Here is a 71,140-nt window from a genome sequence, read left to right as displayed (position 1 = left end):
CTGGTTCTGGCTAAGAAACAGAATAGTGGATAAGTGGAATACATAGATACACAAGACATAGTAATAAATGACCATAGTAACCTAGTGTTTGATAATTCTGAGAACCCCAGCATCTAGGATGAGAATTCACAATTTGGCAAAAACTGCTGGGAAAACTAGAAAACAGTATGGCAGAACTAGATATAGACCAAAAGGACTGATGGAGTCTGAATATAGATCAAAGCATACTATTTTTAGTTTCTTTTTTTCCCCTATTTTCCCCTCTTTAGGTTTGTTTCTTCTTTTATGGCATGACCAATACAGAAATTACAAGCAGAAATCAGATAAACAGAGCACATAATGCAAACTGAGAGACAGGCTTCTAGCTGTCTGTCCAACATCTCAACACATAATTACCAGAGAAACACCAACACTGGGTTTTTCAAAGCCAAGGGGCTGCTTCAATGGCTACCCAGAGTCTTGTCACCAACACTCTTTCAACGAGTGTGCCCTCAAAACAAAATGCCAACTTCAGAGTTTATATACACATCTCAGGGCCCTGAGGCACTTGATTACTTCAGTGCTGGAAAGTACTCAAACAAAAAAACAGCAAAAAGTCCTATTTTGCTTGTCATTACATTTGAAAGGCAAGACTCATCAAAGGTACTTGACTACCTCAGGATTCCAAAAGAGAAAACAGTTAAAAAAAATATCCCACCCTAATTACCTTAACAGATATTTACCTTTTCATGCTTCTCTTGAGCCTTGTATTTGAAAGTGAAATTTTCTATTCAGCTCTGGTCTTTTCATCAAGAATATTTTAAAGTCCTGTATTTCACTGAATATCCATTTTTTCCCCTTGAAGTATTACTCAACTTAGCTGGGTAGGTTATTCTCAGTTTTGATCCTAGCTCCTTAGAGCTCTGGAATATCATATTCCAGGCCTTCTGATCCCTTAATGTAAAAGCTGCTAAATCTTGTATCATCTTGATTGTGTTTCTACAACACGTGAATTGTTTCTTTCTGGCTGCTTGCAATATTTTCTCCTTGTTCTGAGAACTCTGGAATTTGGTGACCACATTCCTAGGAGTTTTCCCCTTGGGATCTCCTTCAGGAGGTGATCAGTAGATTCTTTCAACTTCTATTTTACTCTCTGGTTCCAGAACATCAGGGAAGCTTTCCCTGACAATCTCTTAAAAGATGATGTCTAAGCTCTTTTTTTGATCATGGCTTTCGGGTAGTCCCATAATTTTTAAATTGGTTCTATTTTCCAGGTCAGTTGTTTTTTCCAATGAGATATTTCACATTGTCTTCTTTTTATTCATTCTTTTGGCTTTTTAATATAATTTCTTGATTTCTCATAGAGTCAGTTTCCATTTGCTCCACTCCAATTTTCAAGGAATGATTTTCTTCAGTGAGCTCCTGGACTTTCTCTTCCACTTAACCAACTCTGCTTTTTAAGGCATTCTTCTCTTCATTGGCTTTTTGCCACTTGGGCTAGTCTATTTTTAAGGAGTTATTTTCTTCAGTATTTTGGGGGGTTTCCTTTAGCAAACTGTTGACTCAATTTTCATGGTTTTCTTGTATCACTCACATTTCTTTTCCCAATTTTTTCTCTACTTTTCTTACTTGATTTTGAAAATCCTTTTTGAGTTCTTCCATGGCCTGTGATGAATTCATATTTTCCTTAGAGGCTTTTGATGCAGTATCTTCGACTTTGTTGTCTTCTTCTGGTTGTATGTTTTGATCTTCTTTGTCACCAAAGAAAGATTCTATAGTCTGCATTTTTTATGCTGTCTGCTCATTTTCCCAGTCAATCACTGTACTTTTGAGCTCTTTGTCAGCATATGTCTCTGCTTCCAGAGTTGAGCATGCTCTGTCCCAAGCTTCAGGGGTTTTGCACAGCTATTTTCAGAGGTACTTCTAGGCCCCTGTAAATTTTCAGTTCTTCTGAGGTGGTATGATTCAAGGAGAGGTGTTTATTCCTCTCCTGGACTGTGCTCTGGTCTGTGAGTGACCTCAAGCACTCTTTTCTGCTTTGGAACCATGAGCTGGATTCCCTCTCCACAGCTACCACAAGCTCTGCCATACCAGCACTCCACCTCACCCCAGGAGGGCCACCCAGGACTGTGACCCAGATCCAAGCAGGGCAAAGCAAGAGAATCCTGCCTCAGCACCAGCAAAGAGATCCCTGAATTTCTGCTCTGATCAGTCACTTGATGCCCCCACCATCTGTGGGCCTAGAACTCTTGAAGCAGCAGCTGCTGCTGCTGCTGCTGCATCCACCTCTGCTGCCCCAGGGGCTGGGGACAGACTGTGCCCTTCTCTCACCAAGGTCCTCCAGAGTTTTCCCACTTACCTGCTAAGTTGTCTTTGGCATTTGTGGGTTGAGAAGTCTGGAAACTGCCCCAGCTGCCAGTGATTCAGTGCCCTGAAGCTTGCTCCCCATGTCTGCTCAGGCCCAGCCTGTGCGGGCTCAGCCCATGCTGGACTTTGCTCTGCTCCCAGCACCATGTGATAGAAATTGCCATCTACCTTCCGGGCTGTCTTGGGCTGGAGACTTGTTTCACTCTGTCATTTTGTGAGTTCTGTAGCTCTAGAATTCATTTGGAGTCATTTTTTACATTAATATGGAGACATCTGGGGGAGAGCTCAAGCAAGTCCCTGCTTTTACTCCACCATCTTGACTCCCCCCTCCCTCTTCCCCTCCAGTAAATTTTCATCTTGAAGCAAGAACAGAAATGAGAGGTGAGACTAATAATCCTGGGTGCTGAGGTGGCCATAGTGAATCCCTTCTGTGCTGATAAATATTTGGAGACAAAAACTATTTTAACCACTTTTCCATTTTACTCTTATTATCTATGATCCTGAAATGCGACCCCATTCTCTGTCCCACATGCCTTATTTATTTCCATGAGCTGCAGGGATAGTTCCGGTATTTACAACCACACCCTTCCCCCAATGTCTGTAAGAATACGCAGAGGAGGTTTAAGCAATGGCTGTACAAAGTGGTATCTGATCTATAACCTTTCAATTTCTACTAGGTTTAAATAACTACATGATCACAGTATATTAAGTATTTCAGTAATGTCCATTTGGGGAGAGATTTGATCAGAGAGGAGAGAGATAAGGCATGGCATGGGAATCATGAGATATGTCCATAATATAGATTAAATATCTTTTCATCTCCTAGATTAAATTGTAGCCCTCCCCAGCATCATCAATTAAGGACACAGGCATCAGAGTGGGGAGAACAGTCTATATGTTTACAAAGAGTGAGGATACTTTTGTCTTTTAGGAAGGAAATGCCATACATGTGCCCTAAAGACTCTAACAAGACCAGTTGGCTGATGACTCCAGCAGAATATCACCTGGTTAGCAACTTGAAACCTGCACTCTATCCCAGGATAATTAACACAGTAACATGCTATCTACATGAATATTTAAGGAAGACAAACACAGGAACTGATTTTGACTGCTTACAGTGCTTTAGGAGCTAAAAGGGTCCTATGTAAAATTCACACAATACTTGTACTGGTTACCTCAAAGCGTAATTTTTAAGATCAAGTGGAATAATGTACTTAAAGTGCTTTTCAAACCATAAAGCATTATGTAAATATATATTATTGTTATTCTCCAATCTTAGACATTTCTGTTGAGGTTAACTATCCTAACAATCACTCAGATTCACTTTCAGAATTATTTTTGTCTCCTCTCTCTCCCTAAATTACCCCCCCTCCCATTTCCAATCCATTGCTATATATCTATAATACCCTTTCCATGTGTTCCCTTCTTACCATTCACATTGTCACCAGCCTAGTTTAGACCCTCATGATGACTTGCCAGGACTACTGTAATAGCATTTAATTGGTCCTCCTCACTCTTCCCTCTCCAATTTATCCTCCCAAGAGGTGCCAATAGTTCTGAACAGGTCATACCCCTGCTCAAAAACCCTCTGTCATTCCCTGATGGATAAATTAAATATATCTTAACCTTCTATTTACAGCCTTTTGTAATCTATGTCTAATCTACCTTTCCAGTCTGGTTTAATACTACTCTCTTTAATGGACTATCATTCTAGTGAAACTAGATTTCCAAGGATTCCCTTAATTTGATGCTTTTTCCCAATTATTGAACATTCATACTAGCCATTCTCTGCATTGGGTCCCCTCATCATTTTTAGTTTTCAGAAGCCTTAGCTTCCTTCAAGGTTTATCTCAAGTGTGTCCTTTTCTGTGACGCCTTCCCTGACCATTCCTCTTTACCTTCCTCCCCCAGCAGCAATAGGTGTTCCTCACTCCCCAAGTTATCCTAATGTATGTTGCCCTGGACCTCTCTCAAGTCTATTATACTTGTTTAGGTATAATACAAATGGCCACATACAAAAGTATTATATTTACCTATGCATATATTCAATCTATCATTTGAGCATGATTTCTGTCAGGCATCATAAATGCATTATACTTTTCTGTGTATGTGTCACATCTACTCTGTTCACTCCCTCCCCTCCCCCAAGTAAGAATGAAAATTACTTGAGAATACAGTTCAGGAACTGTACTGTATTGTAGTAAGTAGGTGGACATTATAGGTGCATAATAAGTGTTGGCTGAACTGAAATGAATTATTAAAACCTACCTGACAGGGCTATTTTGAGGAAAGATCTTTGTAAATGTAAGCCATTAGAAATCTGTGTCCCCAGTTCTCTTTTCCATACTTAGTACATACACATTTCTATCACCCTGCAGAACGTCTCTATTTGCATGTTCAGCTAGCATTTAAAACTCAAACTTCCTAAAACTCATCTCATAAGCCCCAGGGCTCCCAGTCCAAATTCTCCTCCTGAATTCTTACTTTTTTATTAAATTTATTGTGGTCTCCAATCCCTTCAGGGCAGAAAATTCAAAGTGATCTATGACTCTTTCCTCTCCCTTCACTCCCTTCATCGACTCAGTGTCTAAGCCTTACTTGATTCTTCCTTTACATTGTATTTTATATCTATGCCTTGGTTTAAGTCCATAGTCATCATACATATAGTATCATATGGTTTCAGAGTTGCAAGAGACTTCAAAGGTCATCTATTTCAATCTATACCTCAGAATCCCCTTTAACACCCACAACTGGTCATATAGGTACTGCTTTAAGACTCCTAGTAAAGAGTATGTGAGGATGGTGATAGTGGCAGAGAGGAATAGTACATTCTGAAGCAATCTTTCCAGATTTGGGTAGTTGTAATTTCCCCCCATTTGTTAGAGATATAAAAGGAAAAAAAAACAGAATCCCTGCCTTCAACAAACTTAATTTTAATAAAGAATGAAATATGTAAACAAATAAGTAAAAACAAGATAATGAGAAGAGGTAGAGAGTAATAATAACTGGAGGATTAGGAAAGATTTGCACATGAAATATGTGTCTTGAAAGAAGCTAAAGGTTACAAGATGCATAAGTAAAGAGAATGTATTCAAGGTATGGGGAGGGTGGAAGGGGAGGTGGAGAGGAGAGGCTGCCTATTGCAAATGAATGCAACAGGAGGCTGAGAACCACAAATAGGTCAGTCTATTTGGAAAAGAGAGTTCACTAATACTCCCATATATTATGCTTGTTTTTCACAAGCATTATTCTAGCAATACCTTCCCAGTCTTCTCTATATGAAATTGATCATTTTCATAGAACATTATTTTCATTACTATCACATTTAATCTCATTAAATCCAATCCATGCTTTAGCCTGTTGTGAGATTATTGTATCCTTATTCTTTTGTCCTATGTGTTGCCTATTCCTTCCTGTCATGTCATCTATGATTTTGATATGCATCATCCCAACAAAGCTTTCATCCAAGATACTGATAAAAATGTCAAATAATAAGCTTACGGCCAATGATAAATCCCTAGAGGGCTTCACTAGAGAGGACTTTGTAAGTTGCTATGAAATCGAAACCAAATCTTTTTGTCCAGTCATTCAAACCATTCCGAATGAATCTAACAGTACTGTCATCTAATGTTTGTCTTTATATTTTGTCCACAAAATATACAAAGATAGGCTCTGTCAAAAGATTTGTTGAAATCTAGTTAAATGATATAGTTAGCATTGACTTGCTCTATCAATATGTTTTAAAAATAAAAGAAATTATACATAGCAAGATTTGCTGTCATGCTGACTTTTGGAAATCAGTGTGCCCCTTTCTATATGTTTACAAAGCATCCCATCAATAATGTAAAATTCTTCAGGAATCCAAATCAAGAAAATCAACCCTTCCTGCTCTTCCTCTTCTTTCATCTATCAGAAGAACATATATAATTGCTAATTCTACCAGTACCTTGGGATATTATTTGTCTAGTCCAGGAGACTTGAAATCATTGAGGACAGCTGGATGATTACTTATTATCCCTTTACACTAGAAGGTTTCAACTACTTGTTAACACATATTGTTCTGTTCTTTGTGATCCAAGCCTTAACAAAGAGTAGGGCAGTAAAATCAGAATTGAGCGTCTGCCTTCTTTCTATTGTGTGTTCTCATCCTCCCATCAGCCCCAAGCAGAAATTCTAACCTTTCTTTGATCCTTTTTTTTTACCAATATAGGTTTTTTAAAAGCCTTTTGTTATCATTAACATTCTATTTTAAAACAATCTTATTGACATCTTTTATTTTTACATCACCTTCATTTTCTAATATATCATTTCTTCTTTTCCTATACCTAGAGTCAACAACAAACAGCAACAACAACAAGTGCTTTACCAAATGTTCTAATGGTACACGGAATGCTCCACATCCAAACTCTATCTCTTCTACAAAGAAGAGAGGGAGATGCCTTTTCATATCTTTTCTTCAGGGTCACATTCAGCCATTATAATTACATAGCAGTCATCATAATTTCACTGATTGTACTGTGATTTTTTTGTTCTAAATAGAGTCATAGTCATGGTGTATATTTTTTCCTTGTTCAGATGACTTCATTTTGCATCATCTCATCCAATTCTCCCCATGCTTCTCTATATTCATTGTTTCTTATAGACTATTTCATTTTATTTATCATACCTTGGGTTTTTTAATAGTTTTATTTTTTAAAGCACAGATATTCTTTTATTCTTTTTTTTTAATTCCACATTTTCTCTCTTCCCATGCCCTCCCTAACCAAACAAGAAGACAAGAAAAACATAAAATATTACAGACATATAGAGTCATGCAAAATGAATTTTGGCAACAGCCATATTCCAAATGAAAAGAAACAAAAGAAAAAATATGCTTTAATTTGTACTCTGTATCTATCAGTTCTCTATCTAGAGGTAGACAGCATGTTTCATCATAAGCCCTTTGAAACTGTGGTTGGTGGGTTTTTGGATTGCTATATGTTTATTGTAGTCATTTGCCAATTGTGGGCATCTCCTTTGTTTCCAGGTCTTTACTACTTATTATAAAATGTGCTGCTATAAATATTTTGATGTATATGTATATTTCCTTTTTTTATTATAAACAGGGACATATATTAGGGACATATATCTAGTAGCAGTGGGATCTCTAAGTCAAAGAGGATATACATTTTAGTCCCTTTCTTTCCATATTCCATACTGCTTTCCCAAATGGTTAGACCAGTGCACACCTGCTTTAACAAATCATTAGCATCCTTATCTTTCCACAGCCTGGACAACACTGACTATTCCCATGTCTGTTAAACATCTTTGCCGATTTTCTGGCATGATGTGAAAATTCAGGAATATTTGTCTGGTAGTTTAAAAAAATTAAAACCTCATTTATTAGTGTTTGGTAGCAATCTTTCACATGGCTATCAGTAGTTTGCAATGCTTTTGAGAATTTTTTATTGTCATTAATATCATCCCCAGTCTAAACTCATTTGAAATTTAGCATTCCTGACACTATTTTTATAGGACCGTACCACCTTTCTGAACGCATCCTCAATCACCTTTGCTTCTATCTTCTACATATAACATTTAAATTTAAGTTAGCTGATGAGTTCCCTAGATATACACACTGGTCTCTTTAGATAATTCTCCTCCCTCTTTTCTTCCTCAATATAATTATTTCTGTTAAAATCATTAGGATTTAATTTGAGAGCTTGTCAGGCACTCTTGGTTTGACCTCCTCCTTATACTTCCTTGAATGCTGTATAATTCCCTCTCCAATATTCTAGAATTGACAAATGACTCCAGTCTGTGTCACAAATTTTAAGATGGAGTGGACACCTTCCCAAGTTTCTCATTGTTCCTACTTGAGCAACCAGTTCTTCCTTCTGAATCTGAATTTCAATGGGTAGTCTGATAACTGAACTCCCTTTTCAGTGCTCTATCATATTCTTTATCTCCTTCTCTCTCATCAATCACATGGCAATAGTATTTCTGTTTCTTCCTCTTTCAATCTTCAACTAAATTCTCTCTACTGTGTTTTCTTCAGCTGGTTCCTGGATATGTCTGCGTATGTATGTATGTATGTATACACGCATTCAAGTATATTTATATCTATGTGTGTATATGTATGTATATGTGTCTGTGTGATGTGTATGGCTGCTTATTGGCACTATCCTTTTTTCCTGTTCTCTGTGAATAAAGTTACTATTGTCATATTCCCAGCCACCCAGTCTCAGTGATATCTGCAATACTATATCAAATTGCTTCCTGTATAAACAGTGATACAGTGGAAAGAAAGGTGGATTTGGAGTCAGAGGCCTAGGTTTACAATCTCAGTCTATTTGTTTGATCCTGAACAAGACATTAAAACTCTCTGGGCCTCAGTTTTCTCATGTGCAAAATAAGGATTTTGGACTACTAAAACCTCCTCTAGCTCTAAATTCATGAGCCTATCATCCTGTAAATATCCCTAAATAGCTAAAGCCAAAAATCATTTGAATTAGGAGTCGTGGATTTGAATCTCAGTTCTAAATGACCACAGGGAACTTTTTTTTACTTCTCTGAGGATAATTTTCCATATCTATAAATTGGGGACAACAATACTCACAATATTGTTTTAAGGAAGTCACATCTTAAACCTTTGGGAACCACGTAAATGCGGTTATTTCCATTACTATTATTCGCAGTGAAGCCTTTTCAGGTTAATTTTACAACTGTATCAGGAAAATTAAAAGGGAATTGAATGAGATAGATGGAACAGAATTTACAACATAGCAGTAAATGTTAGCCTTGTAAAGACAGGACAAAAAAATTTCTGTAAGACAAGGAAAGAAGATGACACTTTTACAGAAAAATACTGAAATGGAAAGGAGGGAAATTCAAGGAACTCAATTCAGTTTGGCCTTCACCCCAATAAACTAATAAGAGATAATCTATTGATAATAATGGAGAAGAGGACAGCTTTTCACTTTGTGGGAATTAGTTTCTAAGTAAAGCTTTGACTGCATTCAATGAAAGTATAAAAGTTCTAAGGAGGAGGTGGGGAGATAAGTTTAACTAAAGGAAATTTACTCATCTAGAACTTCATTGCTAGAAACATTGAGATATGGTTAATCATGGGGGGAAAAGGAAGAGAATAAAAGCAGATAAAATAATTCCACAGGACTTCCATGCATGCTAGGCTGTAGGTTAGGCTGCATGGAAGGAATACGACATTGATGACATTCTAAATTCATCAAAGTAACTTCTGTACAAATCTAATGTTGACTCACCTGGAACTTTGAGTGTCTAAATACGAGTGTCTTTCCAAGGAAATGCACATGATTCAAATTTGAGCTTAATTAATAATAGGTCTAAACTAGAAGAGTGTTGCAAATCACAGCAAAATGGAGGTCACTGTGGTTATTTAATCCAGACTTTAAATAAAAATCTTCTCTAGTTTGTGTTTGAACTCTTCTTAAAACCAAATGTAATTAGTATCCTGAAGGTTTAGACTTTGGAGGACTCTGAAAGTGCCATATGTTTTCATCTACAGTGTAACACTACGTGTAGAATTTTCTATTGTAAAAATGTAGCTACTGACACTAAAATTAAGGCACTTGCATTCTTTTAATGATTCTGCCATTAATTGTGACATGAAACACCTGCATCTAAGTATTGATCAGTCAAGGAGGAAGGTTCCTTAACAATCAATCTGACATCCAAGCCCAGATCCCTTGCAGAGGGAACTGATAAACGTTTAAAGGGTCATACTACTAAGTTTTCTTCTTTGCATTCCTGATCATAGTCCTATGTACAAACCCATTCCTCAGTATTCTAGTTAGTATGGATTACTTCACTGAATTATTAAAATACAAAAATTGGAACAACTTTTAAAAATAGGCCAGAATAGCGATTGAACAGGAGTCATTACTCTTGGATGTTTCAAGCTGTCATTTGTTCTTTGGCTCAGCTAAAATGTTTATATCAACTACAACCCACATTCTGTACCCTCATTTAATAGAATTTCATAAATATTAATTAATTTCATGGTTTCAAAATGTAACATAACATGATAAAAGTAAATATATATATATATATATATACATATATACATATTTTAAACTCAATAACTAAAAACATTAATCAAAAGAGAAAAAAAAATAGAGGGAGAGGGAGAGTAAGAGGGAGAGGGTGAGAGAAAGAAAGAGAGAGAGAAAGAGAGAGAGACAGAGAGAGAGACAGAAAGAGAGAGAGAGAGAGAGAGAGAGAGAGAGAGGGAGAGAAAGAGAGGTAGAAAGAGGCTTGAACTTGGAGTCCATAGAAGATATGGGGCAATATCTCACTTCTGAACTTTAGTAGCTTCAACTGAGCCCTTGTTTATTCATCTGCAAATTTGGGATAATAACACTCATACAACCTACCTCATTGGGTTGTTGTGAGGATCAAATGAGATAATGAAAATACAGTATTTTGTAAAACTGAATATATTATGTAAATGTCAACTATTATTACTATTGTTGATGTTATTAAATGACAGGAATCTAATGACACCTAAAATTATTCACTCATGCATGGGTATGTATTTTATATGCACATATGTGTATATGTATACATATATGTATATATACACACACATATATACATATACATATTCTTTTTACAGATTTCAGGTGTTAGAGTTTATATATTTAAACCAAATAATTGCTAACTCATACCCAGCTTAGAACCACAAAAACAATACTGAACAGCTTACTAATGAAAGATACTATCTTCTAGAATTCAGTCTGTACCACACAGATTCTTTATTGCTACACAAGACAATGCAACTCTCTGTGCCAAAGTTTAATTAAAGTTTAAACATTTGAAAGGGTGATGATAATGTTTTCACTGATAAAATATTTACCTGTCTTAGGATCAATAGAGAAATAAGGCTGTCCCTGAAGGATGCTGTAAACCACTCTGGCACTATTTCCATAGGTTGGATCATCTGCATCTGTGGCTTTGACCTGAAGCACATATGCACCTAGACAAAAGAAGAGAAGGGAATAATTGAGCATTTTTAGTCTTCTCTATTCTGTCTGTTCTGACTTCAGTTTGTTTGGATTAGGGTATCCTACATGACAAAGGTCAAGGGTAAAAGAAATGTCAACTTTGGTAACAAATGACCAAAGAGTCACAGAGGTTTTGCTACCACTGTTAACTCCAAAAATACCAAAGAGCTCACAGAGGTTAACAGCAAAAAGCTTTCTTTATTCTGTTGGGGGAGAGAAATTAGTCAGACCTATATGTGGGGGCCTCCTCCAGTAGGAGACCCAAGGCAGTGGGGCTAAAGCTTAATTTATATATTTATGACTAGATAAAGAATCAAATAATGTAGTGTATCAACAGTGGTGAGGCACAACAGCAACAGTGAGGCAAAGTTGTCTAGCAACAAAAAGTCCCCTCATAGCAGAGCTTCATGTCTGAGCCTGTTGGTACTAGCTCGAGCTCAGGGACCATCAGTTCTGTGATTTAGTTGCAGCAAAGTTCATTCAGAGTACAAAGGATTTTTGTTATGCCAAGCTCAGGGCACAGCCTGCTTTCTGGGCTGCATCTCTGGAAAATGGAGTGTCTAAAAAGAGAGGGGTGATCTTGGATCTTGACAGAAAATACTTTGGCTTATCTAGCTACATCACACATGTTTTAATATCTAGTTTTGTAAAGGGAGATATATTCATTTTTTTGCAATGAAATGTTGACCATGGGTATTAAATTTACTAGCATTTTTAAAGCAGTTGCAGACACTTTCAATTAGCTCTTCATGTTCACTTAGGAAGGGTTCAGGTTTCATGGCAATGTCCTCAATAGATTTCAAAGATCTTCAGCTTAATAATCTTTTATAGTTGAGAGAAATATATAATCATGCAAAAATGTATTATTTTAAGTTGATCTACCATTAAAAGGAATACATCTACCAAAGGTCTTTCAATGCTCAAAAACATAGAGACTGAGGCCAAGAATTCAAAGCCAAAGTTAGAGCTGGAACTAGAGTCAGAACAACACATACCAGCTGTCCCTTTTTTCCACTTGCCATAGTAATTAAGTGAATGACCACATTATAAACATCTTAGAGAACTGCTTATTTTTATGATTAACAAAATAAACGACAAGTAGACTTCATATTTTTTTAAATTTAGGTACAGATCATAATTTTTAGCTATTTTCTTGTAAAAAATATGGAAAACTGATTCAATGTGATCATTTAAATATGTGGATACATATATATGAGCATGTGTGTGCGTGCGTGTGTGTGTGTGTGTGTGTGTGTGTGTGTGTATGGTATCCCTGTCCCTATCTCTACTAACTTCTCTTCCAGTTAAATGCACAGGAAAAATTAAAGGAAACCAAATTATACAGATAATACCACAGGTTTGCCCAGAGGCAGGAGGAAATATCTGATAAACAGGATGCGAACAATGTCTAAACCTGAACTGTTTCATTGTGTCTGAAAGCAAAGGAAACACATAGATCTCCAGGACAAAAATACAGTATCTAAGAGGTGCCAACGTGCTTAGCAGAAGTTGTAGCTGCCACACAATTCTGGGCAACAGACTTACATGTCATCAAAAAAGAACTGAGTGGAAGTTATGGTGTATTAAATCTGGAGCAAATTCTTATCATCTGCCACCAAATGTTAGTTGACAAACACTTATTAAGCACTTACCGTATGCTAGGCACTATGCTAAGTACTGGGGATATAAAGAAGGACAAAAATAGTCCCTGACCTGAAGTAGCTCACATTTTAATGGAGGAGACAACAAGTAAAAGGTTAAATACATACAAGATATATGCAGAAGAGATTGAAGAGGGGAATATACTGACTTGGAAAAACCTTCTGCAAGAGATAGAAATGAAAAGGAAAAATCTATCAGGTATGAAGGTCAGCCAATGGAAAGGGATGGAGATTGGAGTGATAGCATCACATGCAAGAAACAGCAAAGATGCTGGTATAGCTCTTGAAGTCAAGTTGGGTCTAGAAGTGCCAGCATCAGGGAAGCCATTGATTTTAATGAGGTGATAACAAGCTCTAGTCAATCTCTAAGAAAAGTTATTTCTGGCTGGAACTATATGAAATTTCAAAGGCTAAGACAGAACCATAAGAACTGGGAAATTTTCTACCTACAATGTATGGAATCCTTCTACTTCTTCCCCTCAAGTGGACTATTATGTAATTTTCTAGAGTCCTTTTTGGGCAAACCCATTTTATAATGGAAAAAGAAAGCAAACCACATGGGAAAGTATAGAAAGACACCTGAACACCAGAAGCAAAGAGCAATAAGGTAAATGATTGGATCTAACTTTTTAATTGAAAGCCTATGTACAATATGATATAATACAATACAAGTCAAGATGACTGGCAATAGCTAGGGATACAGTGGATGAACTTTGCATCTTTGATGTCTAAACACTTCACAGCACCTATATCAGTTGCCTTCATGGCCTGTAGGAACAAACTGTTCACATCTGCCCATTCCACTGGGGTACATCTTCAAATGCTTGGGGTAAAAACTTTCCTAATTAGCTGACAGGTATGAAGCTCTTTGGTTACCCTCAACCTTGTTTAGCCTGTTTACTGTAACTGTTTGTCGGGTATGGTCACCATGGACGCTACAAGTGAGAGCTACAGATGAGAGCTGGGTGGCAAGTGGACACCAAAGGTGGAAAACTGCTCTAAAAAGGATTTTGCAGCAGCCTCACACTAGAGGTACTGGTCTTCCCTGACACCCTTACACCCATATATGGGGTATATGTATCTATATATGTATATGTGTGTTTGCATATATACATGCACACATGCATACACACATATACATATACATATATATGTATGTACATATATATATGTATACACATATTTTATATATATATATACATATATACACATTATATATACTTTTCTGAAGTCTTATGACTCTGATTAAGATTTTTAAACTAAACAGTGAGAAGAGAACATAAAACTACCCATACAGATCTGCCAAATCTAGTACCATAGAGAATAGGAGGTAAACCACAGGCAAATGGACTTAAGAAGAGCAGTAATTTATGGGAGATGATATAAAGTATAGAATCAACAATAAAATTCATAGTCTTAACTGCCTATACCCACAAAAGCATGGCTTGTAAACAAGATGAACTAAAGATGCTAACATAAGGAAGTAAATTTGAACTCATATTTGGCCCCATGACATAGTGAAATGGTGACTTATGTCTGGAGTATAAGTATAGTAGAACCTTATTCAAAAAGAACACAATAGCAAGTAAAGCATAGGAAGGGAAAAAAAAAAGAGAAGTCACAAAACCTCAAAGCTCTTAACAGGCTAGAATGATGGACTGGTGTATCAGTAAAGTAAGATTCATGACCTCAAGGATGACCATAAGCATACCTGAATGGTTCAGTCATAGAGTATGAAAAACTCTCTGGGTAGAAGGCAGAAGTATAACATTAATTTAGACTTCAGAGGATAAAATCCCAAGACCAATAACCTCAATTCGATATAGCAGTAATTATATTCCAAAACCAGTAAGCCCACCTCAATGTAACAACAAGGAAATTATAACACAGTATTATAGCAAATTATAACACAGTAGTATAAGACAGTATTAACCAAGTCATCCTGTAACCTTCCCCCCTGCTAAGGCCTTCCCTGTAAACACTCATGCATCCTAACTGTCTACTTGTCTGTGTTCTCTCCCTCCCTCAGTTCTCTGGTCTCCTCAGTTCCCTGGTTTCCACTCTCCACTCTGTGCTCTCTCTGCAGCTACTTCTCCTTGGGCTGAATTCCAATTCCTGTAGCTCTGTGCAGATGATGCTCTCAGTTCTGGGCTCTCTTTATATACAGTCCTAGTGAGCATCTAATTGGCTAGAACTCAGTTCTCTGATTGGCTGAATTCCTGATTGACTAGAACTCAGCTCTGTTCTTAGCAATTCCCCTTAGGGTCCTGAGGGCTAGTACCTAGTAAGTAGAAGGTTTAGGCCTACTTACAAACAAAGATATAATCAAGCTTTCCCACCAGTGCCACCTGAGGCCTACTGAATGGGTGGGGAAGACTTTCGATCATATTAATACTACAATTGGCTTGACTAAGATGAACTTTAATAGAGATAGGTGTTATCTTCTACACTTGGCATAAGAACATCAATTTCACAAGCATTGGGAGAGGAATGACTTAGGAACATTTCATGTGAAAAAAGGATCTTGGGTGTTTTGGTGGATTGAAATTTCCTTATGAATCCATATGACCCTTCAAGGCTATTTATAGGACAAAGACCTTTGTTGTGAAACTAACACTGAAGGGTGAGTAGAGGTTCTTATACACATGGCCACAAAATGCTTAGAACTTCCTGAAGACATGTCAAGTTTTTCTATACAGGACTCTATGAAACATATTAATTGGATATTAGCATCTTGACCAACTTTCTAAAGTCAATGTTGTTAGCTCTAAGGATTTCCCTTGGGAAATATTGCCAGGCATATGAAGAAAAAAAATGAACTAATTTATTCAGCGCAAGCAATATTATACTATTGATTCAAGTATTACTGCTAATAATAAGCATAAGAATAATCTTAAAGGGTTAAGGCCTTTAAGAGCTGCTGGGGCATTACAGATTATGTTACTAACCACTACCTTTTGACAAATTAAGAAATGGGGAAAAATGATCACAAAATAGTGGAAGAGCCAGAATAGTGCCTGGAGCTGACTAATTAAGGTCACAGGATGTTGGCTCTTCAGGGGATCTTAGGTAAAACTTAATCCAATCATTTCATCTTATAAATGATCACATTACAAATGAGCACATTGAGTCCCTAAAATAGGAAATCACCTTATTTAATGCTGATACTCATAACCATCGTCGTCATCTTCATCATCATCATCAGAAGTTATATAGCACTTATAGGTCTGTTCCTTAAATTGTGTCCTACTCTTTCACTCTTTGTGACCCTATTTGGAGCTTTCTTAGGAAAGATATCAGAATCGTTTGCCATTTCCTTCTCCAGCTCATTTCATGGATGCGGAAACTGAGGCAAACAGGATTAAGTGACTTGCCTTCAGTCTCACAGCTAGTAAGTGTCTCAGTCAGGATTTAAACTCAAGTCTTCCTTACTCCAAGTCCAGAATTCTTAACCACTGCACCACCTAGCTTCCTACACTGAACAACCTATAATTAAAAAACAAATACTTCAACCTTCTCAACAATTAGTGATGTCATCACTTCTAAAAGAATTCCACTGAGGAAAACCACTTATTCCATTATCCACAGAAGAAGTTCATTCTCCTTTTGGATAGCTCTAATTATCAAATCATCAAAATTATCAAAAAAAAGAATTTTTTTTTGTATTGTTGAGCCAAAATATTTTCTCATGTAACAGACACTGCCTGTTCCCAGGTCTATCTCCTAGGGGCCAAGGTGAACAATCTAATATCTCATCTACATAGCAACCCTTCAGATATGTGTAGCAGGCTTCGGGAGAAGGCTATCTGACAAAGGGAGTCTTCAGACAGTAGCTGCATGAGCTTCTGGGAAATGTAGCACATTGAGCAGAGCACAGTTGTTGCAGAATGGACTTCGAGTTTGACTGCTTTTGGTTATAGGAGGAGAGTGGGGGGAGGGGGTAGGGATGGAGGGAGAAAAGCAAAAAGCTCAGAGAGATAGATGTTGAGCCAGGGATTCATGTGGACTCTAGCAAGGGCATAGAGAGGAAATGGAAACTGAATGGGAAGAGACTAGAGATGGGTTTTTAGGCAGCCAGCACTTTGCTGCCAGATGTACCTAGAAATAACTAAGGCTGGCTAAATTTTTGTCTCTTGAAGATTGAGAAAGGAAATTAGGTTTCTTGACTTCCCTCCTCCCTACCCTTTATTTTCCTGCCCAAGACAGCAGAGATTTATTCCAAAATTTCTCAGTTCATAAGTCTGTTCATAATTTTTGTTTTAATTAATAATTTAAAGCTGGCTGATGCCAGATTAAAAACAAAAACAAAAATGGACTCTGAGTCCTATATGTCCTTTTTGCAAAGATGGGGACTATAAAAAAGAATCAAATGAGTGGTTTCTTATATACAGAGATTTAGCAAAACCAAGTCCAAAGTGCCAACCCTTCTCCAGGCTCTGGGTTGGCACCATTTGAAAGAGACTTTCAACTAGTTTTGATTGACTAATAACTTCTATAAGTTCCAAAATAGCTTGATAGCTTAAACAATGTGAATTTGGACCATTAGCCCTAGGCAACTCATGGACCTTCTTAAGTGGTGCATGGAGGCTTAGTAAGCAATTAACCTTGGCCTATTTTACTGCTGGTACTACAGGCAAAGAAAAAGTCACTGCCAGGGTGAGTTTAGGGAGGAGTTGTTAAGACAGGCGGGCTCAGGTTCTCCATCCGAAGGTGGGGGGGGGGGGGCGAGGAACAGTAAAGTTGGTTTGCTAGTGAAATTAACCACCCTCCCTTAAATCCAATTCACTTTCATGTCAGGTCACCACCTCGATGATGTCATGGTTCTCTTCAAGACAAAGGACAAACAGAAACCACCCAGTAGCTACACCCTGTCACATACTTAAGATCATCATTATCCTCCCTCTCTTACTCTCCCTTCTTCCTTCGGGCTAAACATCACCATTTTCTTTTTTTAAGCTCTTAGCAATGTTAATAACTTATTGAGAAGTCCCGCACTGCCCCCTGGAGTTTGCAGGTTAGGGTAAGCGAAGACTGACTGCAACCATCTTTATGGTAGTCTGGTCAGCAGAAAGGCAGCAATCTTTTCTACCTCAGCTCTTCTCCTCTCTGGGGCAGTACCATTTACTGGAGGAGGGAGAAGGTGTGGGAGAGATGTGTAGATCCCACAACTCAAAACTTAAATGCGTTTATAGTCTCGCAGCATTCCGGAGTTTCTTCCAACCATGTACTTCACAATTCATCCTTGCTACATCTTGTGCCACTGTGATCTGTTTTCCCAAAAGTTGGCTACAAGAGGTACCTCTTTAACAATCAATTTAACAAACCCCGCCCCAACCTAAACCCCCACCCCCCACATAACCCCTTCCCCTTCATTTGAATGTTCTGATAAGGCTCTACCCTGAGGCCAAACCAAGGCATTCCCGCACAAGCCAGCACTTAATTTATTATTTTGTTGATTTCCTAGAATTAAGAAAGTGATGGAGAACATATTAATGATGCAGACTAAACTTAAAAGTATGTCTTACACACTTTTTTTTCCCCTTCAGAGGGTCTTTAAACATTTACCAGCACACCACTGGGGTACACTCCTATGGACAACGAAAATTTACCCAATCATGCCTCAATGATCAACAAATCCCTCTCTGGGCATACTCTGTCCATCCCTTTGTTTCTGAACCTTCAGCTGTCATCACTCAAACCTTATTGGTCATTCCCCACTGTTGGGGGAAGAAGTAGCACCTCTGGTGTGAGCCTCTGCCTAACCCTTTTCAGGGCTGCTCATCCACCTTTGGTGTTGAGGAAAGTAATTTTAATGCTGTATCATTTGGTTATTAATATTAATTTGTAACATTCTATTCTCTGCTCAAAGGGAATTTCTTACTTTAGCTTAAAGAGAAACACTCCCCTACCCCAACGTATTCTATCTAAACAATGTTACCTACTCCCCACCCCTTGGACATCTACCTGGGCAGGGACCCCTACTTTTGTTTATTGCATAAGTAAAAGCTAGGACAGGGACTCTTACTTTTGTTTACTCTACAAAAACAAACAACAAAAAAACATCCTCCCCTAGATCTTCAAGGATGTGTTCCTTTGTCCTTGCTACTCCCCTCATTGAGATTTGGGATGACCAGGTGTAAGACAGATAACACACCAGAGGCAGTGGAGGTTTTTGGACTCCAGCCTTTAACAGGTTCACTCTTGATCTGGTCAGATAGGAAGGACAGGAAGACAGCTTCGGAGGGATTAATGATATGCTTTATTCTAGGCCAGTCTTCTCAAAGGGGTTGCTGATAATGGGAGCACCAACTGCTAAAGCATTCCTTAATCACCCTTCTCCCAGGGGCCAGCATGAAGGGGAGGGAACTACCCCTACTTCTTGATAGGGTCAACTGAGACAAGCACAGTATTCCAGTTTGTGCACTCCCCTAAGGTCCCTCAAGCCTCAATGGGGACTGGTTGAAGCACACACAGAGATTCCCCCCAAGTTTTGATGGGGGCCAGTCAAGGCACACACAGCCTTCCAGATTGTGGATTCACCCCTAAGGGTTCCCCACTCACTAACCAGTGTCCCCTTGCTTTATTGGGCAACAGACAAAGAAGGCATATTGCCAGCAATAGTCTCACAAGTTTACATTATCTCACAGTTACATCTCACTGTGTAGTCACAGTGGATATTTACAATTTAAGTACAAATGTTTATATTATTTATCATTATATAATGCTGTGCAAGCATCCTGGAGATGTTTATAAGTCACGAGCCTGGGAAATAGAGATTGTTATGGCTATGGATCCTGGGGATTAACTTATAAGAAAGAATAACAAAAATCCACCTTACACACACTAAAATTCACCTTACTTATGCCAGGTCTAGAAAAGGGAGACCAAGTAAGTAAAAGCCTCGTTAGGATGACTCGTTTTTTCTAACCAGAGACAGAGAAACTAGTTTTCATAAACCAGTTACAAGTTCCATTTTTAAAGTACCGGACAAGGGCAGGTCAGCCACAAATGAAAGCTGTTTTCTCTAGCTTCAGTAAAGAGAGTAAATTATGAACTATCTTGTGTTACCTCACAGGGAAATTCGATTTTACTGAGGTTTATTGTTTAATTTGGCATTGATATCTGTGTGTAGAGCATGTCCTGAAGTGTAAGCAATTTATATGTAGACTGCTCATTTGAGATATACACTGTTTGTGTATATAATTTGAGATTAAGTACTTACTATTGTTACACATCACATCACAAATCTTTTGCTATTTGTTACAATTAAAGCAAAATAAGCATCTTTTGTTTTACATGAGTCTATTTATATGTAGCTAAAGAACCTAGGCATAAAAATCATCTATTTACAAAGAGCATTGATAGTTATGTATTCATGTTTAGGATTAGATCCCTAAAGTATCTCACCTTCCTAGGGTGGTAATTAGCTGAAGTGGAAAATTTTAACAAAGCAACAAGATCAGATATATGTTAAGATGTATGTTAAATGTAAATAATTCCAGTGGGATATACAGGCCTTGAGCATGTTCTAATAAGTTCTAAAAATTTGGGTTCAGGACTTTATATATAAAACTATTTCGTTCATCCTTTGCACAAAGCAGACATTTTATGTTTCTTTATATTTAGGCTTAATTTTCAAAAGTTCCAGAGTTCTGCTTTCTGTAGTACTTTAAAACATTTAGTTTTTGATTTCTCAGTTGTTATTTGAATTTCTTAAATATTTCAACATAATAAATTTGCTAACTTACATCACAGGGCAGTTATAAGTAGCAAAGCTGAAATTTTTCCTTTTATGAGACTTAAATCCGAAATGAATGAAATAAATGAATTCCAGTCTTAAAGGGTTGAATAATAATGGAGTCAATGCCAATTTAGAAAAGCATTCTTAACCTTAGCTTTACATGTCTACTTTGGTAAATATTAAGTCATTAACCAGAAAAGCTCATTTTACAAGTCAGATGCTCATGGATTCTTATTAAGATTCCTCTTTCAGCCTATTGTTTGCAGTGTCTATACCAGGTATAGGGGTAAGATAAAGGAAGCAATAGCAGAGGGTATGTAAAAATTTAAATTCTTTGAAGTTCAAATGAACTATGGGTTTGTAATTTGATGTTCTTTTTATACCTCTCTTGTCAATAGGATTAAAACCATAAGATTTGAGCCAGTTTTCACTATATGAACTAGATATTGGAAAAGGGGAATTTAAGAGGCTGTACTAAATTATATTGAGTCTTATAACTGGGAAATTTTAGCAGAATTACCCTAGGAGTCCCTGCATGTGACTTGAAATCAGAGAAGCAGGTCTTCAAAGAGGAACCCCCTTCAAAGCTGCCCTGAGAATGAGACCTATTCCAGAATGTCCAAGAAAAGATGTTGCCTGGGACCAGACAACTACATAGGACATCTGGGATCCAAGATGAAATGTGCTGATTATATGGACATTGGGAGTGGATTACTAAACTGCAACGAGACTAGATGTTAGTTAATGTTGATGATCATTGTTGTTTTACTTTGGCTTTTGGTTTCATGATATCTATGTTTGCTGAGTTTTCTGGTTACCTTGAGGACATACAGATCTTCCCTGTAAAATTAGTCCATGGTTTTAGATAGTCTTACTATCATTTGTGCTATGATTAATATAGCTATGAATAATAGCTATAATTAATATTATGCTTGATTAATGCTATGATTAATCAATATTAATTGATTAATTAATTGTGCTATGATTAATCAATCTTGTTTTCTTATAATAACTGGTCAGGTGAAGTTGTGACAAGCTTACATAAGATTCAGTCAGTTAAAGCAGAGATACAACTGTCCATTCCAGGTGACCCCTGGTAGAATCCCTCATCTTGGTTCACTTGGCTACAAGGAAACAACCTGTTAGCTGTCCTTGATAAATGGGCCCTTATTGCCCTCCATCTTATTGTTCTTTTCAGACTTTGTATTAGTTGTGGTATTAAAGCCTGTTCTGAACTTGCATCAGAAAACTTACCATAGTATGTGCTATTGATATTGACCATTTAAAAAGTCTTATAGAATTAGTTTATTGATAAATATTCCACGGGTGACAGGTCTCCCAGTGATCAAAGGGAAGAAGTGAGAAAATCAGGTGTTGATTTTCTACTTTCTGTTTGATTCCAATCTGTATTTCATTACATTCTGTCACTGCCTGAGTCATGTTTCTCTGTTTCTTAGTTAACTTCAGAAGTTCATTTATCCAGAAGTTCAGTTTTCCTCTCTAAGTTTAAAAGTTAATTTTGCCTATAAATCACTTTAGTTGAAAGAAAACTGTTATCTCTCTACAGCTTCTTATGCCTATGTTCAATTAAGAGAGATTTGTTACCCTACTAACAAGAGAATGCAGGTGGGGACCAAGAAGTCCATTGTCTTTGTTCAAGTAAAGAACAGATGGATTCTATCACTCAGCCTTTCCTGATAGCAAAATGGAAGAAGAGGTGGTTGCTAGCCCCAAATGTCCAGCCAATCATATTGTTGTTGCCACCTATGATACTTCAGACTTTGTAACCAATCACATTGTTTTCCATCTGTGATGCTTCCTGTTCTTTGTTCTCTTGTACTTACCAAAATTGTATTAAGGCTACTAAGTCCCACCTCACAGTCTTCTGGCTGTCTGAAGAGCTAAGAGAACCATTCATTATTAAATGCTAGCCTTACGAATAAATTGAACATGCTCAAAATGTTGTGCCTCAATCCCAACAATATGCTTCTCTGCCTTTTATTAATGATCTCTAAATGGTCAATTGGCCTTTTCTCAATCCTAATTCTTCTTGATCTAGTCACACCCTTTGACATACTCTTCCCCTTGAAACTCTCTTCTCTCCAAGTTTTCTTAATGTTACTCTTTCCTGGTTGCCCTTTCACCTATCTGACACACTTCTTCCTCTTTTGGCACGTCTTCATCCAGGTCATGCCCCTTAAATATGGGTATCCCGCAGGGCCCTATTCTGGGCCTTTTTCTCTTCTCCCTCTATCCTGTTTCACTTAGTGATCTTATCAGTTCCTATGGATTCAATTATCATTTTCTAGATGAAGTTGATTATTCTCAAATCTACTTATCCAGCCTAACCTCTCTGCTGATGTCCAGACTTATATCTGCAACTGTTTTTTGGACATTTTGAGCTGGATACCCCATTGACCTCTTAAATTCCAAAACTTAATTCATGATCTTTCTCCCCAAACCCCTCCCCTCTTTCCAAATTTCCCCATTATTTTTGATGGCACCACCATCTTCTTAATCACCAAGGCTCACAAGCTAGGTATCATTTTTAAGTCATCAGTCTCTCTCACCACCCCCCTCCATCCCTGCTCCAAATCTAATCTCTTGTCAAGGCCTATCAATTTTGCCTCTCTTACATCTCTCAAATATACCCTTTTCCAGTCTTCTTACACTTAACCCTCCCCTTCCTTGGTCTCATGTATTTTGTGATCTAGTGATATTGGCTTCCTTACTATTCCTGGAACAAACTTATCTGTACATAGCTGTTGGTATGTTGCCTCCTGTATCACACTGTGAGCTCCTTGAGGGCAGGGACTGTCTTTTGCCATTCTTTGTATTTCCAGTGCTTAGCACAGTATTTGGTACATGGTAGACACTTAATAAATGTTTCTTGACTCTCTGCCTGTTTTTCCATCAATGAGCTTGGCAAAATGGAATTGGTTCTCACTGAAAGCTAACACGCACAGAAGCCTTTTTCACTCTTACAGAACACATAAGCAAAGAGTAAATAATAGCCAGACCACAATGCACTGTAAAACAGGAATATTTCATCAGTTGCTACAATCACACTCCTTTTCTTGACCCTGGGAGACCACTCTTGCACCTGACCCTGTTCCCCACAGACACAAGATCAATCAGAACCCAGGTGATCTCGGATAAACACAGTCTGAGTCTTTCCTAGAGGATCAGAGGAGTGATGCATTCATATTCATGTTTTGCTTAGGTATCGATCATTAGCTACAGACAGGAACTTATAGGGCAGTATCTAGCTTTAAACAAGGAAAAGAGATTATAGGTTTCAAAGCTAACTGAATCAGGAGAATTGGTGGTTTGTGTTCCCTCTCCCTCTCCTCCTTAATTCTCCTTTTTTCCTTCCCTCTTTTTCTTGTCCTTCCCTTTCCCTCTTTGCACATTTCTTATTTTTAGACCCAGCATCAATCCCTACCAGGAGGGTGATGAAGCAGACAGTATTAGGCAAGGGTGGCTGATAGTTCAACAGATCCTTAAAAGACGTGTTGTTTTCTCCTTTAGCCCCAGGGGACAGGATAATAGCATTGGGTGGAAGTTGTAAGGGGGGAAATTTAGCTTTATTTAAGAAAAACTTGCTAAGGATTAGAGGAATCATTCAGCACAGTACTAGGTTTTCCCATAGAAAAGCTAGGTAACTAGGTGGCACTGTGGATAGAGCACTGGGCATAGTTCAGGAAGATCTGAGTTCAAATCTGGCCTCTGACATTTAGGAACTGTGTGACCCTAGACAAGTCATTCCCAACTTGTCTCCTTCAGTTTCATCATCTGTAAAATGGGGATAATAGTACTAGCCTCCCAGAGTTGTTATGGAGATCAAATGAGATAATATTTGTTGCATAATAGGTGCTTAATAAATGTTTGCTGTCTGCCTTCCTTTTTCAAGTATCATCATAGAAAAGATTCTTGCTCAGTTACAGGTTGAACTAGATGACCTCTGGAGCCCCTTCTAAATGTAAGACCTGTGATTTCCAGTTCCCACAAATGATCCCCTGATGTATGTTCAAATTCAAATTAGTGTTCTCACTTTTCTTTCTAAATGATAATGCTCAGAACTGAACACCACACTTCCGAATAGGTCTGATCTGACCAAACAAGAATAAAGACTACTATTTTCCTCACTTCCAATAACATAGCTTTCTTTTTTTTTTTTTTTGGAGAGGGTAAGGCAGGGCAATTGGGGTTAAGTGACTTGCCCAAGGTCACACAGCCAGTAATTGTGTCAAATGTCTGAGGCCACATTTGAACTCAGGAACTCCTGACTCCAGGGCCAGTGCTCTGCTCACTGTGCCACCTAGCTGCCCCCAACATAACTTTCTTAATGCAGCTAGAACACTGTCAGCCTTTTGGTTTTTCATGTCACACTGGTAATTCATATTGAGATTGCAGTCCAATAATATACCAAGGTATTTTTTCACATGAAGCTCCTATCTAGCCATTCCTCTCCTAACTTGTAATCGTAAAGCTAATCAATATTGAGAGACTTTCATCTAATCAAACATTATTGTGTAGTTAGATTTCTCAGCTCATATTTTACTCTCATTCCGGTTTTGTGATCTGTAGACACAGATTAGAGACATAATATTTTTTTCTCTAACTGGATGAGTGGTATACAGCAGAGGTATCAAACACGCTGCCAGCAGGCCCTTTCAAGTACAGCTGAAACAGATAAAAATGTAATTCAGAGATATTTAATAAAATAAACAGAAATGAAATAGAACATGGGTAATATTGCGATGCAGTTTTCTAAGTCAATACATAGCTCACAGGGATCCTTATATATGGTTTAGTAGCCTGAGTTTCTATTTGAGTTTGACACCACTGGTATACAGTATATTCCAACAATAATGTGTCTTTGTTTTTCTCTCTTTTATTCTTACCTAAATGTTATCCAACATGCTTTATTCTTAGTTCCATATATTTTTATGCAGGTGGATCTCTTCTTGACACATTGTACTATTCCATCAAATTCTTCTTTATGTTTCATTTCCTTTGAAAAAGGCATAACTCTTCATTGTGATATTTCAACTGTGAATCCATAAGTACTTGTGCTATCTATGAGATTTGCTTAAGAGCTGGAACTTACCCAATCACTTATTTTATCTCTCATATCATATTGGTATATTGACATTAGGGTCTTTAACAATCGTTACCAAACATCTGCTTTATTTCTATTGGTGTCATACTTGTTGTTCACCTAAGCATCTGGTCTGGACGTTTTATCTGAGAATATTTCTTCATTCCCTTCCATTATCAGTTAGAAGCCTTAGTGACTTGATCAACAAGTCTCTCTCCATACATACACATACACACACATACATACTAAATGTCAATACCACACAATACATATATGTTTGAATACTTACTATATATGCATATGTGTATATATATATACACATTTTTATATACACAGACACATACATGTACACACACATGTTAGAGCATATGAACTTCAGACTGAGAATCCCTAATGCAACCCCCTACCTTTTTATACAACAAAACTAAGGCCCAGAGAAAACCTAAAGAACTTCCAAAATATCACACTAGTAGTAAACATCTGAGGTCCCTTGAGAGCCAGTAAGTACTCTTTGATGTGTGTCGAAGTATTGATATGTGACTGGTAATCAGCATTAGTTTCTGATAACCACTATACCTAATCATCAAAGGCAGAGATCACCAATCAAGCAACTAGGAAATCACACCCAAATTCAGCCCCGCTACCATTCAAAACTACCTATTTGGTCTACGTGAGAGCTTACAGTTAGTTTGGGACAAGTTATATAGTTACTATGATGCCAAAACACTAGAGTTTATCTAGGTCTTGAAATTTGAGAATTTACTACATCTACCATAAAGTTGCGATCTGCCACTTTCTGATTTTCACATGTTTGGCTCACTTAGGGTAGCAGTTAGGGGTAACTGTTCAGAACTAAGATGAATACTCAAAATGCAGTGTTTAATTGACTATGCTGCTCACCACACATTTTCTTTTCTCCTGATGTTATCAAAAAGCTCATCAGTTACTGCAATAAATGTGTTGAGATAGGAGGTGATTACATTGAAAAATAGTTGTATGTTCATGCTCCTGGAATAAACTGCTTTTATGCTAGATTTAATTTCACCTTATTTATTGATTTCCCCTCATATTACATCCTAGAAAGGATAGAACATAAGATATGAAATCAAAAGACTCCAGTTGTAGTTGCCAATTTATAATTTGACATAAAGCAACTCACGCTTTGTGCTTCAGATTCCTAATTTGGAAAGAATGGTCAATAACATCAGCCCCATTATTACCTTGCAGAATGACATTAAATGATATTTATGAGATCACTCTATTAATTACTTTTAAGTCCTAAGGGAGTACTGCTAGGGGGAAGTAAACCATTTAAAATTTTGAGATACTTTATGCATTGACAGCAACCACTTTCTATGTTATATGGAACATAGAACTTGACCTGGTAGTTGACCAATTTGTGAAGGAAGTTTTGAGTTTTATGGCTATGGAACATATATAGGTACTACTTCAAAAATTTATGTTGGATAAAAATACAAATTAACTATGCCATTATTCCCCAAACTGAAAATATGGCTGTAAATGATGTTTTGATGCTTCAAGAACATCATGAATCTGACTACATCACAGTAAAAGCCTTCTTTTTCATGGTTCAATTGGATTTATCTTTATATGGGATTTTTCATATAGAGTATTACAAAAAGCTTTCAAGGTATAAGTCAGCCATAAAGCACAGTACAGATTAAAAGATAAAAAAGGATTAAAAGTCTACAAGAGAGTGAGTTATAGCAAGATGGAGCCACCTATGAATTTGTTTTACAACCTAGCAGAGGAGACAGGAAAAGAGTTGAGATGAAAAGACTACAGGGAATGGCTAGGCAGAGATAAAAAAGCACAAATATCTCTCTAGAATTTCAAACGCCACTAATATTTTTTCAAATTAGATTTGGAGAAGGATGAAAAAAAGGACGGTCAGTTTTCAAATAGGAAAACTTATGGCTCAGTTTCTTTGTAAAGACTATAAAAAGTAAAATATTCTTCCAATTCTTCTAATTAAACACTGTAAGGCTTCTTCTAATACTTCTAAAGAAGAAAGAATTTCTATAACTAATCACACCAATTTCTAAATACTTACACAGCATTTTTTTTGAAGAAGGTGTCAATATTAAGGTAACGGGAGAGTTTGAATAATCAGTATCCAACAAAAACTTTTTTGGCCCCAAGATCAGAGCTGGAAGGGATCTTGGAGGGCATCAACCCAAACATCCTTGTTTTATGGATTAGGAAACAAGCCCAGAGACATCAGATGACTTGTCCAAGCTCACAAAGTAAATAAAAGAGCCACGATTTGTAACCACCTCATCTGACTCCAAATCAATTGTCCTTTCTAATATGTAACCCTGATTCCCTAGAAAAATCCTTTTGTTTTATATATTGAGGAAGCAAAATTTTTATTCACTAAATAGTTACAAGAAAAAAATATATATGCCATGACAAAATTAAGTATCAACATGTGTGGCGATATGCTTATAAGTACTAGTAGAGGTAGAGAGGCAGCTTGGCATAGTGAATGGAGAGCCTGCTTTGAAACCAGGGAGATCTGGGTTCAAGTTCCACTGCTGACAGAGTTTGGGTGTGTGATCCTGAAAAAGTCAGTTAACCACTGAATGCTCTAGTCACGTAAGACTGTAAGTTGTAAAGAAGGTGACAATCGGCATTGCTAGAGTGAATTTTCTCACCTAGTAGTTTTCTATACCAGTGATATTACAGGTCCACTTCCCAGCCCTGCTAATAGTATGACAATAAGAAAAAAAATGCCACCATATATTTTTATAGCATTTTACAATTTACAGAGCATTTTCAAATCCATTACGTCTTTAGATAGAAATCTTTAAGGGGTCAGGGAAGAGAAAGAATTTTGGGCCAGGCTGGTAGTTAAAAGTTTCGTGGAGCAGTCAGATAACAATTTCCAGGGATCCTAGAGTTGAAAGGGGTAGCTAGATGGCATAGTTAGTAGAAGTGGGGGGTCTGCAGTCAGGAAGATTATTTCTGAGTTCACATCTGGCCTCAGACATTTACTAGCTATTTGACCCTGGGTACGTCACTTCAACCTGATGCCTCAGTTTCCTCATCTGCAAAATGAGTTAGAGAAGGAAATGGCAAATCATTCAAGTAGCTCTGCCAAGAAAAGCCCCAAATGGGGTCACAAAGAGTCAGACATGACTGAAAAATTACTGAACAGCAACAGAGTTGAAAGTCATTCACTTTATCCTAGTATGGTAGTGACCTAGCCAGTCTGGTATAATGGTGTTTTCTCAGTCTGATCTCCACTTATTCTGAGGCAGGAGGGGAGAATACACCTATAATATGAAACCAGGGGTAATTATATTTCATTTGTAGGATTTCTGGCTGACTCTTGGCAAATCTGAGACTGAGAATAGGCACTGAGGTCAAATGCTAAGGCAGCCAAATGAGGTACACATTTTTATGATTTTTAAATAAATATGTTTCAATGCCTGGTAATTCTGCTCTTCACATCCAGTGGGAATTTATTTTTTGACCAGTCAACTATAACATGCACTAGCCAAAGATATCCTAGCAATTCAAGTGAACTTTGAAAAGCACCCAGTCATTCTCTTTCCAGTTATCTTTCTTATTGTTTGTCCTTTGTTCTCAAAGAGGACCAATGTGGGGATCTGGAGGATGATGTCTTGCCAATATAAATTGAATATAGGTGAAGCAAATCTTCTCAAAGTCATTGGCCTCACTTTCTCCTCCAGAGTCCTCTAAGTCCAGAAGTAAGACAAAGATCAAGAAGACTGGCAATGACCCAGGGTGCAGTGCATGACCTTGGCCTTTCTAAATTAAGGCCTTTCCAGGTCTCAGTTTGTCTGAGGTCAAGTCCATTGAATGACTTAGGGCTAGGTCGGAATTGGCTCAATTCACCATCACAAAGATATCGGTCTTGGGTGGGAAGACCCTCTGAGTTTCTGACCAGAATGGAAAACACTTGTAATTTACACTCAATCTAAGAAGTCAAAATCCAAACAATCAGCCATAGAGGCCTGGGTTGGGGCTATTATTGGCCAGAATGGTTTGGATTTAAAGGGGTAGTTAAGCAGCTACATTTAAAACACTATCCTGTATTTCAAAAAATCAAAAATGAAAACAAGAGGAAGAGGAGGAAGAGGAGGAAGGGGAGAAGGAACAGGAGGGATGAGGATATAGGTTGTGAGGTCTTTTATTTCTTATCCAAGACTTAGTAATCATCGACAATTCTTTTCAGGTAAGCAAGTATATTTTGAGAGTATCATCTATACTCAGTCAAATCATAAAGAGTATGTAATAGCAACTGGCTTTCAGACAAGTTTTGTAGTGTTCGCTGTCATACTCTAGACACCCAGTAGACTTCTCAATTAACAAGTAAATAAATAGATGCTTCACTACACCTCTGTATGGAACTGCAAACTACCACTACTTATCTGATCTGCCTGTGACCTTTAATGGGTGATCTCTTACCTCATAATACATGTGGATCCATACTGTCATTGACTGAGGGATGAGTGAGATGGTGAAGCCCTCTCATGGCATCTGAATCTTGGCCCTTCTGTGAGTTAAGTGGGATGAATGGGGGTGGGGACCTTTCGGCATGGCTCAGGGCTTCTGATTGACAGCTAGGCCTAAGTTTCTAGTTACTAAAATCACCTGAACTGTGTCTTGCCAAATAAGGATAAAAGTGTTCTTAAGAATAGTTATTGGCTCAATTAGTGTTTTCTTGTCCCTTGTACCTGTGTTAGATTTCTCTGGAGATTGTGAGCCTGGACTCCACCAATGAGAGTAAAAGGTCAGTGGTGGGGTGGGGGGGTTCGCATTAGGGTATAAAGCTAAGTTCTGCCCTCTGGGCGCTGCCTCTCCCTACTGATTGTCTGTGGGTTCTCAGAGACAGCCCTTCCTCGTGAGATCGTGAGATTGTAATAAAGATGTTTTCTGTTTCTACTTTACTTCAAGAGACCTCTGACTTTTAATTAATTGCTGGCGGGTGGTCTCACCCCACACAGGGACAAGAAATTTTCTTCTCTTCAAAAGGTCTAGTACTTTATGTCTTTCATAAGCTCCCTCACATTTATGGTTAAGTCCAAGCATTTAGTAGTTCTTCTTCTTCTATTTCTCCATCTCAGATTTTTCTCCAACTTACTGACATGGGCCAAGCTAGAATTTCCCTCCAGAGGTAAGGGAAGGGAAGAAACATTTATGTAGTACCTACTATGTGACAGGTACCACGTAAAGTGCTTTACAAAACTTATCTCATTTGATCCCCATAGCAGAATTGTAAGGTAGGTGCCATTATTATCTCTACTGCCTAAGGTCAGACAGCTAGTAATTGTCCAAGGCTGGATCAGAACTCGTGTCTTTTTTTTTTTCAGGAAATCTTTTTTATTGAGCAGATAAGAATCATTTGCGATTAACACATTAACTGCAGTTAGGATGGAAGTTCAACATTAGCTATGGAAAAAAAGGGCCTGTTTACTTAGAAAACAGTGAAACAAGACAGAAAGCAGAGTTTAGTTCATTAAGAATGGTTTTTCAAACATACTTTAGCAAATGTTGGCCGTATATACATAGTTAGGGTGATAATTACAAATAATTATTATCTACTCAAAGGCAAAGACCAAGTACTGGATTATCACAGACAATTGTGGAGGCAACAAAAATAACATTCTGCTGAACTGCTCCCCATTGCCACCAACATCAATTGACCCGACTACAGAATGAAATTCAATGATAACTTACCTCCGACACCCCTACTAGCATGTACCTAGTCACTTTACTACAGAGATCTAAAATCTATTAAGGACAGTTATGGAGTCTTCTACTGAAAATGTTTTCTTCCCAATCCCAAAAAAAACCTGCAAAAATTTTACATTCTTAGGATGATGTTTACAAAAGTCTTGTGCCTTCTGCTCTCTACCAAACAGTAATATAAGTTCTTTTCTGAATGAAATTAAGGTGATTTTTTGAAGGTTTGGCTATATTTAGAAGGCGGCTACGCAATAAGAATAGGGTGAACAGTCTGGGGATGTCAAGAAATCATGGGACCACAATGAACATTTGACCAATGTGATACTAAGGGGACATTGCATGACAGCAAGATTATCAAGGCATGTGGGCACCCCAACCTACACGCTCTCTCCGAAAATGGTCTAACACGATATTCCAGGGTAAAGATAAGGCCTTTGAAGTTCATCACCATGATCAAACCACCAACCAAACTATGTTCAAAGGAGTACATCCACAGGGCTCTTCTGGCCAATGAGTTTGGCTGAATGTTTGAAGAAATGGGAGGTAGAAGAATACAGTGGATTTGGAGTAAGAGGACTTGGGTCCAATTACTGGCTCAACATTTATTATCTAGATGACCTTTGGCTCTGTGAGCCTCCATCCCTTCATCTGTGAAAGTAGGGGCAGAGGTTTGGACTAGAGGACCTCTGAGGGTCCTCCCTGATCTAAACGGAAGATCTTGTGAAATGAGGAAGGTCAGAACGCTTAATGAAATAAGTGAACCTGGGAGTGTTACTGTCAGTTGCTTATTTGCTGGCTCTCTATGAAGCTTGCAGGGGATTATAAACATACCAAATGAGTGAACTGACAAGTAGCCTCTTACTTGAGATGAATATTATTCCAAAACTCCAAAGTTTTCTAAACTATGATTTTATGGTGCAGGAAACTGTACCCTCTCAGACTATGTTGATGGTTCTAACAAAAATTTTGTGGAAAAACTCACCTATCTGCAGCTAACTTGGAGGTGAAATTCTCCTAAGATACAGTCCAAAATATTAAGGGTTGTGAAATGTTCTTTTACCAAAGTCTATGGGGTCAAAATGTTACCTGTGGCAGTGCATCTCTGGCAAGTTATAATATTAGTCAATAAGAAAATAAAATGACTCAATATAAAACTACAAATTTTTGCTTCATGTACAACCTTTTAGCAACTTCTCAAGTGAGGCTGAGCTGTATTTGGATTTCAGAGGATTGAGGGGACAACCACCAAGCAGCACACTTCCCAAACAATGTACACTTACTTTCCTACCCCACCACCCACCCATTCCTCAAAGGATCCTCATTAAAAACCTGCCCATGGCCAAGCGCTGACTGTGGCTGAGGGAACAGTCCCTAGCTCCAGCTACCCAACTCCACAAACAGAACTGGGTGCTGGGCACTGCATCCCAGGTTTCAGAGTCAAGATCTCTCTACTCAGTCACTTTCAAACTTCACAGAGTTGACTTGGGTGGAAATGGAACCACCCCGGTAGCTGCCCCTCTTCTTCTTGGTCTTCTCATGTCGAAAGGACTTGCCTTTGGTGAACTTCAGGACCTCGTTGGCTTTCTCTCCCCAATCTCCAGCTGCGCCCCACTTGGCATCAAAGGAGTTGTCAGCCACTCGAGAGTCGACCTCAACTTCTTCTGATTTAACTCTCCAGAAAGGGGAGGACACCCTTTTCTCTCCCTTTTTTGTTTTGGGAACCGTATTTGGGGTCTGAGGCTTTTGTTTCTTCACCTTAGGGGGAGTGGCCTCTTGGCCAGGGCTAGCATCCTTTTTCCTCTTCTTCCCAGAGCCTGGCTTGGCTGCTGCCTCTTCCTCCTCTTCCTCCTCCTTGCGTGCACAAGTCTTCCCATTCTGGTGTGCTGGAGGGCGAGACCCATTGGCCACCAAGCCAGGGCTCTTTTTAGGTTTTGGTTTTTCCTCCTCTTCACTGGAGCTGTCAGAAGACAAACTAGTCTTGGTCTTAGATTTTTTTGCCAAGGCAGGCTTAGGAACAGCTGTAGTTCCCACCTTGGACTTATTCACTTTGCTTGCTGGTTTCTCCTCTTCAATGCTGGAGCTGTCAGAGTCTGAACTGCTGTCCTGGGTAGCTGCTTTGGGCCCTGGAGATGGTGTTCCCTTGGCCCCCACCTTGGGTTTGGGGACAGCTGCTGCAGTCTTTGTCCCTGGCTTCTTCTCTTCCTCACTAGAACTGCTTTCGTCTTCACTAGAGCTGCTATCTGCTTTCCTGGGCAGAAGCTTTTGATTGGTGGCCGGCTTGGTGCCAGGGGCTGGCTTGGCTGGTGCTTCATCCTCAGAGCTGTCTGAGTCTGAGCTGTCTGAAGAGTTCTCAGCAGTCTCTGTAGTCACAGCTGGCTTGGGAGCTGTCTTAACAGCAACAGGTTTGGGGGCTGCCTTTTGAGAAGGCTTCTCTTCCTCTTCTGAGCTGGAATCCAAATCACTGTCTGAACTGGACTCCTCTTCTGTGGCCTTGTTTGTTGTAGTCTTGACTGATGAGGCCTTGGCTGATGCAGGCTTAGGTGTGGCAGCTTTGGTCCCTCCTGATTTAGCTGTGGCTGCCTCTTCATCACTGCTGTCCTCACTGCTATCAGAAGAGTCACTGCTTTCCTCCTTCTTCTTGGGGGGCTGGTCACTGCTACCTTCTTCGTGGGTGGCTGGTCCCCTCCCACCTTCTTCTTGGGTGGCTGATCCCCTCCTACCTTCTTTGGCTGGGTGCAAGGGGATGGGGAAACAGAACTGTACTGACCCTGCTTGGCCTTGACAGGTTTTTTCTTCTGTTTCTCTTCCTCTTCATCCTCACTGGGGGAATCTTCACTGCTGGAACTCTTCTGGGCAGCTTTGACAGGGGTCTTAGATGGAGTTGGCTTCTTCAGTACAGCCTTTTTTGGGTGGAGCGGCTGCCTCCTCTTCTGAGTTGCTGCTGCTGCTGCTGCTGCTACCGCTGCTTTCACCAGCTTTGCCATTGGCTAATTTGGAGGTGACCTGGGCAGTTGTGCCTGGCTTAGCAGGGGTCTTAACTGGAGTCTTAGCTGTGGCCTTGACTGGGGTCTTAACTAGGGTCTTAACTGGAGTCTTTGGTTTCTGTTTCTTGGTAGCTTCATCCTCTGAGCTGGAGTCACAGTCGGAGTAGGAGTCAGAATCAGAATCGGAGTCAGAATCAGAATCAGAGCTGGAGCTCTCAGCTTTCTTAGGCTGAGCTGCCTTGGGGGAAGGTTTGGCTGCCTTGGCTGGGGGCTTGGATCCCTTCTGGGAAGATTTCTTCTGGCTTTCATTGTCTTCTTCCTCACTGGAGTCCTCACTGCTACTACTACTCTCTGCTGCTTTGGCAGGAATGGTTGATTTCCCAGGCTGAGGGGATGTACCAAGAGGCTTGGTGGCTAGCTTCTTGGCCGGAGGCTGTTTGACCTCTCCTTTTTGATTGCTGTCACCAGAAGCAGTGGATTTCTTAGCTTTCTTTGCCACTGGTCCGTGAGCCTGCAACTTCCGCTTCTGAGTTTTGGAAGACCTATTGAGCCAGAAACTATGGATGTTCAAAAGGGAAGTGGTGTTGGGGTCCTGTTGGGCGGTTCTTGTAGCCTTAGCAAATATGCTTGCCGCCTCCGGAAACTGGTTGTCGAGCAGGAAACCGAGCACGAGAGGGAACAAGTCGCTGGGCACCACGGTAACACCTCTTGCTCCGCCATCCTCTATATCGAAATGTGTCACTGGCACGACTTAGGACTGGAAGTCGCACATAATCAGAACTCGTGTCTTTCTGACCCCACTCCTAGTACTCTATCTACTGTGCTATTTAGCTGTCTCTCCTTATCTTCAGATTAATTTTCTTCCTTTATTTGACATTGAAACTCCCCCAAAATCACTTTCATCTTTTTGATAACCTAGAGCATAGAGAGATGCGGTACCTCTATACCTTCTGTTCTAGTAAAGAGGCCAGCTTATACTAGAAGCAAAAAGAAAGGTCATTTGACTAATGGAAGAAATACAAACCCCATCTGTTGTTTATGGGTCACTCTGCATAGTTGCTAGAAGTGAGATTGACCATCCTTTGATATTCTCACTACTACCTTACTAGCTCTCTTCTTGTGTGTGTGTGTGTGTGTGTGTGTGTGTGTGTGTGTGTGTGTGTGTGTGTTGGGGAGGGGGGTTCTTTCAAAAAAAGTTGTCATTATCCTCATTTTATCAGCACCTCTTATCTTGCCTTTTTCACTTCCATATACTCTTCCTTTTCTCTTTCTGGTACCTTCAGGTCTTTTCCTTCAGTTCTCTCTCACATTTTATTCAAGTTCTTTGACTATGTCCTGGAGTCATTTTACATATTTAGCATGATTCCCTCTTCTTTCACTCTAGTCATGTTTTTTTTTTTTTTAGCTCAAGTCCTTTTCTTTTTCCTTTCTTCATTTCTTCCTAAATATCCTGTCTAAATTCAACCTCTGTCAGCCATCAAAATTCCAAACCCTACAAGTCTCTTTGACAGTATTTTTTCCTCCCCCAGGATATTCTCTCACCAAAGTCATAAGCAGAAATGAAGATCTTGAAGTATAAATACTGTTATTGACTGTATTCTGTTCCTTAATACCTATTTGTTTTGAAATTAAAGACTGTCTTACTTGTCAAACTGTTAATAAATAATAAAATTGATTTTTCACAGAGAAATTACATCAAATACTGCTGCTGCCACATAATTAAGAAATAACACAGGTTGGTTCTTACAATTACATAATCAAATCTATTATTACTGGTATCATAGGCTTTTTAAAAAGCATGTGTTTCATCAAACTCTAATGCATTTCAGTTATGGAACATTTCATTGGACTGCACTCACAATAATTACAATTTATTTCATTGCCAAAAATGTAACTAAGTTGTTTTTTAAACCAAAGGCAATCATAAAAACACATTTTTTAATATGTTAGAGAAAATCCCATTTGGTTATGCTATTTTGCCACAATCTGAAAAACTGGGTTAAACTAAAAAAGAAATGAGAGCCATTTTGGGGGAACACTGGAAGTTCTCAAGACAGTTCCACATAAACCTGGCAGACTGACTGGATAAAGTCATTTTAACATGAATATTTCACTTGTTCATTAAAAAGAAAAAACTTTGAACAACACACAGGCATGTATTAAACACAGTTCTATGCATTGTAGGGTTTATAAAGACAGACTCTCTCCCCTTTTAGGAGTGTCATTCCAAATAAACACAGCTGATAAGCTAAGATCCATGATTTCAAATATTTTCATTTTATTTTTGATAGATGAAGTAAAAAAAATTATATATGCTCTTCCTTAACATGTGTAATTTCATTTCATTTAAACATAGAAAAAGGCTTATCACTTCATCTTTCTCCATACCAAATACAAAAGTAGGCTGATAACATATTTTAATTCACTATTTAAAAATATAACACTTTGAAGTCAAAGAGACTCTTAATTGGAAGGGGAGAGGTTGTAGTCTAATCAAAAGAACTGTTTCATTTTTATTCCTTTATCAATAACATGCAAATATCAGTAAGGGAAAAATAGACACTAACATTTCTATTTAATTTCTGCATTTTTTTCAAATTACAATAATGAATTACTTAACCAAAACTTAAAGCATAACAAGCATAATAAACAAAATGTTCATCAGATGAACGTGGTTGTTATAATCTGAGAAAGATCAAAGTGATTGAAACCTACTGAGTAAAAACAAATCTTAATATTTTATATTCCAAAACATAAAAAGTATTAAGTAAATAATAATGGGAAGAAGCTATTAATAACAGATTTAATTTTTTGTAGAAATATATGTTATATATACACATCATACATATATAATATATATTAGCATATGAAAATTTTTTTGTTATTTTTTGCTAAAGGAAAGCTTTACCACTAATATCTAGAATTTGCATAGCCTTTATCTTTTGAATCTAAAGGGATTATTATTATATAAAATTTTATTAAGCATTTTCAAAGAATCAGAAGTAGCCTGTTTATCTGCCTAGGTCTCCAGGCTTCTTGGCTTCATTCTGCTCAAATCTAAGGCCTAGCAACAAAAAATCAAAATTTCAAGGTGAAAAATGAAAAAAAAAAGGATGGATTGAAGGGGGCCTAGCAATACCAGATCTCAAATTATAATATAAAAGAGCAATCAATTTTTTTAAAGTGCCACAATTCACTAGTAAGGGAAGTGGAAATTAAAACAACTCTAAAGTTCTATCTTCAACCCATCAGATTGGCAAAGATGAAAACAAACATATGACAATGGCAGCAAGGTGGCAATAATATGAAGTTAGCGTAGCTATTACTTGGTTCAGCTATTCCAGAAAACAAGTTGGACTCATACCCCTCAAATCAGTAAACTACACATTCCCTTTGTTTTAACAATAACTAAATACTAGGCATACAACCTAAAGGGAACAAAGAACAAGAGAAAGAACCCATATGTAAAAAGAAAAAAACAATCTATATATGTATCAACAGATTTTGGTTGTAGCAATGAAGTGGAAATAATGTAATTTTCCTTCAAAAGGGAAAATATATAAACAAATTATGGTATACAAATATAATTGAAAATATTGAACCATAAGAAGTGATAAAATTAACAGATTTGAAGAAACTTGTAAATACTTCTATGAATTAATACAGTGATATGAGCAGAACCAGGAGAATAATTTACACAACCCTGTAAAGCAAGGCAATTATAATACATATACATATACATCCAGATATATATGTATGTATATATATGTATATATGTATGCATGTATATGTATGATATAAACACAATGGCACACTATGTGGCAGATGTATCTCTAATACAACATATCCCAAACTGAGCTTATTGTCTTTCCCCTGGACTCTCTTCCTTTCCAAACTTCTCTATTTCTGCTGAAAGTAACAACATCCTTCCTATTTTCTGAGGTTCATAACCTCAGCACTGTCCTCCATTCCTCACTCTCCCTACCTAACCCCATATATCCAATCACTTAATAAATGTTGCTGTTTCTATCTTCGCAGTATATCTCACATTTGACCCCTTCTCTCCAATCACACAGATACTACTTTACCAAGACCTCATCTTCTCTTGCCTAGATTACTGCAACAACTCCTAACTGGTCCTAACCAAGACCTCATCTTCTCTTGCCTAGATTACTGCAACAACTCCTAACTGGTCTTCCAGCCTTAAGTCTTCCACCACTGCTTAGCGTGATGCACTTTGATTGTTTGGTCATTTTCAGTTATGTCCAACTCTTTGTGGCCCCATTTGCAGTTTTCTTGGCAGACACTGAAATGGTTTGCTATTTCCTTCTCCAGCTCATTTTTTACAGATGAGAAACTGAGGCAAACAGCGTTAAGTGACTTGGCCAAGGTCACAAAGCTAGTAAGCATGTGGGCAACATTTGAACTCAGGTTTTCTTGACTCAGTCTCAGCACTCTCTCCACTGTACTACCTAGAGGCCCTAAATTAAGTTAGCTTAATCATAAATCTTACCATGTCACTATCCCACTCAATAAACTTCAGTGTAGATATATTGCTGCTAGGATAAAATATAACTTCCTCTGTTTAGCTTTCAAATTGCTTTATGAACTGGTCCCCACCTATCTTTCTAGCCTTGTTGGACTCCCACACTCTGTAATCCAGCAAAACTGGTCTACTCTCTCTCGCCCTTACACGCATGAATTCTGGCCCATGTGGTCTCACACACTTTGAATTCTCTACTCTTCCCTCAGGGAAGAACCTTCAACCTCACAGAGTTTCTCTCTTCCTTTAAGATGAACCTTACTTAAAAATCATCGTTTTTTTTCATGAAGCCTTTCCTGATCTCTTCAACGGCTAATGCCTTCCCTCTCAAACTACTTTGGATTTAACAATTTTTGTGGATATTTATATTGATTCAATTTATATTGATAATGAAGGCTAGGCCAATAGAGATCCAGTCTGGAGAGTCAGAACAGAGGGCTCAGTCTACTGACAGCTCAAGTAGGAAGTTTGATGAGCCTACTTCCTGAGATATTTAACAACTTGTAACATCCTCACTGATACAAAGAATGTACTGACTGGTTCTTGTATGTTTACTTTGTAGTGAAGAAAACCACTTTGACTGGCTGCTAAATCAGAACTGAAAGTGAATACAAAGGGCTTCACTGGGGAAATTTTCTCTCTCAGTTGGCTTTTTAGTGTGGAAGAGTACATAGTGTAAGCCTTGAGAGGGTGGGGCTAGGTGGGAAACATAGCTGCTTTAGCTACCATACTCTTCCCACCTGGATTGAGATGAGGCTGTAAATGCCTGATGTTAATGTTTTTAGTTTTTTTCTGTGTTCTCCCAGCATTTTGTCAAATGTATATTGAAACAGAACAGGTCAGGCTGAGACCTTGTCAGCTTTAAAATGTCAGAAGAGCCATCAATAATTTACCAACTACATCTAGGAAGAAGCCAGCCCTGAAGAGTGACCTGGCTGAGGCATCCCATTAGTGGGTTGACCTGGTCTGCTAAGCCACATTCAGTAGTGGGAAAAATGTTGATGGCTGCCACTTTAGTTTGAACCCATTCTCCCCCTGGAATGATATAGTAGAGAGAATAAAGTACTTTTTGTTGTAAGAATATGGTTCTGCATTTTGGCTTTTGATTTTTTTCCAGCAAACATCCCTTTTCAAGACATAATAGATGTTTGTCATTTATCCATTTAATTGATAATGTTAATTGACAGTGAGGTCTTAAAACACTGGTAGTGATGTGAGGTAGCTCACTCTGGGAGACATATTAGAAGGAACACATTGGAAAATGTTGCATGGGCCTGATAACAATAGAAGAACTCCATTGCCACTAAGGGTTACACTTAGAATCCTAAGAAGGATCAACAATCACTCTTTTGGGGACCCAATAAATCATCATCAACGTGAGTTTGGTGAATAAGCTCCAAGGGGAACATGACATTACTGCTATCTTCTAGGGTTTTCCCTTCTTTCTTTCAACATGAGTTAGGAAAATGGCTACAAAGCAAGGACCTGGTTATCTCAGAGGTTGAGCAAGGCTCAAGCTGTGCTTCCCTTAACATAGCTTCCTGGTGAACTCTCATTGTATTGACATAGCCTCCTGGTCACCTAAGGCCATAAAAATTTCCATTAATGCAAGAATGGAGTTCCTCTAACCCTCAAGACCATGCAGTCATCATACCCTGACCTTCTGACCGTACATATTTTCATATGGATCAATATCCAACATCTATAGAAGCTAAGTGCCAACAAATCCTTTTTTCCTTATCTTGCTATGTTAGGGTTAAGTAAACCTCCTTGTTGTTAACTGTTCAATGACTTATGAGTGCCTGAACTAATAAGTTGCCAGTTGGCATCAGGGTAGTTCCTAAAAGGGGCATCACATGTTACACTCTCTATATTTATATAAGTAATTCTCTCCCTAATTAGAACATAAGTTCTTTGCAAGTAGCTATTATTTCATTCTTGGTACTCATATCTCTAGAATGTAATAGTTCTGCCCATAGTGGGCACTTAATGAATACTTGATGATAGATTGACTCCAGAAGACTGATAATAAATTTTACTTCCCAGTTCTTGCTTTTTATTTTTTTTCAACATGACTAATAGAGAAATTTGTTTTGTATGACTTCACATGTATAATTGATATCATATTGCTTGCCTAATCAATGCACAGGGAAGGAATAGTTGAGAAGGAAAGAATTTGAACTCGAAATTTTAAAAAATGAATGTCAAAAACTTTTTTTAAAAAAAGAGAGAAATGAGTCTTGATCAATAAGCTATAATACGCAAACTTTCTTTAATACTTTGAGAATGAAACTAGCCTAGAAGTCATGGGTCTGACACATATTGGCTATATGACCCTGGATGAGTCACAACCTTTCAGTCTTCTAGGTAAGTCTCTAAGGCTATAAGAGAAGGTGCTGACTCAAATTAGCAAAGGGAGTTTTTTTCACTGGGACACAAATGAAATCACAGGTCTAGTCTCTATGTCCATTATTTCTCATTATCTGGACACAATGTCATATTTTTATTAATACAGACAAAGATTGTACTCTGAGTAGCTGCATCATAGTACTTTTGCATATAATCTGGTAGGAAAAATGGTCTTCCAAAAACATGGTTTTGTTTTTTTTTCTTCCAGCCTGCTCCTAAGAGAACAGAGTAGTTAATTGTCATCCTGGGTACTTTGCTATGTGAAGAGAGTCTCAGCAGTTGAAACAAGGACAGTTGGTTGGCATAGGCTATGGAGCATGGTATTGAAAGGGATTAGGAGTCTGGTAGTAAGAAGTTCATGAGCAGATGGAATCTCCTAATAATGTCCCAGGGCTGGGAAGTTAAAACAGAGGGCAGGAATATCTGTGAAAAATGAACTTCATCTACTCCATTATTTTTCATAGCATAGACTCTGCTTATCACATTGTTTTTCTTGAGATGAAATTCAGAGATGTCTTAGGCTACACGCACTTAGAGGTGATGGATGGAGACAACATAAACTGCTTACCAAACCTTACAGAATGAAAGTTCACTCACACCAACACACAATTGATATACCTTATCTTATTATAGCAAAGATGCTTCCTAAAAATTCTGAATAAATAAATATTAAATAGCATAATAAATTTCAATTAAATAAACATATATACACATTTTAATTGTCAAAGTTGGATAATGAATTGATAAAAAAAATTCATTCCAGATGGATAGATATAAAATATTTCATATTTTTGTATCTAAGATATATATGTATGTATGTGTGTATACTATATATATACATACATATATACTTCAGTATAATATCCTTGTCTTATTGTAATAGTATTTTAACAAAGGGAATAAAAAGAAAACTGATGACTTGCTACAAATACCCTCCCTTGGCATTTCCCAAATAGCAGTGAGGCATTCAAAATATTGTCCATCTTTATTTTGGAACTGAGCAGAGTACAATAAACATCTTCCTTCTATGTGTTTTCCCTTTTTAGAAAAAAGTGGTGAGGAGATTTATGACTCTCTGCAGTGCTCCATTGCAATTCAGATCAGGAGGCCCCTGGTTTCAGAACACATTCCCCTGACCTGTCACTGACAGTTTCAGCAAAGTTCCCATTGCATGCACCTGTAAAGGGAGATGCTGACATTGCCCTTGTGAGGCTTATCGTTTTAGAGAAAAAATTACCAATAATACGTTCTGAAGATATACTTCTGAAGCTACGTTTACATAAGTAATGTGAGGGGAAATATTTTGCCTAAAGAAGCCCATTTCCAGCTTAAGCATTCGTGTCTGTGCTGTCCTGATAATAATGTAAGCTTCCTGGCTCCATCAGTATCTTGAATACTAGACACAATCAAAAAGGCCTATTCCCCTTCCATTTTGCATTCTAGACAGCACATATTTTTTTTTTGCCTCTCCTCTCACAGCTGTCAGAAGTAGCCACGTCCTCAAAAGCAATGCTGCCTTTCCCCATTATAGGTGATGAAGAATGACAGTCTTTGCTTAATACTTTCAATGTGCCAGCAGCCAGTGGCAAGCAGAGCTGGGCTCAGTGCTTAGTGCATGACCAAATCTATTTCTAATGTTCTTAGCATAATAGTACTTGATTTATATGATTTATGCTGCTGACAGAACCAGACAATAGATGGGCTTGAATTTATAGTTTAAGGAGCATTTTGTTTTAAAATCATATTTCCAAACAAAGCTTATGTATTAGTTGGAGATTTCTCTTTTTCAAGGAACTGACCCATATAGTATAAAACTAGTACTATAGGGAGTTTGAAGGGTAAGTTCACGATTAAATCTAGGTAATGCCTTACTTGGCTGACCCCCTAAAACAGGTCCTTTAGGTGGCTATTCTTCCTGAATTTTACTTAATAGGAAGGAGGAGAAGAGGAAGAGGAACTCTAGTCCATCAGGTAAATGTTCTGATTAGAAAGCATTTAAGTAATTACATTTCCTCTTTATTCCACTGCACCAGTCCTATGATTGGCTGCAAACTCACTAGACAATGATCAAGCATAATTCTGTGTCCTGTATTTGTGCATTGCTGGGGAATCAATAAATGTGAAATAATAACCCCAAACCACTAAAACTCAATTTGGCTGGGGGAGGGATCACTTTAACTGCTTTAGCTACCTAAATAGGAACATTTTACAGTAGCCTGCTCACAGAGGCCAAGGTTGTTTGCAATGTTCTGAAAAGACAAGTTGCCTGAAATAGCACAGTTGGTGGGCTGTACCAAAAGTGCAAGTAAATTAATAGTCAGGTACATCTGGCTGCACTCAATCTTCCAAATGCTGCCTTGAAAAAAAAGGAAAGCTCAACAAACAGAAAACTTCAGGCCCATGCTCATAGAAATCAATGGGCAATTTCATTTTGAGAAAAACCTAGTTACCCATCCTCAGTGATATGATCAGAAGCCTTCGACAAAAGGCAGGAAGACAGTCATTACAGAGGAAAAAGAAATGAATAGTGAAAAAAGCTGTTTTGTTATAATGATATCACTTTTCATTAAGTATTACAAAGCACCATGTCAATTTAACTCAAAAATAGGAAGTTTATTATCTTTACATTATGAATGTTATGAATGGGCAAGTTAAAGAAATTATCCACACTTGATAATTTCAGATATTCTTATCATTTAGGGAGATTAGTTTGCAGTTGTATCTAACTGATTCAGACTCATAGAATTTAGAAAAGATGGCCACTAAAAGCCTCTTGCATGTTTTCAAATTTATAGGTATATATTTGTTGTTTTTATTATTCAGTCATTAGTAGCACCTAACTTTTCATGATCCCAAAGACCACAGTAAGCCAGGCCCTTTTATCCTCCCCTGTCTCTCAGTCTGTCTAAATTCATGTTCCTTGTTTCCATGACACTATCTATCTCACTCTCTGCTATACTGTTTTTCTTTTGCCTTCAGTCTTTCCCAACTTCAAGGTCTTTTCCAATGAGTCTTGTCTTTTATGTGGCCTAAGTAAGCTTCTGCTTCAGCATTTGACCTTCCAGGGAATAGTTTGAATTAATTTCTTTAAGTATTGACTGATTTGATCTCCTTGCTGTCCAAAGAACTCTCAAAAGTCTTCTCTAGCACCACAATTGGAAAGCATTGATTTTGTGGCACTCAGCTTTCTTTATATAATAACAGGATAAGAGGCTATTCAGTGTCACCTAAAGTACCAAATCCTGACTGATTAATATAGCATGTAGAGGAATCATCTAAACACTTAGATAAGTATTCCAAAGAAATTCCTTTGAGAGGTGACTCAGTATTGAAAGCCACATAATAATAGCTGAAGCAAAGTTCAAGAACTACTAGCTTTCTATTCCACATTTGATATTTTGAAGAGTGTAAGATCTTTGGTAGGGGGTGGAGGGGAGGTTAGAGGGAAGATACTTTCACAACTTCCCAAGACCTTCATTATTAGATTTCCTTTAAAGTTTCCTACTGGACAATAAGGAATTGACCATAATTTAATGATACCATTTCAATCTTCTCAAGTGTGGCTGCTTCTTTTCCTTAATTTACTACAGTGTGGGTACTTCTTCTGCCAATACATCCTGTAATCACTCCATGACTTGGTAGATGTTTTTCATAAATTGCAGTGGTGAAAAAAAAACAAATTAAAATTCCAAAAGCCCAAATGGTGATATTTTGAGTGCTTTTTAAATGGCTATGGCTCATACCTAGAATATTCTTTCTCCTCACATCTACCTCCCTGCTTCTTATGCTTCCCTTAAGATTGTGTTTTAATCTACCTTCAGGAGTCTTTTCCCAGGCCCCCCTAACTCCTTTAAGTGATTTTCTTCTGAGACTATCTTCCATCTAATATATCTGATATATCCTAAGTGCTTAATAAATGCTTGCAGACAGACTAGCTGACTGATGAGCTGGTCCTCAAACTACATACCTACCGTCTGAATGGTGGATTATATTTGAAATTTTCTCAGAGTGATAAGAACTACCAGAACATTTTTTTTCTCAGGGCATAGCTTTGGTGAACTGAGGGACACTTCTGAAAAGGAAATCAGTATTGATTACTTTGATATATTTTTAGTTTGATTATTGGATTAAACTCCATTCTTTAGGAAAAAGCTAGCCCTAACAGTTAAGCTAACAAAGATAGTCTCTTAAGTCTAGGTTACCTATAAATTTATTGAATAGATAGACTGATATAAGACCTTAGCATTTAGTAGAAGATAATTTAGAGGAATAAAATATCATAGAATTTTAAAGGACTTTTTAAAGGTTAAGTTTCCTTTTCTAGTAACTAGAGAAAGGGAAGTTGACTAAAAGTTAAGATCCTCTTTTCAGTAGGTAAAAATTAAGTAATCTAATCTCCTAAATTTAAGTTTACCCTTCTGGCAGCTGAGAATATGGGGATTGACCACTAGTTTATCAACCACCAAACACGAGAAGTTCCTCTTTGCCAGTCACAGTTCCCTTTTCTCCTAGATTCCCTCGAAGATCTGTGGGCCCCTTACAAGTAGTATTTCTAGGAGGAAACAAAAATCACCTGTAGGGCAAGGAGTTCTGGGGCAGGATTAAGAATGCCTGGGAGAAACTATCAGGTGACTTGCCTTGTCCAATTGAATTAGTTTCAAAACAAGTTTCTATAACTTTTAAAATTCCTCTCTTTTGTTCTAAAAATCAGCTATAAATCATTCCTGGTCTCTTCAGTCTGAGGAACCACAAGACCTGATTTGACATGCAAATGCTAGCTTTGCAAGTTAAATTATATATGCTCAGCCCTCAGTTTCTTTTTATTTCAGATAATTAATCTTAATACTTCCCACCACAGTAAGGGATTAGAGTAAGATTTTATTAAGAGTTTTAAATAAACAATCACTGAAAAGCCCTGCAGGGAGAGTAATATCAATAGCTGCTTTGTCTACAAAAAACTTGAATAAAAATTCAGTCATATGGAAACTTTGGATACCATTTAGAAGGTACCTATCTAAATAGAACTAATCAACCAATCTGTCAATCTATCAATAAGCATTTATTTTAAATCCAACACTGCAGACTTTATCCCTACATGGGACAATTAACATTCCTCCATGTAAAGCTACTTTCCAAGCTACTTTTCCACTTGGCTCTAGCCAAATGTTTGCAAATGTATTCAATTAGTTACAACAGGAAGGGAGTGAGAATATGTGCCTAGGGTACCTCAAAGCCTTCATTGGTTCTAGACAAATCAATAACAAGTCTAAGGACATGCTTTATGGATGAATAAGTATTTCGAATTTTAGCTGACTTGGAGTATCATAGCAACTTGGTATAACATTTGGCTTGTTTTTTTGAGCCACATTTTCCTTGAATTCAGCTCCACAAATCAAAATTTTGAAATCGAGTTACTTAAAGACAACTGTAAAGGCATCATTATATTCATAATTTAACTGAAATTGGTCTCCCCACAGTTACAAATTATCTGTTAGTTGCATGTCTTTTCCTTAATCGTCACCCTTCTTGATCTTTCTGCAACCTCTAACAACTCACAATCACCCTCTTCTTCTTGATATTCTCTTCTTTCTAGGCTTTTGTGATATAGTTTTCTCCTGGTTTTCCTCCTACCTCTCACTGTTACTCAGTGTCCAGTGCTTGAACTTTATCCAGGTCATGTCAAGGTTAGTAATCTGACAATTCCTCAAGAATCTGTCCTGGGACCTCTTCCTTTTTCACTCTATACTATCTTGCTTGGTGACCTCAACAGTTCCCATTGGTCTAGCTACATTATTCCCAGATTTACATTAATCTCTGTTCTTGAGAGGACTGCATCAACCACTGCCTTTAGACATTTTGAGAAAATGATTCAGAGAAATAAAATCTACAAGTATTATTTATTTTTAACATAGTATACACAAATGCCCTTGTCCTAAGGATAGCCATCATACTTGACTGAAGCACTTTATAATCATCTCATCTTGTTTGAGTCTGAGAACCTGATACTCAATGTGTCCAAAAGAGAAATCATTATCTTTTCCCCTAAACCCTCTCTTCTTCCCTACTTTCCTATCATTTTAAAAAGTACCAAAGTTGTCTCAGGTGGTCTGAATCATTCTTGACTTTTCATTCATTTGGACCAAACTTAAGATGAAATTTGACATAAGAAATCAGCAACTTTACAAATGCAAGATAGGGGAGTTCCTGTGAAAAGAGATTGTAGAATTTTAAGCGATCTGTACTCTCAATATGAGCTAATAGGCTCACATGACAATCAAAAAAGATAAAATCATGTTATTGTTTGTTCTTTGTTTTCCAAGATGACTAATGACATCACAGGGTAACATCTTAACTTGCAGATGAATTGGATTTAAGTGAGTCAGAGTTGCACAAACTTGTCAGCGTCATTCTCTCTTCCAGAGTCATTAAAGTCCAGAGGCAAGACAAAAGTCAGGACAACTGGAGATGGCCTGGGATCCATTGAATGACCTTGGCATCTCTGATGTCTGACCAAACTCTAAGTGCTCCACATAGCCTGCTTTAGATGTCATCACAGCCAATGGAACAAATTCTTCTCATTTGCCCATTCCATCAGGTAAAGTCTTCATATACTTGGGAAAGACACCCCCCTAATTCACCAACAGATTTGAGGCTTATCTATTACTCTCAACCTGGTTTATTCTGTCTCCCAATACAGTTTATTGGACTGTGGCCACTATGCATTCTACAGCTTCTTGGAGCCCTAAGTGAGAGTTGACTGCCAAGTGGACACCAAAGGTAGATGAGCAGACCTGAAAAGGGCTTGCGTAAACACTCATCCTAGAGGTACTAGTCCTTCTTAAGCATCTATACTCCCCTCACAAAGAGGGCAGTTAGGTGGCACAGTAGATAGAGTGCCAGGACTAGGGTCAAGAGAACCTGAGTTCAAATTTGGCCTCAGACACTTACTTAACTGTGACACTGGGCAGGTCATTTAACCCTATTTGCCTCAGTTTCCTCATCTGTAAAATGAGCTGAAGAAGGAAATGGAAAACCACTCTAGTATTTTTGTCAAGAAAGCCCCAGATGGGGTCACAAAGAGTTGGACACAACTGAAATGACTCAACAACAACAAACTATAGAAGAAAAGGAATACCTTTTGCCCAATTAGATTTATAGATGTTGGGGTACCCTAAATCTTCAGGTATATGCAAAATCATCGTAGATTGCATTAAAAGAGGCAAATTGTCAAAATAATTGTCCAAGAAAAGGGTAATGACAACCCTGCTAAACTCTGCCTTGGCTACTCCACATCTAGAATTTTGTGTTTAGGAAGGAGAATGAGAAACTATAGAGAAGGCAGAGGAGACTAACTAAGGTAGTTAAGAATTTATGAGAATGAGCTGAATGAACTTGAAGTCATTAAACTGCAGAAGAAAAAAATTGGTGGTACACATGATAGCTGTCTTCAAGTATTTGTTTTGCTCAGTCTCTGGGATTACAACAAGTAGAAATAAGGAGAAGTTACAAGGAGGTAGTCTGATATAAGGAAAAACTTCCAAAGAATTAAAATTATCCAAAAATAGAACAGGTTACCTTGAGCAGCTGTGGTTTCCTCCTTACCAAAAATCATCAAGCAAAAGCTATATTACTACTAATTAGATATGTTGTATGATCTGGTATAGTAGCATGGAGTGGTTGATAGAGATTTGGCCTCAGAGCCAGGGAGATCTGGATTCAAGTTTGACCTTTGACATACAAGGTGACCCTGGGAAAATCATTTATCTTCTTACTGTTCTAGGTTATAAGATACAATTTATAGGTTAATTATAAGTTACAGCCTTCATTTGTAAAGGAAATTTCTTCTTCTGAGATTTCTTATATCAATGAAATTCTGTCCTTATCCCAGGTATGTTATAGAGGGAATTCTTATTAAGATATGCATTGAACTAGTTGGTCTTAAAGGTTCCTTCCAATTCCAAGATAATTTCTGATCTCAGAAGCTAGGCGAGGTTGGGCCTGGTTAGTTCTTGGAGATTGACTGGGAATACCAGGCATTGTAGAAGGCAGATAGGTGGCTCAGTGGATAGAATGTTGGGTTTGAAGTCGGGTAGACCAGAGTTACAATCTGGCCTCAGACACCTACTAACTGTGTGACACTTTTTGACTTAATTCACTGAAGAAGGAAGTGACAAACCATTCTATTATCTCTGCCAAAGCAAACAAATGAATAAACCAAAACCCCATGAACAGTATGGTCCACAGGGCCACAAAAAAACGGACATGACTAAATGACTGAAAAACAACACCAATATATTATCACATTAGGCATACCAAAGGTGTATAAAATACATCTTCTTGTGAGGAGTGAATCTATAAATCTGTCATATGAAGTCACACGACATGATAGAGACATTTTTCTAGATCTGCTATGTAGACACCAATGAAGCATATTGGCTATTTATTGCTTCTCCCTTATTCTTGTTACATAACTGGTCCATCTTTTTTCATTGGTCATTTATTTCTCCAATGATCTTTTATAGTGCTTGTCCTCTGCAATTTCTCCTTTCTAATATGTTGTAGCCCACTCCTATCCATCATTCACATTTATGAGAAGACATGGACAAGAGTTACATGGGATGGGCAGGAAGAGATGGGTTATAATCTTCATCATTTGAGGCAGTGCATTAAGCTTACAAATCATCAAAGCAACAACATATCGATGTGATCAGTATTAAGGCACAACAGTGCACAATCAGTTTTAAAACTAAGGAAAGGCTGCTTCTGAGAAAGTCAATTTGAATGTTCTAATTTGGATTTCCAAAATAAGAATAATAGTAAGGGTAATGATGATGACAAGTTGTGGCTACTTTTAGCTTAGTGTAGATCTCTACAGGATATACAGACTATTTATATCACATGGAAACCACCTGAAAAATCTGAGCTAATATATTTCTTTGGCATTTATATACTTTATTTTTTTTTTTGAGGGGAAAGGCAGGGAAATTGGGGTTAAGTGACTTGCCCAAGGTCACACAGCTAGTAAGTGTGTCAAGTGTCCGAGGTCACATTTGAATTCAGGTCCTCCTGACTCCAGGGCCAGTGCTCTACTCACTGAGCCACCTAGCTGCCCCTAATATATTTCTTAATTGTCTTAATCCTTTCCCTGTGATAAGTGGCATTGTACACTAGAAATACCAAAACCTTTGAAACCAGGAGAGGCCTAAATGTGAATTCCACTCCTGACCATTGCTAATTATGTGACCTTGGGTTAGTTATCTAACCTCTATGAACCTCAGTCTCCTTACTTGGAAAAAATTAATAATTACCAACTATGCCACTTATATCACAAGATGATTTTAAGGATAACATGAGGTAACATACGCAAAACACTGTAAAACGGAAAGCATTTGATAAAGTTGATGACGCAAACCTTGGCCATCTGTATAGCCAATAAAGACAAGTACCAGAAGTGGAAACAATATTGCATAAGATTCTCCCAGATGCTAAACTTCAACCTGTAGTTTAAATCCTTCAGAATAAAGTGTGATTATCATTCCATGTATTAAAATAGAGGGCTGATGGCTGATGTTCTGAAATCCAACTGTGGACTCTGAATTGAACAGGAGGCTTCTTAGACCCTATAGAACTTATTTACAGGTTGATTTTGCCTGGGGATCACCAAATATTTTCGTTTTAATTAAAGTAATTGCTTATCTGAACTCTCACAGTCCAAGTGGTCCATTGCACTGCATATATAATTCCCCCCAGAACAAAGCATAATAATAGCTCCTAACCCAGAAGATTGGTGTGAGAATTAGATGATATAATACATATAAAAGACTTTGTAAAACTTAAAATGCTATTCATTTGTTGCTATCCCACACACATTTACACACCATGTTGTTATCATATAGCTGTGTTAACTGCATAACTAAAAATGTGGTCTTTTTGCATAAAATTGGCTATAAAAGTGTGAGTGTTCCCTTCTCGTATTTTCATCAGGGATGACCTTAATACCTTCAAAGAACCTAGTTATGGCAAACTGAGCAAAAGAATACTGTCAGTTGTTTATTTCAGCCTTTATGTTGATCAGTGTTTCATTCTTTTATTCTCTTTATGCAAGCTCATTCCTCAACATTGTACTTTTTGGGGGCAGGGGACAGAAGAGGGGACACTGTTTTCATACTTAATAAAAGTAGTAGTAAATTGTATCCAAGCCTGGTAGAGAGAAATCTGTGTAACCCTTAGGATATTGATCCCAGTTTATCTGAAGGAATAATCATGAAATTTTGAAGGATAAAAAGCCCTCAATCATGTTCAACTTGAGTTTGGTTGTATTCCATCTCCAAATAGGCATGTGTTAAATGTATTCAAGGCAGCAATCCTATATATATATATATATATATATATATATATATATATATATATATATATATATATATATATATATATATAGAATGAATTTAGAGAGACAAGATATAGTACTTGCTATATCCCAAATATTTTCTTGGTGGACAATTTTAAAGCCTTTTGAATGAAATGATAAGGCTGCCATATGGCCCAGTAGTTGCCGTTTTCTCAATTGCCATTTTAAGAAATAGCCAAGCCAGCCATCTTTACTCTTCTTTTGCTTTTTCCTCCTCTCTGAGATATCTTGAAAAAATTTTCTCACTCCTTACCCAGATTTCTTCTGAGTCTACTGAACTTGGTCAGACTCAGTTTCTCTTCCCCAATGAATCCTCTTTAGCACAAATTTCATTATTTACTTAATACTTTCTCTACTGAGATACAGTCCTCATGATATAGCTTTAAGTTAAAGCATTGAAATTATTAATAATGAATTTTCAAGTACCAGCCAAATGGTGAAGGAAGGGATTTTATGGTAATAGCACCTTCCAGAATGTTCCTAAAATTAGTACTCTTTATGTGATAAAGCTAAGCTTAGCTTAGAGAATTTACACATGTTTTTCTTTTCTTTTTTTCATATAAGGGTAATGCATATGACATAAGATTTATGATTGTATTGTGACAACTTTCTAGAATGGTAGTCAAGAAGAAACTTGGATATGCTCTTACCTCTTCTGCTAAACTAAAAGATGAACATAGAGAAACTTGTATAATTTCTGAGGAGGGTGCTATATATGTAAAAAATATTTTTTAAACTATCAAGTGTTAATATGAGAAAGAAAAATACGAATTACTCCTACGTACCAAATGAAAAAAAAGAGTAAATTTCATGGAAGTATGGTTTCACTAGGTTATCATTTACCACTTAAAATTTCAACTAAAAGTCTCAGGAAAGATGCAAAATGCCATCAATTGTAACTTGAAAAAGCTTCTATTGCTTGTGCATTTTTGTCCTAAAATTTTGGCAATGCATTTCAAATGATACCATCCTGTAACAGGATGTTTCAGACACATCCAAAGAAGAAACAAAATATGCAGAATAAATTTAGAGCTACAAGACTCACTACTTCTTATATCCAGGATGTTTCCTTGGCAGACAGTTACAAATATTTGTTCTTTGCAAGTGATTCAAACACGCCTTTGATAGTTTTTATATGTCACTTCATAATAGTTATAATACGATGTGCACAGCTGTACTTGGAAATACATTAATAATTCTTTTTTTGCACAATGTTTCTTTTTATTTGTAATATGTAATTTTCAGTGACTCTAAATATGCATTTTATGAGCTTTGACTTCTATGCCCCTGCCATGTTGAGATATGCTACAGCTGGGAGAATTCCAAAATGAACAGTCATAATGGGTTGGCTAACTTGGTGCATGCCTTCAAGTACTCCCCGCCTGATACCAAAAGAGATTTAATTTGGCTCTGTTTAGAAACCAAGAGAATCTTTCACACATATCCCCAAGCACCTAGTGTGGAACAGAGATAGACTTAGGGCCCAATGAACATTTATTTAATAGATGGCCGACTGCCTGAAGCTGGCAAAGGAATTGTGTCAATCCAGACTTCAGAATGGTGACGCTGGATCTGGACTTTCTTTTTCTAATGCTGAAATATCCTACCATATTTTTATTTTGTGTTCATTAAGATTCTAAAAGATATCATTGGGCTCATAAGGTCAAGTTTAGTTGCTAGGATAAAATCGATATAGTTTTCTGATTTATATCTTAGGATAGGGGAAACTGGAGGAGGGGGAGGCAGATGAGACAGAATAAAAAGGAATGTTAAAACGCCAACAAAAAATGTAGTCTAGTTTGGGTCAACATGGGCTGCAAGTTTGGGCAATAGGTCTGTAACTCATGGAACATCATAAAAAAATCTTTACAAATAGCAGAGCTAGGATCAACATTTCAAATAGTGCTGTCATTTGAGATACAGGTATTATTTATATGTGTGTTTGGAGGGACAGACTGTGTCAATCTGAGGACCATAATGCATTGGAAAAAGAACTGGCTCTCTATAATTGCAAAGGGCTGGGAAGCTCTTTACATCTTTATTGAAAAGAGACTGATCTCTTATAATTTGTTTGCCAGCAAAAACAAAACAAATCTAACTAACAAACAAACAAAAACTTGACAATTTGTGGATAAACATGCCTGTGTGAGGGGAAATGAAGCAGAAACTTTCAAATGTTAAATTCAGTGCAAATTTTGCTAATGATAAAAATCAGGAGCTTCTGGTCATGGAGAACTCTGCTAAACCCAAGCGTTTTTTGTTTGTTTGTTCTTTAAGTATCTGTATTACCTTAAAGGTGGAACTCATGGCGAAGCTTCTCCAGATGTGTATGAGAAAGCTCCATTCCTGACAGATATTAGCTATATGAGCCTGGATAAAGACATGTTCTCCTGGATATAATGCATGAGCAGTCAACAAAGCTTCCAGGAAGATTCCAGGAAGACCTCCACAGTGCTTACTTAGCACAGTGTCTGGCACAAATTAGGTGCTTAATAAATGTTTATTGACTGACTGATTGATCTCCCCTCCTGACTTCGCTGGAAATCTGGGACAGATTGGAGTGGGGGTGGGGTGAATAGTACAAGAGCAGGGAGTAGCACCTGTTAAAGTCAATTGAGAGGCTGGCTCTTTCTGCTCAATGGACAATCCTCTTTGCCACAGCTCTACTCTACCATCTCCCACACCTTCTCCCCTTTCAGAAACAAAGTTATTGCATCTTTCCAAAGCATAAACATACATTTATTTCCTGAAGTGGCCTAAACTGTGGTCAAGACCCACAGTTTAAGAAGCACTGAAGGGATCACAAGTGGAACAAGTTTAAGAGTCCTGGCCTAGGATACAGGTCTATCTCTATGTAAGTACTACAGAATGGCATCTTATAGACCCCAGTCCACATCAGAAGGTGCTCCTGACTATGTCATACCTTCAATTCTAGGTAAAGAATATGGCAAGTTAAATCTCAAGAAGGTCTAGCAGTAAAATATTTGCAAGAGAAAGAAGGCAGGGAGAGAAAAAAAAGAAGGCAGCAGGAAGTGGGGAGGTAGAGAGAAAGGAAGGGAGAGCTGTGAGTTCAGTTCTGGGGAGATAGAGTATTCTCTGTATGCAAGTCCAACTACAATTCAAAGAATGGAGTGGAGTGTTCTGCTTTTTCATAAAACAAATTAATGTACTACCACTCAATGATTGCAGAAGTCTGGAGTTTGATGGAACTCCAGCAACTATTATTAAAATGTAAAACAAAATGTCATAAATGAAGTAGAGAGAGGTTGTCAGTGGGATGCGTACCACATAATGTTGATAATAGCTCTGATCCTTTTATTATATTCATCATAAAACTGGCTTGCTAAATCTAATGAAATGCCTGACCTTGTATACAGAAGCTACCTTTCTGAATGTTCAACATGTGTGCAGCAGAAAAAAAAAACCTTTTCTTTTAAGCAGAAATGCCAACAGAAACCCAGGTGGCACAGGTGGATAAAATAACCATTCAGGAGAAAGAGAATTAGGAGATATGATGAAGGATAGATGTAGAACCATCAGAACACAGCTTTAGAGATGATTTACAAATCACTTAGTGAAAAAGTCATGTTATACATGAGAAAACAGGCCTAGAGAGATTAAATGACTTGCCTAAAGTCATGGTACTGAAATGTAAATCTAGGTCCTCTAACTAAAAACCCAGAATTCTCTTTACCACACCATGATCTGCTGTTCATCATTGGACAAAGCATCCTTACAGAAAAAAACAAGGACTCTTCAGCTAGAAGTATAGTATTTAATTAAATTTTCAGGTGGAAGCATTGAGAGATACCCCAAGGCAGAATATAATGTAGGAAGCATAGAGAGGGGCTCTACTCCCTTTCCCACTATAGAGTAAGAAAACTCATTGGATAAAGCTAAGGAGTTTGTTGCTAAACTTTATTAAAGGCTGGACCCTTGAAGCAGAGACCTCAAACCTGTCCTTGAAGTAAATTTAGGCTATACCCACTCCCCACCCCATTAGACTGATCTGCAGTTGAACTAACTGGGTTTTGTTTTTGCTTTTTTGGTAAAGAGAAGCAGATTTAACTTGTATAAGGGCAAGATAGGAGTGGTAAGAATTAAAAAAAAAACCCAAATATGCAGCTTGAATTTGAGGCCATTGGCATGCCCCAGAGAAAACTTTCTCATTTCTTTGGTTCAGCACAGCAAGCACAGTTGTAGGCATTCTTCCAAGATTAAAAACCTAAACAGTCTCAACACCTACTAACATCAAAGCTGTCTATGCCTGCAGGGGCTGTTTGAAGCCTGGAGAAAGGGGTGAGTACAGTAATAGGGAGATTCTGACTCAAGGGGGAAAAGAAAAGGGAACAAGGTAATGTCAGAGATCCAGACTAGAAGAAAAAGTAAACAAGCTAAGACTGGAAAACAAGGTTGAAAGCTTTTCAGAGATTTAGTTTTAAACAAATAAACAAATGGAGTAAAGAACTGGCCAAATTGCTCTCCTCTCTTTTTTTTCACAGACTACCCTATATTTTCTCATCTCCTTGGCTTTGCAATGGTTTTCTCCAAGTCAACAATACACTTCTCCCTCACCTTGGGCTTCTAGAATCCTCTTTCTTCAAGAAGCAGCTCCAGCACCAAATTGTATAGGAAGCCTTTCCTGATCCCCTCAACGACTAGTGTTTATCATCCTTAACTTCTATGAGAATAAAGATTGTTTCAATTTTTGTCTTATAGCCCCAAAATTAATACATGTGCTGATTGTTAAATCATAATAAATGAGTTAAGATTCTTTTGGATTGTAATTTGAATTTGTGTTTTGTTTTCCTTTAATGCTTATTTAAATAATGCCTCATTTCTGCTACAGTACTACCATATATGTATTTATATTAATTTAATTAATTAATTAATTAAAATTAACTTTATATAACTTAATTTACTTGTAAAAGTCCCAATCTATGCTAATTCCACATTCTTGTATTTTGTAGAAGCACTGCATTGTGATTTAACTGAAATATTTTATTTTACATCTTGAGTAACATTTTAGCAAACCTTCTTTTTTGTAGTTACCATATTTGAATTTCTGGAAGGATGAACAACAATATGTGAGTAGTAGTAGCTGTTCCCTGGGCACCCAACTAGCCAGTTCAAGTTGGGCAATGATCCTTCTCCTCCTCCTCCTGTTCCTCTGTCTACCTGGGGAGTAATATCCTTGCATGTGGATGTTCTGTCCAAAGGAATGTAATTTTTGATCACTTATACTTCACAAGATAGCTTGGGATTTGGGGTCTAGATTTTTATTTATTCTACAATTATTTTCTTCAGAAAACTAGGACAATTAACTCTTTTGTTTCATGTAGTTTGAAATATAGTTCTGAAAAAAAAGGCTTTAAAAAAGCCCACTGTGATTCGAATGGAACTACTTGACCATGCCTTTAAACCCAAATCACTCTGGATTTCACTGATTGACCAGTAATAGGACTCGGTCCAAGCCTCACTTGCTCATTTTTTTGGGCTTTGTTGGCTCAGAATGAGTGCAAATAGCAATTGTTTTCTATTCTGGACAGAGATTCTGAGTGTCTTCCCCTCACAGATTGATTCTTTTGGGCTAACTAGGCCATCTTTTGCCTCAGTTCTAACCTAGCCTTTAATCACTGAATGGGCATTGCCTCAAACAAACTGAGACCTAGGAAAGGCCTTAATTTAGAAAGGCCAAAGTCTCCCACTGCATCCTGAGCCATCACCAGTCTTCTTGATTTATGTCTTGCCTCCGATGACTCTGGAGGAGTGAGGCTGATGATTTTGCACAGCTCTGTCTCATTTAAATCCAAATTCACTTGCAAGTCAAGACATCACCCTCCTGATGTCATTGGTCCTCTTCAAGAATAAAGGGCAGAACAAGTCAAAATGAAGACAATCACACGGAATTAATCTATAGAACTGAAAAAAAATATGACATGCATCTAGAAGTTGAGGATGTATAGAGCAAGAGGTGATCAATATCTAAGAAGTTTTATTGAATCAAAAAAGTTTAGTGATAACAAGATGTGGTGGAAGAAAGTTCCTGCATTTGGGATCTGAGGGTCTAGGTTTGGGGCCTGGTCCTACAACTTGCTGCCCAGGAGAACTTATACAGGTCACTATTTCACTGGGATCCAAGTTGAAATCCTTGAACTACACTCTGTGAGCAAAGGTGTAGATATGTTTGCCATTCAGAGGTGAAAGACTCAAATGTTAAGCTTTTTCCATTTCACTCTCCCCAATTGTTTCTTCCAGATAGTTTTTAAAAGTTGCTTAAATGAAAATTGTTTTCATTGTTGCTTGGAAGAAGTGACAATAAAGATTGGAAAATGAGCTCCAAATGTTAGGAAAATTCTATTTCTATGTCTCAGACTTTGGGCAGGAAGCCAAACTTTTCTTTTTTTCCTTTCATATTTTCATATTGATGGGATATCAGATTTAGAATTTACTTTGGCAAGTTATATTTTTAAAACCTTGATAAAGATTGACATTTTAAGGTAGCTAACAGAAATAGTGATTTTTTTAAAAAATGAAAATAATTTCCTGAGCTACTCTTCTAAATTGAAAATGCTTTGTTTGTGTCTAGAAGGACACAAGTATTTATGTTTTGAAGATGGTATGTATGGTGGTTCTTTAATATTTGCTGCTCCTCCAGCCATTTAAGATAATTGCCTTGTTAATCAATTTGATGATCACAGAGTAAAAGTATTGTTAGAGTACAGTGTAAGTACACACTGGGGCTACTGAAGAACAAGTTTCGGAAAAAACCCTGAGAAACCCAACCCTAAAAGGTCAGTGACAAGCATGCCTGCCTTTCATTTTGTTTTAACCCAGTTAATCAACTAGGCAGTTGTTTTAAAATGCCTATCTTATTTTTATTTATCTATTTTTACTTGTGAGAGGCAGCATACTATATAGGGCTAGTCTTGAAGTCAGAAAGATGAGTTCAAGTCCTGCTTCTGACACATATTGGCTGTGTGACCCTGGGTAAGTTATATTTAACTTCTTAGTGTGCTAAGCCACTCTCTAAGAATATAAGGTGCAGAAAAGGTATGGTTTGCATTTGTAGGGAGAGTTTCCTAACCCAGGAGGAGTTCACTGTACTAATGATATAACAGACTCAATTCCTTTGTTAGACTTTTTCAATCCACACTCCATCCTGTATCCTCCTTCTCCACATTTTCAATTCTTTGTATGTTTTGTCTTCATCCATTAGAATATAAGCTCCTTAAGGGCAGGGACTATCTATCTGCTATATTTGTATTATTTGTATTCTCAGAATTTAGCACAGTGCCTGGCACATAGTAAGTACTCAATAAATGCTTAACGACTTGACTTGATTTGACTTAAAAAAGCTTCACAATCTCCTCCTGACAACTATCTCAGGCTGATTACACATGGTACTCTCTCCTCTTAGCACAATTGGTCTACTTGCTCTATTCCTTATGTACAACACTCTTACCTTCTCTCCATAACTTTGTAGGGATTGTCTCCCATGTCTGGAAAACCCTACCTCCTTGCTTTGCAACCCTTAATTTTGTTGAAATCTCAGCTCAAGTGTCCCCTTCTACATGAGTACTTTTCTGATTCTTCTACTCCAGCCACAAAAGAGAAACAGTTACTATCTAGTAATCACATTCAGTCTGTTACAGGGGGGCAGGAACCTATTATCCAATCTAATAGCTCCAGAGTGAGTCAGGTTTAAGGCTTGGTTTTTGAGAAAGAAATCCAGTCAGTAAACCTGCCTTTAGCCATCAAAATATACTTTCCTTTGGGCAGAGGGAAGAAAGGAGAAGAGAGGGGAGGGGAGGGGAGAGAAGGGTAGGAGAGGCTACTCACAGGTTGTGTTTGTCCTTCGCTCTCAAAGAGGGCCATGACATCCGGGAAGTGGACCATCTCCAGTTATCCTGGTGAATATCAGGCCACTGGACCCAAATGGCCCTGGAGGAGAAAGTGAGGCTGGTGACCTTGCACAGCCTTCCCTCACTCAAATCAAAGTCAACTGCAAGTCAGGTCATCACTTCCCTGATGTCATGGTCCTCTTCAAGAATGAAGGACAAACACAACTCCAGCCACAAGTGCAAATCACTTTTTATTAATTTTCACATACTTTGTATCTACTTCACACATATGTGCCTTGCTTCCCCTAATAGAATATAAGTTTCTTGAGTGCAGGGGCTATTTCGTTTTGTTTTTTTTTAAAATATGTGTGTGTGACTTAGCACAGTACCTGGGAAAATAAATAAATGCTTAATAAATACCTATTGATTGAAGTTAATAAGTTCGTGGTGATTGATCAAATAAGATTAATAAATGACTGGTGATTGATTTGGCCAAGATAAAGTAATAGTACCAACCATAATTAAGCACATCTTCCTCTCCTCTCCAGAAGTAGTAACAGAGTTTGAAACATCCAAGCTCTTGAGACCAGTGACACATTTATGTCAGTCACACTGCTAGTCATATTAAAGTATATATTCCTTCAAAAAAGATAAACTTGTGACCTACTTAGGCATAATGTGATTATAGATCTTGTTTAAAAAATATGATTGACTGTAAGCAAAAAATATCTGTGATTCTTAAGTCAAATATCATCATATTGCTAGATATTAAAATCAAGTGGTTAATAATGATGCTCTATAGTCTTAATAAAAAATTAGATATAATATGTAGCATTTAAATCAAATGTCAAGTTCAAAGAGATTTTGCCAAGGTACCATCTCCTCTAAACTAAAACTTTGATATTTTTAACTTCTGGTCTTAAATTACAGAGTCATGTGGTGTATTTTTCTTTAGTTATAACATGAGAGAATTGTCCTTTCATGCCTACCTCAATACTTCAAAATATCAGTTATTTCACTAGTATAGGCAGTGCTGCCACCAAAGCAGATTACAAGCTCTCTGGGACTTTGAAGACAATACGTATGAGTAGCTTTGGCAGAAACATTTAATCTCCTGCTGATCAACATTTTGTAATGATTCCCTTTGCACATAGCTAGGCTGGTCAGTTCCTGGACCAATGCTCAAATGCTCTCTAGCTTGGTAGCAGTACTCTTACCCCTCATTTGATCTTTCTTTTGATTCCTCCATAATTTAAAAAAAGGTCATTTTTGTTTCCCTTAGCCTCATGGCATCATAAGCTTCAGCTCATTGTGTCTACTACTCATATATTCCATGTTCTTTTGAACATGTCTTGAAAATTTAAATTGGTTAATGAGTTCCTGATAAAGCCACTTAACTTGCTATAGACAATTTCTGTGTTTAACTTCAAGTTTAAGAATACGGTGTCTATCTTTGGCTGACTTCCACAGTGGAATTGCAAAACTTTGAATACTGTCTATTTAATCTATGAAATTTTAGGAATATCTTAGTTCTTACCAGTCAGTAAACATTTATTAAATACCCACTATGTGCCAGGCATTTCTTTGGGAAGACAAAAAAAGCTAAATAGCAGTGACTACTCTCTCTTCTTTGTTTCTTTCTTTCTCTCTTTCCTTCTCTTTTTTTTCTTTCCTTCTTTCTTTCTTCCTTCCTTTCTCTCTACCTCCCTCACTCCCTCCTTCTATCTTCGTTTCCCCCCTTTTTCTCTCTTTCTCTCCAGAATTCAGCATTTCTTTTTTCTTTCATGCATTCATAAGTTTGTCATCCCCCAAAACACTGCATCCTTAGCTAGGCCCCTCAGAATACTTATCTTCCTTTGTCTTTCTGCCTATATCTCTTCCGCTATGAAGCCTTACATACCCAGTTGTTGATGTCATCTCCCTCCTCAAAATTACCTTGCATTTACTTATGTTTACTTGTCATCTTCTTTCCCCCCTCCCCACTATAATTAAACACTACTTGAGAAGAGAGACCATTTGGTTTTTGTCTTTGGACCCCCAGAACCTAGCATAATGCCATGCTCATCGTAAATGCTTAATAAATGTTTGTTGAATTAAATTGCCTTAAACTTATACTTGTACATCTTTATCTCCTTATTAGACTGTAATTTCCAGAAGATTAAGGACTATGACATTTTTTATCCAAATACAATCTTCCTGTAAACTACCAAAGTGCTATGTCTTTAACAGTATTCTTGTTAGTGATTAGGTAACAACATTAAAAAAAAAGCATGGGAGAGAAAAGCCAAGAAAAATAATTTATGTTGAAGTCCACATCAGCTAGAGTGAAAAGTTCTTGAATGATGGGATTTAAAACGATTAGGGTTTTTAATCCCTTACTTTGGGCCGGAAAAATTGGATTATTTACAGCCAATAGGAGAATTAGTTCAGTAAATCAATTTACAATAAGGAAACAGGTTAAATGACTTGCCTAAGGTTATTTAAGTAATATATATCAGAGCCAGGATTCAAAACCACATCCTTTGGATCCTCTAACACCAAATGTTCTTTATATTATAGCAGGAGGCCTCTAACACAGTAAATGGTATAGTATGATTTTGCTATGTGCAAGATAACATAAACCAATATGGAAGGCATCTGATCGGGGAAGGATTAAAATTGTAAATGATTTGCAAGGAATTCCAGCCCCTGGATTTAAGTAACTATTCCCGTTCTCTAGGTCAAACTCAAATATATAAAGTATTTCATTTCCTTATCTTACCAATACTAATGCTATGTTTTTTGCTTAAAAATAAACAGGTCAAGCTTTACATAGCATTTCTACATTTGCTGCAATTTGCTCCATAAATCTTATGAAGTTACTCAAGCAAGAAAGTAGATAAGAAAATAAACATCAGGGGGGGCAAAGCAAAGATAGCGGAGTGAAAGCAGGGACTTCCTTGCGGTCTCCCCCAAATCCCTCCAAATACCTATAAAAATTACTCTAAACAAATTCTAAAGCAGCAGAATCCACAAAATGACAGAGTAAAAAAAATTTCTAGCCCAAGACAACCTGGAAGGTCAACAGGAAAGGTCTGTTGCACAAGTCTGAGAGAGAAGAACAGTCCAGTGTGGGTTGCATCAGCATAGACCCCAGCAGACCTGAAGTAGGCCTCAGGGGACGTAATACCTGGCAGCTGTGGCAGTTTTCAGACTTTTCAACCCACATATGGCAAAGACAACATAGACGGTTAGTAGGAAAGGTCTATGGGACCTGAGTGAGAGAGGAGCAGGGTCTGGCCCCATCCCCAGCCCCAGGGAGGTGGCGGCAGGGGCAATGGCTTCTTCCAGAGCTCTGGGCCCACAGACAGTGGTGGGATCTAGTGGAGGAGGATTGCAGGGATCTCTTTGTTTGCACTTAGGCAGGATTCTCTTGCTTTGCCCTTTGTTGGATATGAATTGTAGTCCTGGGTGGCAGTCCTGGGGCGAGGAGGAGTGCTGGGGTGGCAGAGTTTCTGGTGGTGGAGTTTGTGGTGGCAGTAGAGAGGGAATTCTTTTTACAATTCCAAGGCAGAAAAGAATGCTTGTGGTCACTCACAGAACAGAGCACAGACCAGGAGAGGAACAAACACCTCTCCTTTGATCATATAACCTTGGAAGAACTAAAAATTTACAGGTGCCTAGAAATATCTCTGAAAACAGCTGTGCAATACCCCTGAAGCTTGGGACAGTGCATTCACTCTGGAAGCAGAATCCTACCTTAACAAAGAGCTAAAAAGTCAAGTAATTGGCATGGAAAATGAGGAAACAGAGCCAAAAAAAGACACACTCTAGAATCTTACTTTGGTGACAAGAAAGATCAAAACATACAACCAGAAAAAGACAACAAAGTCAAAGTTCCTACATCCAAAGTCTCCAAGAAAAATATGAATTGGTCTCAGGCCACAGAAGAGCTAAAAAAGGATTTTGAAAATCAAGTAAGAGAAGTAGAGGAAAAATTGGGTAGAGAAATGAGAGTGATGCAAGAGAATCATGCAAAATGAGTCAACAGCTTGCTAAAGGAGTCCCCAAAAAAATGCTGCAGAAAATAACGCCTTAAAAATAGACTAACTCAAACGGCAAAAAAGGTCCAAAAAGCCAATGAGGACAAGAATGCCTTAAATAAACATAGTTAGCCAAGTGGAAGAGGAGGTCCAGGAGCTTACTGAAGAAATTAATTCCTTAGAATTACAGGTGCCTAGAAATATCTCTGAAAACAGCTGTGCAATACCCCTCCTAGAATGGAGCAAATGGAAGCTAATGACTCTATGAGAAATGAAGAAATTATAAAACATAACCAAAAGAATGAAAAAAAACAGAAGACTATGTGAACTATCTCATTGGAAAGGCAACTGACTGCAAAATAGATCCAGAAGAGAGAATTTAAAAATTATTGGACTACCTGAAAGCCATGATCAAAAAAGAGCCTAGAAATCATCTTTCAAGAAATTATCAGAAAACTACCCTGATAGTCTAGAACCAGAGAGTAAAATAGAAATCAAAAGAATCCATCTATCACCTCCTGAAAGAGTTCCCAGAAGTAAAACTCCTAGGAATATTGTAGTCAAATTCAAGAGTTCCCAGGTCAAGGAGAAAATGTTGCAAACAGCCAGAAAGGAACAATTCAAGTATTGTGGAAATACAATTAGGATAACACAAGATTTAGCAGCTTCTCCACTAAGGGATCAGAAGACCTGGAATATGATATTCTGGAGGTCAAAGGAGCTAGGATTAAAACCAAGAATCACCTACCCAGCAAAACTGAGTATAATACTTCAAGGAAAAAAATGGATATTCAATGACATAGAGGACTTAAAAGCATTCTTGATGAAAAGATCAGAGTTGAATAGAAAACTTGACTTTCAAATACAAGATTCAAGAGAAGCATGAAAAGGTAAATGGGAAAGAGCTATCATAAGGGACTTATTAAAGTTGAACTGTTCACATTCCTACATAGAAAGATGATCTTTGTAACTCATGAGACCTTTCTCAGTATTAGGGTAGTTGGATGGAGGGAGGGAGAGAGGGAGAAAGGGAGAGAGGGAGAGAGAAACAGACAGAGAGGGAGGGAGAGACAGAGAGAGAGGGAGAGAGAGAGAGAGAGAGAGAGAGAGAGAGAGAGAGAGAGAGAAAGAGGATGGCACAGGGTAAGTTGAATATGAAAGGGTGATATCTAAAAAATAAAATTAAGGGGTAAGAGAGGAATGTACTGGGAGAAGGAGGAAGGGAGGGGTAGAATGGAGTAAAATATCTCACATAAAAGATGGAAGAGAAAGGTTTTACGGTGGAGAAGAAGGAGGAAGTGAGAGGGAATGAGTGAACTTTATTCCCATCAGATTTGACTGAAGGAGGGAATAACATATACATTCAGTTGGATACGGAAATCTGTCTTGCCCTGCAGGAAAGTAGAGGGGAAGAGCATAAGGTGGGGTGGGATGAAAGAAAAGAGGGCAAATGGAGGAGGGGCAATCAGAAGCAAACACTTTTGAGGTGGGACAGGGAGAGAATAGAATAAATGGAGGGCAGGATAGGATGGAGGGAAATATAGTTAGTCTTTCACAACATGACTATTATGGAAATGTTTTGCATGACTACACATGTATAACCTATGTCAAATTGCTCGCCTTCTCAATGAGGGTGAGTGGGGAGGGAGGAAGGGAAAGAAAGTAGAATTCAAAGTTTTAAAAATGAATGTTAAAAAATTGTTTTTAAATGCAACTGGGAAATAAGATATACAGGCAATGGGGTATAGAAATCTATCTTGCCCTACAGGAAAATAGAAGAGAAGGGGATAAGAGAAGGGGGGAGGGCAATAGAAGAAAGGAAAGATTAGGGAAAGGGGTAATTAAAATGCAGGCTGTATTGGGATGGGGGGAAGGGATAAAATTTGGAACTCAAAATCTTGTGGAAGTAAATGTTGAAAACTAAAAATAAATTAATTAAAAAGCAAAAAAAATAAAGATCAAGTTTTAATATAGTGGATGATTGCCACGATTACCCTTAGCCTCTGGTTTCAACATTTTCAGTACAATAAATGTACTGATGTTAACAAAATATTAAAGGAGTCATTGGCAAAGGAGGCAGATTTGATTACAATTTTGATCTCAAAGGGAAATGTTTCCCTAATTAAGGTGATAATTAGCCTCCATATTTTTTCCTTCAATTCTCATCATGTCTTAGGTAAACTACATTAAAAAAAACAACTTTAATTCTCTCTTTCTTGGTCCTTAGGGACTCCAATGAAGCAACTAAAAGAGGGTGTGGCTAGCCTTCTGTATTATGCTGTCTTAACTGGAGATTTTACTAGATAAAGTGTCTACTGCCAAAACCTAGTTTTTTTTTTCCCTTCATGTTTCTTCTATGGTATTACTCTATTGATCTATGCTGGACTCTTTCCCACATCTGGCCCTGGATTCTTTTTCACTGACTGATCATCTCCCTGGATTCTTGGCTTCCCTATCCTCCTGGTATAGTGTTACTCTTCCACATCAGGACTCGAATCCTGTATTTTCACCTTCCACCCAAGGAAGTCTCTGTTCCTGTTTGCTTTTATCCCTTAATCACCTGCAGGCAAGGATGTAACTTGAGAAGCAAGATGCCAAATCCAGTTTTCTGAATCTGGCTACTCTGCCAATCTTGTTTGGCATTGATTTGATTTAATGAAAAAAGGGTTGAGGAAAGAAGGAAGGGATGGAGGAATGATTTTTGGAGGGATTAATTATTCTTATCAAGATACCCCTTTTGGCCTGTTGTATATTTCCAAAATAAGTTACCTCTGAGTCAAGGGAAAAGGAAAAGCCTAATTTTAATCTATCTCTAGTTAATATTTTGAGTTTCTCTCATTTTCCCCTCTTCTCTTTATCACAACCCCTTTTTATCTTAGAACTTCTGTTCAGTTCATTTGGATAAATCACTTGAGATAAGGAACAAGTCACAATTTTGCTCTTCCTCTTTCTTTGAAAGCAAGACTTGCTATTTTCAAGGCTAAAGAATCGTTTGGCTATGACAGTCTGCACTCTTTCTTCTTAACAGAAATATTTTACAAAACTTAAGACTATCAAAAATTTTAATCAGGGAGAGTGGAAAATGAAAGAGAGAGAATACATACATACAAGTATATATATATATATATGTATATATATATATACACACACACACATATGTATACACATGCAAACACATGCACATACACACACACACACACACACACATATGAATTTCCTTCTACCTGGAGCCAATTCTGAAAGTGCTCCATGCAGAAATGCATTCTGGAGCTAGGGGTGACTTTGGATATGTGTGTATCTCTGCTTGGGAGGATCAATGGTCATTCTGGTGTTCTAGTGCTTCCCCCAATAAGGTTATCATGTCTCTTTCATCTCAATTTTGTTATTCATTCATTTTAGTAGTGCTTGACTCTTTGTGACCCTATTTGGGGTTTTCTTGGCAAAGATACTGGCATGGCTTGTTATTTCCTTCTCCAGGTGATTGTACAGAAAACTGATGCAAATGGGGTTAAATGGCTTGCCTAGGGTCACACAACTAGAAAGTGTCAGAGGCTATATTTGATCTCAGGTCTTCCTGACTTTAGGCCCAGCACTCTCTCCACTCTGTCACCTACGTTATCCTACTTACTTACCTCATTTGTTCATCTCGGTTTACAAAAGTGTGGCTTCATTTCCAGTCTCCACTTCTGGCCTGGCTCTACTTCTCAGAGGTAGGAGGCCTAAACCAACCATGGTTTTAGAGGCTTGTAAAGTTCTAAGAAAGCTGCTGGGAGACAGACAGTCCTAATAGGCCTTTAGGGCTCTGATATGAAGAAGCAGCATCCTCAGGACATGGGCTTTTTAGTTTCATAAAGTCTCAGATTTCAGAAGTTCATTTCAAATTCAAGTTATTCATTATAGCCAGGTTGAATTCTGGGAAGCAGACAACGCCCCCTGGCCCAGTAAGTGTTCCTGGTAGCTAGGCTATGTGCCTGTTAGAGGCAAGGGGTACACTATGGAAATACCCAGACACATTTCATAGACCTTAGCCTAACCCAGATAGTGGGAAAAATGCTTGCCTTGAGTGCTTAGCCTTTACTACCTTTGTCCTAAGAATTTCAAACAAACATACTTTATACACTCAAAAGTGGGAGGCCAGAGAAGGGAGAGAAGGGTGGAACAAAAAGATATCAGTGGATTTGATCTGAGAAAGGATTTTTCTTTTTAAAGAACAAAAGATGAGGATGACGATGATGAAGAGGAAGCAACAGCCATTTTACTCTGTAAATATTCTAGCATGACAATTCATATTAGAATTTTTTCCACCTAGGGTTCTATCAGTGGAAGGAAGGGAAAGGAAGGGAGTAAGCATTTATTAAGTGCCTATTATGTCCCAGGCATTGTGACAAGCAGTTTACAAATAATCTCATTTGATCTTCACAACAATCCTACAAGGTAGGTGCTATTATTATCGCCATTTTACAGTTGAAGAAATGGAGGAAGACAGAAATTAAAGTGACTTGCTCAGGTCTCATAATTTAGTAAGTGTCTGAATTTGAACTCAGGTCTACCTGACTCCAGGCCTAGAACTTTTATGTACAGGGCCAGGTAGCTGCCTCTAAAGCAGTAGAAGATTCTGAGCCATGGTGGGATAGAACTCAGAGTTTCTTTAAACCAACACTATTATCATTATTGTTGTCAAATACTCAGTATTAAACATTTTCTGTTCCAAAGAAACAGAATAGGACAGGCCCATGGGCTACAGAATAAATGCCAAGAGATTAGCATTACAAAAATAGAAAAGCAGAGAAAGGAGTGCTGTCCTATCTTAATGGTATAAATTTAATGGGAAATACATGCCCTATAAGAACAAGTCTAATTATTTGACATTTAATTGTTCAGTTTGCATTTCTTGGCAGAGGTCCCATGTGCTTTCTAATTTTTAAAAAATCATTTGAATTAGTATAATGTTACATACAGTACAAAAGTAGAGAAAATATTTTTATTTTCTCATCGTTAAAGCAGTGAAGTGTATAATAGAGCATGTTTTCCATGGAATTCAGCATGTGACTGGTGATTTCTCAGAACATGGGAATATACTTTTTGACCATTATGTAAAAAAGTTTAATCTTTCTTTGTCAATTTCAATATGTTTCTGTTAGATTCTTGGAACGGTACAAGGCTCTCACTTATGGTTAGTGTTATACCTGCAAATTGAAGTCATTCTTAATTCCAGACTCTGAATGACCTCTTGGGCCTAGTATTTCTTTTGGTTCTGACTGGATGAGCCTGTATCTAATTGAGGCTGTATCTTTCAATTTACAGTATGAAAATTGACATACTATTCACGTACATAACCATTTAATGGGGTTAAAATGGCTTATTATACTTTAAAAATATGATTATAAAAATACCAGCCAGGAAAATGCCATTTAAATCAAAATTAATAAAGCCACTTAATGAAAGTTTCTATTTGGTCTCCTTATTTCCATTGTGGGTTTATATATATCATGGAATAAAAGTAGTTGCCACTACTTACCATTAACTACTCCTTCTAGGGATTATAAACAAGAATAATCATATTTTAATACATCCTTATCTCTAAGAATCCAAACTCTTTTGTTTTCTCTATATAAGTACACTTAGCAGTCAAGTAGCAAACAAATCCCAGTACCAAACATCTTTGGAGGGAAATTAAATGTGATGCCATTACCCATCTTAATTTAAGTGATCAAATTATAATTGCCTAAATGAGAATATACCTGGGGCACAGGCCTGTGACTTCATGATAAATGATCAGTTCTTCAGTGATGTCCCAGAACAGTTTTTATTCTCTGTCTTAAAGAGTCATATTGATGGAAGATAGGTTTTAAGCAAAACCGATAATTAACTTACACACTTGTGAAAGTATATTTGGCTTTAAAGAGCTAAAAGAAGTATGAATTAATTTTGTGAAAATTCTGATAACTATTATTTGTGTTTCCTCAAAAATTAAAAAAAATAAAGGAAAGGGTATCAAACCAGGATGAATTAAGTGTGGGGGATAGGACAAGTTAATACAAATTACAGTTACTTAATAAAAATCTACATTTCAATTCTAGTTTACATCTGTCCTACAGAAAATGTTTTGTAGATACTTCAGTTTCTTAGGTGGAGGCAGCTAGGTGGCGCAGTAGATACAATGATGGCCTTGGAATCAGGGAGACCTGAGTTCAAATCTAACTTCACACACTTACTAGCTGTGTAACTCTGGGCAAGTCACTTAACCTCTGTTTGCCTTAATCCACTAAGAGAGAGAAATGGCAAACTACTCCAGTATCTTTGCCAAGAAAACCTCATAGGTCCTATTGGTGTGCTAAGGTCCACAGGGTTAGGAAGAGTTGGACATGACTGAACAACTGAATGACAACAATTTAATTGGTGTGGATATTCTCTCTACTGACATAGATTGTAACTCTTTGAAGACTTGTTAGGTAATTTTTGAGAATTTCTGCAGCCAAAAAATTCAGCAGTATTGGTCAGCCTGAGGATTAATAGTCCCCCACAACTTAGCTTGGCTTCTCCTTAAGTGGCAGACATACAGGTTGGATTTGAAGTCTTTTTAGCTTGGCAGGATCTGAAAGAATGTGTGTTTGGCTGATATAGCCTTTGAGAACTGAAGGTTACCTCAGGAAGAACACTGACTTTTCAGTGAGAGGACTTGGATTAAAATCTGCCTCTGATACTTACTGACCACGGGCAAGTCAGCTAACCTCTGGGCCTCAATCTTCTCCACTGTAAAATGAGGGGGTTGGACAAGATGGCCTCTGGGGTGCCTTCCAGATCAAGATCCATTATCCTGTGACCTCTAAATCATCCTACGGGAGCACTGGAGTGGGACTTTTGTGGAAATATCATCCTCACCCCCCATAAAGTACCACCTTGTGTTTTGTTGGGTATTTGCTTCAAATATACTGACAAAACACAGAGTTGTTTAGTTTATAGTTTCTGGATAATTCTGTCTTAAAAGTGGCCTGATTTGCAAGGCATTTAGTACCCTTTTATATTGATAAATTTTATTTTCCCCATTCATTTTCCTCTTTGTGTTGCTTCTATTTAAAAGTTTGATGGCATTCAATTAGAAGATTTACTAGATTATAAACTATTCATTACTAGACATTTGAGATTTAAATAGATGGCTTAGTTATATATTTATTTTCTAAATAGATTTGCTTACCAGATCAAATATTCACTGCCCTTTATTGTACACATAATAAGCATATTAATGTAGCTACACTCTCTTTCGAAATGTGATGATTGCCCCATAAACTGTTCTTAAGCCTCGTCCTCTTCTGGAA

At 37.7% G+C, this 71,140-nt stretch overlaps 1 protein-coding gene across 1 annotated transcript; it reads right to left on the bottom strand.

The window, feature by feature from the left end:
* Positions 1-33,066: 33,066 nt before the first annotated feature.
* LOC118846064 (nucleolar and coiled-body phosphoprotein 1-like) lies at positions 33,067-35,318 on the bottom strand. Its single transcript, XM_036754238.1, is given in 4 exon segments — positions 33,067-34,268; positions 34,271-34,523; positions 34,525-35,297; positions 35,300-35,318. Coding segments are annotated over 4 exon segments (2,247 nt in total).
* Positions 35,319-71,140: the final 35,822 nt, after the last annotated feature.

The sequence above is a fragment of the Trichosurus vulpecula genome, chromosome 1 (assembly GCF_011100635.1).
Source record: "Trichosurus vulpecula isolate mTriVul1 chromosome 1, mTriVul1.pri, whole genome shotgun sequence".
NCBI lineage: Eukaryota > Metazoa > Chordata > Mammalia > Diprotodontia > Phalangeridae > Trichosurus > Trichosurus vulpecula.
Note: the sequence above shows the minus strand (reverse complement) of the source record. Positions and strands in the feature narration are given on the sequence as shown.